The sequence below is a fragment of the Lissotriton helveticus genome, chromosome 7, assembly GCF_964261635.1.
Source record: "Lissotriton helveticus chromosome 7, aLisHel1.1, whole genome shotgun sequence".
In the NCBI taxonomy this organism is placed as follows: domain Eukaryota; kingdom Metazoa; phylum Chordata; class Amphibia; order Caudata; family Salamandridae; genus Lissotriton; species Lissotriton helveticus.
Window position 1 is genome coordinate 927,583,436 of NC_136068.1, and position 72,089 is coordinate 927,655,524.

General features: G+C 45.3%; 2 pseudogenes; both read left to right on the plus strand.

Annotated features, from left to right (window-relative positions):
- The first annotated feature begins 11,180 nt into the window (after window positions 1–11,180).
- LOC144769331 (protocadherin alpha-8 pseudogene) lies at window positions 11,181–37,224 on the plus strand (annotated as a pseudogene).
- A 94-nt stretch (window positions 37,225–37,318) lies between these two features.
- LOC144769332 (protocadherin alpha-8 pseudogene) lies at window positions 37,319–46,128 on the plus strand (annotated as a pseudogene).
- The last annotated feature ends 25,961 nt before the right edge of the window (window positions 46,129–72,089 follow it).

The following is a 72,089-nucleotide window of genomic DNA, read 5'->3' on the forward strand; positions in this document are numbered from 1 at the left end:
GATTTGGTGGAGGAGTTGCTTTGTCCTCCTCTGTGGGACTTATTCCCCCGTTGAGCGGGTTGGTCTGACCCACGGCCGGACGAACGTCCCCTTCGTCCGGCCCTGCCGAAAACCGGACGGAAGGCCCGTCTCAGGTTCGCTTGAGCTTTATCAAGCCCGTTGAAGGTTGAAACAAACTTGGTAAGTTCTTTGAGAAAAGGTGCTCCGAAGAGCAGACCTTGAGCCTGTGGGCCAGATTCTGAAGTCGCTAAATCAGTGAGACGTGGATCAAGCTTCATCAAAATGGAGCGACGTCGCTCCGCCGACAAGGCACAATTAGCATTACCCAGAAAACAGACTGCCCGCTGGGACCAACCAATTAATTCCTCTTGGTCAATCAGAGCGCCAGACTCCTTTGCCCTGTAACCCAAGTCCAAAATCTTTGTGAGTGGGCCCAACAAATCCAGAAGTTTATCCTGGCACGAACGCCAAGACCTATCCAAACCCTTAGTAGGATCTTTAGAGTACTTACGCATATATGTGACCATGGTAGGGTCTACATCAGGCGTGGAAGCTAGCTTGTCTGAAAGGTCAGGGCGAGGGCATTCCGAGCGTAAACGAGCTCGCACATCCTTTTCAAAAGGGGAACGGATGTGGGTTTGGACATATTCAGCCACCTCGGGAGATGGCAACCAAGCAGAGGAATTGGGATGAATGATGTCCGCAGGATGGAATGTCAAAACCTTAGGTGAAGATGGCGCATCTACATAATGCTCCTTCCGAGATTTCTTGGATGGTGGAGGCCAAGCAGATTCAGAGGACATGGATGAAGAAGAAGACGACCCATCATCTGTGTCGGACGGAGGGTCCGAACAGGCGGGCGCAGCACGCTTCTTCGAGGAAGGAGCCAAGAGGGTTTTGGCCAATTTGGCAAATTTAGATTTGTGAGGGTTCTTTGGCGATTTCTTGCCACCCTTAGAGGCAGGGGGCACCCAACCCTGTTGGGCTGCATAATCAGATAGATGCTTTTTCAATGGCGCAATCGCCTGAAATAAAGCCTGGCCCATAAAATCATCAAGGGACGCAGAAGGCACATCTTCCCCATAGTAATCTTCACCTTCCTCATCATAATATTCCGCCATGATGACAAGGATCACCAAGTAATGCCCACAGGAAGGAAGTAATACGTTTTAAAGAACTTATAAAAAGGCAAAGCCAACTTGGGGGAGTGGTACCCCTAGTGCAGTCGTTTAAACACAGGAAAAACCTGACCAGCAGAATACAATAAATTGTGGAGGGAGGACTCACACTGAATACCAGCAATTCAGCCACTCTAGGCAGAGCCTATGCAACAATTTATACAACCCCCAAGATTAAGTTGTTAGAGGGCGTCAGGGAGCTCAAGCGGCAGCACCAACAGGGCAGGCGTCAAAAACGAGCACCAGAAATTATCCTCCGTCTGAGGCAAAAGCCGACTGAGGTAAACACACGCCTTCGACGGGCGTGTAAACAAAGCCTTCACGCATGCGCAAAAGCCGCTGCCGAATAGGGAGAGACGCGCGCAAGGAAGCGCGTCTCAACCAGCTCCTTCTCCCGCGCCACACCATACACCGGAGATGAACCCACGCTCCAGAATGATTTGAAATGAAACACGGCAAACGAGGTCAACGACCTCAAAGCAACCCGGCAAACGAGGTCAGCGACCTCTAACCAACACGTCAAGCGGTGAGAGAGAGCGCACACAGCGTGAAAAATGCAATACAAGTAAGCGTTGCAAATATATAACAGCACAATGCAAAAACAGTAATGTAAAAGGATAAAGGCACTTAACTGGCTGCGAAGCAGCAAAGAAATAGGAAGTGTTCACCTCTATGACCCTATTTATACATTCACATACTCTATGGTTACCCTGGGTTTATGGGTAATGTAGTTTGTTATTTCTTTACTGCGTACTGATTGGCTGCTGTGTTTCCAGTAAAGAAATTGAGAAAGCATAATCGGAGCCTCCGTCCTGCCATAGAATCAGAATTTGAAGGAGAAACATGGTGGTTAGTATGTGACAAGAATGTCAGAATTATTAAATCACAGATTCCGGGTATTCATCAAGTTAGGACGCCAAAGAGATAGTAAGGGGCTAGGGTTGGGCTAGGATAGAAAACAGGCCATACACCAAAATAAAAGTGCCCCCGCCAAACCTTAGTGAACCAAACAGCTAGGAAAGTTACAAACATTTGCAAATCAGGCTTGTTTTCAACTTGTAAAGAGCTACTGTATAAATGTTTTGCAAGATATGGAGCCATGCTTTTGTGCTTGCTGCAGACAATGATTGTGGTAACATCGGGAAACTCATAGTAACTACTGGCTAACCAGACCATAAAATAGGCCTGCAAACAGCCAAATAAAGCCAACACATTGACCTGCCATTGTCAGACCTGGTCCTTCGGGACACCGCCAAATTTCTCTATAGGCCAGTCCAACCCAGTTAGCGGCCATACGATTCAATGTCTTCAGTATAAGTTTTGGCATCTTCTAGACTGCTCTTTCTGATGGCCAGTCAGTGTGCTTGATGATTGTATTAAGAGGTGGCAGTTTGCCTGAATAGATAGAGCAGATCTGGCAAGATCATGGCAAGGTGGGCATTTTGCAGTTTTCACTCCTAATTTGCCTGGTAGTAAGGGGCAGTGAAAACTGGCCATGTGTTTGTACTCTCTAAATCAGGTGGGCCAACATATGACCAATCCTCCGAAGGCCTGTAGTCTGTTGGGATTTCACAGATTTGTATTGTCAGTGGAGTAGTCTCCACTGTTGACATAATGAAGATCTGCCCAACTTTAAATTACAAGTATGGACCTTCAGTTTCGTTTACAGAGTACTCTGTCACCATTGCGATGGGGTATCCTCTCTGCCAAACTCCGAATCAGGCCCTTTAATACTTTTAAATAATGCACTACTTTAAAAACATTACTTTAAAGTGAATGTTTATTAAGAAATCAATATTTTTACCTGTTTTTGGTCAATATTCTTGGCAGTGATATTTTTGGCATGACATTTTTGTAATTTGTATTATGAGTATAGAACCAAGACATTTTTGATTACAGTATTTTTGACACTTTATTGTGTCACTCTATATTAATGTTCACAACATTGTGTCAGTGAACCTCATCTGCTGTATCATCATCATAGGGTAAACTACCTTTGAATCTGCCAGCTGTGGCAGAAGAATGCCAAGTGTGTCCATTGTTTGTCAAGGTACTTGTTTGAGATGATTGCTTTGGATGGAGCTGAGAAATGGCAGAAGTGCAAATAGATGATGTGATGATTGCTCCAAGTGATGGATTAGGTTGTGTCTAGGGAGTGCCGAGCTAAGTGTGTGAGGACAGAGACCAGATGCTGTATGTTCAGTGTACTGGCAGTGGTTAATGGTTTAAAGGGTGGATTATGGAGCTGAAAAGGGTGGATAATGAGAGAGACTCACAGCATAATCTAGAAGGCTAAGGAGGCATTTTACATGGATAAACTTAAGGCTGGTGAAGTGTGGTAGAGTGAGGGTAGTGAAGAGTAAGTAGCGTGAAGGAAGTAGTTGAGAAGAAGGGACGGCTAAGTTGCGTTGGGAGAGAAGAAAGAAGATATACCATCATGAAAGGCTTGAGAACAAGGGTGAGTGGAGTTAAAGTTGTTAAGTGGTGGAAGTAGAATGGTTGGAAAAGGTTTGTCTATCAAAGTTGCATAAGAGCTTTTGATGAATTCTCTATGTGCAGAGCAATATTTTTGGGGTGGTCATGCCCATAAAGAGTAGGAAATTGATTGATCTATGTAGGAAACAAGGTAAACTTGAAGGAGGATACAAGGACTTTGGTATCACAGAATAGTGGAAGGGACCAGCTCACTGGAGAAACTCATCAATGAAAACATAACTTCTCTTCAATCAAATGAACATTACAGTCAGGTATTTTGAGTCTAAATGATGTATGAGATTTGTGAGTCCAGGAGAGGTAGCAGAGTTGTGGTGCTTTGGAAGACACAGTTTCCCAAACCACCAAATGTTAGAAGAGATGCCTGCTCAGGAGCAACAGAGGTGCAGCCTAAGAGGCATACACCCCAGAGGGTCCATTCAGCGTAGTTGCAAGATTAGCAACAAGAAAGGTAAAGCTTTCTAAAGTGTTATATTAGGAGCCTCTGAGTCAAAATGATATATGGTGGTTCAACTCCTATGGAATGTGCAGCTTCTGGAACCTGCCAAATGTTAGGAGCCTAAGAATACACTCAAACACCAAAGTGGCAACCCTCTGGAAGAGGCAGCCTAAAGCCACTAGATATTACAGGTGATCTTCATGAAGTTGGAAGACTCCACTGTTCTGCTAATGGTGGGGGGGGGGGGTGATCCCTACAGGAGAAACCACCCAATTGTAAAGTTTAAGGGTCTTTTCTGGTGTGGTGCAAGTGGAATCCTAAAGAAATGGAGAGTCCTTAATTACCAATAGCAACATTCTATGGGCCCAAGCTGAGCAGTGGAGGTGCAGCTGAGCTGTATGAAAGACACAACTTTCTAAATGCACCAGATGTTAATGGTAGCCCTGAAATTCGAAGGCTATGCTGTTCTCACAGGAGCAGAGGAGGTCCAACCCATAGGATAAAGCAGCTTTCTAATTCTAGTAATTATTGAATTGAAGATAACCTTACAAAGGGAGGGGTCAATGAACTCAACCCAGAGCAGCAGTGCATCCCTCTGGATGACACCGCACTATAAATCATGAGATATTATTTTGAGAAGCAGGCACTGTGCAACTTGTATTCCCTTTTAAGTTGCACACTCATGCAGAGTGTGATTTCTCACCTTACCGGAGTTCATTAAGGGAACACATTACACATGCTTCTTTCTGTGTCATAAAATGTTAATCAAGAGAGACAATTCTTTAGAGCTGGTCGGGAAGCAGGGAAAATCAGATAGAAACTACAAAATACAGCAACATCATTCAGATAATAGAAAATAAATCAACCTTTTGGTTGTCATTGCTCGAATTTTAAGTGAAATTCTGGCCCACAAAATGTTAAGGTGATATAGTGAACTTCTGTAATCGCTTTGAAGTACTCAACACTTCACAGTACCACCACCAGCCCCTAGTCTCTTAGGTTTATTTCAGTCCCTTCATTGAACTACTGCCACAAGGGCAGGTTGTCCTGAAAATAAACATGACTGCGGTGGGGAACTAATTAGAGAATTGTTTATATATATGTATGTGGTATTTTTAGAGTGCAAACCTAGCCAAAAGCCTGTGGAGCCCCGTACAGGGTCAAAGCCTCGCATAAAGTCAGCGAGCGTTAGGAGAGGGAGCTGGTGTGTGGCCTGGTAATGGAGTGTGCTGTAGTCTTCTTTACAGAGCTGCATCTTCAGCTCTTCCTCAATTGGAGCAGCGTTAGGTGGTCCTGATGCATATGGGATGTTGTTGCGGATCCTGGCTGCATAGATGGTAAACGTCGGATGCTTTGTTTTTCTCGTTTTGACACTTCTCAGTCTGTATTGTGATTGTGTCCTAGCTAAGGGTGTAAAGAAAACAACCAGAGATGGTGAGCTGGTCTGCAAGCTAAGCAGGGGTGCTGGTCATGATGGCGCCTGCTTTCAACATAGATATGCAGCATCCGGCGCTCTCACCGTTTCATTCACCTCTTCAAGCAGCATTTATTTATTTATTTGCTTATATAGCGCAGGAATTCGACCCCCGAAGGGGTATCTCCGCGCTTGCGTTCTTACTAGAGGCCAAGACCAAATCATGAATAATGCAGGGTTTAAGCTGTCGAAAACAGGTATGTCTTTAAGGATTTCCTGAAGGCTCGATGGTTGGTGTTTTGCCTAAGGGTAAGGGGCATTGTGATTTATATAGCAGTGCAAACTTGCAAACACTAACTAATATACTGGTTTTATGGACAGCACTACATTTGTCTTTTGCAATTGAAATATTGTTAGGAATTGTTTTTTTCCCTGTTCAAATGTTTCCACAAAACCGGCTTTTGCTATGCGAAAACTAGATCTCACTTTACAGAGGAAGCATGAAACAGGATATATGATCTAAAATGTGGTGATACAGCATTAAAAGCAGCTAAATGTTTTCAGATCTGAGTACAAAGTTACAAATACTACAATTGTACCCCCTATTATTCCTCACAGCACAAGCTCCTACCATATTTGCATGAACATTTCAGATAATTTTACAGATAGAAGCAAACGACTGAGGGGTGAATATGAGTGAGTGTGAGAGAAAGAGCATACACGTGAGGGAAAGGGTAAACAAAAAGGTAGTGGGACTGATGCAGTGAGATGCTGAGCTTGTTGGGGAGTCAGTATAACAACTGGAGTGAGAGACAATAACATATGGAGATTGAAATAGTTATTAGGAGAAATACTAATTGTGGGGGATAGAGTAAGTCAGAGTGCAAGAAAGAGTAAGTGAGACTTTGATGGAGAACGTGAGTGACAATGTGAGCAAAATTGTGTTCTGAATGAAAGATTGAAAATAAATATGATAGGGTGAGTGATGAAGAAAGAGCACGTTTTTAGGATACGTTAAGGACGTCGAATCGAGAGGGAATGAAAAGGAGATGGATGGCAGTAAAAGGATTAAATAAGAGAGAGAACAGGTGGTATGGAGCACAGAAAGTGAGAGACTGATATTCTACTGCACAATGGGTCCGGCATATCAGTGTGACACTTATGAGGCTCAGCACACCTCACAGCTTCGAGACAAAATTGCATGACAGGCATTCTTTAGTACCCTATTGGGCACACCTTTCTTGTATAGTAATAGATGGACCAGGAAAACAACTAACAGTATACTCAGTTGGCACATTATCTGATTGACACATGAGACACAAATGAATTCCGTTTAACATAATTAGTGATATGGTAATTCTGATAGACTTATTCTCCAACTACATGCATTCAGATGGACGTATCTGACATAGTTAATATTATAGCTATTGTATGTCCTCTTGCAGAAAGTGCAATGGGTAATGTTTCTTCTTGCACATGAGGCCACACTGTCAATATTTGTACTGTTTGTTAAGATGGCTTCGACTTCTACTGTGGTGTCACAAATATGTTATGAGTGCCTCAAACAAATAAGTGGCTATTTAGAAGTAAACACTTTCCCAGGGCAGAGGCGTGTTTCCTTGAAGAAAATCTTGAAGAGTTTGCAATCAGTTGGTGAACAAATATGCTCTTTAAAATGTACAATTTGGCCCTATTGTATAAAATAGACGTTCTGGGTTCTGTTCCTTACGATGTTTCCCTTAGAAGTGATTGTTCACTCTCTCTCATAGTACTTTATCTCGACATACTGATGTACATACATTGCGAAAAGAGACCACAAACGTTCCACTCCTGCGCACAGAAAAAAAGAATTAAAAGGAATGTTGCTTGCAACCACACTGTGATGTTCCAATCAGGTCTCTGGAGACTGGTGCAGGGCATGACTGCACTACTCTTAGTTCAGATACAACCGCTTTAGCAAATCATGACCCTGATCTACTTTCACAAGAACAAAGTACCCTGAAAGACTGTCACTCTGACGGTCCTATACCGTTGTGTCTCACCTTGTAAGGTGGAGTGTGGCTGCTTGTGGCAAGGGCACAATCTTTCTGCTGGATGGATGGGAATTTGCAGTGGTAGCAAAGTGTTTTTGGGTAGTCGTGAAAGCTGACAATTATCTTTGGGATTGGGCCTTTATTTGGAGTGTTTAGAAAACCCTTTGTGTGCATCTGTGGATAAAATGGGTCTTCTTAGAAACGGAGATGTAAAGAGCGGCTTTCTCTTTGTCAGGCAGCGATTTAATGGAATCCCTTTTAAAGGATCTACTGCCATCATATTGGTGTCTGATGCAAAGTTGAATTCCATAAGACAAATGGGCCATGTGCTTCTGGTACTTTCAAAGTTTCAAGTTTCTGGCACAAAGATACAGCAGTGTATTATTCTAAATATTGTTCCCAAATAAACCTTTTCCCTAACTTAATTATGTTCTTAGGTCACTTCCTATAAGCTCTTTTTTAATAACCTTGAGCTACGTGCCATCCTGCAAAATCAGAGTGGACATTCCAGAAGGTTATCACTTGTGAGCAGATACCTGACCAGTTATGTTATGTTACCAGATTTGTAAAGCACATGGCTGGCCCAGTTACTGGGCGTCCCTGCGCTAATTCCAGATCAACCAGACAAGGGAGGAGTCCTGGGCAGGTGGATTATGCCGGGAACAGCCAGGTCTTTACCTGTTCAGACTTTGCACACTTTCAGATTCGGGGATTATTGTAGGTTTTACTTAGTTGAAGTTTCATGAACCTCATCAACTTTGATATAAAACATACATATCTATAGTGAACCGTTTGGGGGACTCTAAACCTATGTCTAGTCCCCACAATGTTCTAATGTAAAGCATCGCTTCCATTCATCTTTTCAAGAGAGAGGCTGCAGCTTGCACCCTTTGTGCTCGGCGTGTAGGGTGGCATTCTAGTATATGAAAAGGCGAGCACGCCTGCTTTTCTTGACCTGGTCACCGGTGCCATCTTAGAGTAAGAAAGAGGAAGTACACCATTGGAGTATATCAGAGACACTTACCATGATTTCCCCTTGGTAAGGGGCACATTATTGTGTGTGTGCAGCTTATTAAGTAACAGGAACTCAAATAGGATTGACATAAAGCTCCTTGGTGCTATTGGGATCAGCACTATATAGGGAACCTTTCTCCCCTGGACTCAGCATTCTAAGAAGCGCTCATGCAAAAACAAAGCTGAATAACACAGAACTAAAGGTTTATACCATCAGCTGCTCTCATACAGTGTATTTTGGTTATGGTTACTGTTTTGCTTATGCATGGGCTTTGCACTTTTTATTTACACTGCAATAATTTTTGTAATTTTCCTTTAGTGCGAGTTAACCCAAAATATTGTGCTTTGATGGCACACGGGGTGGATCTGTAAACAGTCTGCGTGGAGTTCCATCCTGGAGGGTCAAAGTGTACCTCTTCGGTAATCTCAAAGCAAAGCTGTAAAATCCTGACCGGATCTCTTTAAAAGGGGAATGGATGCTCATGACATCAGGGAAAGACAAGTTAGCATAACGCGTGTCATACGATCAGAGAGTCCTTGTCCAAAAACTACACCTGCTTGAAATGAACACTATTTATTTCACATCTTCGACTTGGAATGCTACATACTGGTTTGGAGGATGATGTGATGGGAATCATGACTGAGCTTTGGATTACCTCACACAACTATTGTTTGATGGAAGATCTCAGAGTGTTATAAAAGAAGGGACGGCGGGGGAAGGGGGTGAATACTAACAAAGAATACTGCGGTTCATACAAAGTGAGCAATCGCAATATTTCTGTAAATAACCGTTTTTACCAGAAACTCAACCTGTGGATGACCTAAGAATACCTAGAGAACACGGTTACACAGAGACATGAAAAAGAACTTGTGAAACATAAAGCCATTTTATCTAGTTTCATTTGATCATGGTTCCAGAAGATCTGCACTTTAATAAAATGCTTGTTACTTGGCCCACCATGTATTGATCATTTGGTCAAAAGTAACAAAACATCTGAATCCGAGGTACATGTGTAGACTATATCAACCAAAGGGGCCAGGCCAGAGAAAACAGTAGGTGGGGCAGAAAGAATGGGGGCGCTTTTATAGGATCATTAAAAATATTGCTGATAAACGGCACAGCCACATCTATGGCAGGGATGTTAAGTGTGGAATATCAGAGAACAGTCTAATGTGGCCTGTGTGCCTTTGCCATCGAATTCAGGGGCGAATTGTGTGTGGATGTTGGAATGATATATATATGATCCCTGTATATGCCAGCAATTTAAATAGAATTGGACTCATTTACAGAGCTATTTCCCTGTATAACTGTGACTTGTATGTGAAAGTACCTCTTCTTTTTACGAAGAGTTGGATTCCATAGAAGGGATGTTTGTGAACACCCAGAACCTTACTCAGTTCTAGATACAAATATTTTCCAAACCATTCTCACCCTGGAAATATGCAGACATTTACTTTGGCCAAAAATAGAGCACTTTCGAGACAGGAAAGGGGTAGAAATCACTAATTATTGGCCGGCTGTTGGGCAGAGGTTTCTTCGTGGGGAAAATATTTTCACAGTGGAGAAAACAATGACAACCCTCAGCAAGCTAGTTTGTACTTACTCTTTTTTTTACATGGGGAAATATACATACCTACATTAAGGCACAAATTGAAGAATTTATAAAACTTTATTCAGGATTATACATGGAAAGCTGCCACAGGCACAGTTTTCAAGCCAGAAGCTGAAAAAAAGGTTTATGAATTCCAAACACCTGGAAACTTACAATATTTAAAGGTCAAGCCATTTGTATTAATTGTACGTGTGGTTGGATCAGCTAAACAAGTAATGTACTATGAAACTATATGGTCATATATCACTGGACATGAATATGCCTAAAAATTAACATTGAAAGAGAGGGGGGGGGGGGTGATAAATATTTTCTAAATAAATGTAAATAAGAAACCAAGAACATTTGCATGTCAAATGATTTCCTAACAACTATCTTGCACGCTTGCATAATGCTGCAATATGGTTATTTTTCATGTGATTTTGGCGTTCCCTACAATGTGTTTATTAAAATGCGTGGGAGATTAACATGAGCTCGATCGCTGGTTAAATATATCTATACCGGAAATGGATCTTCACATGTTAAACTTTAAACGAATTGTATGTTTTTCTTGTTTTTATTTTTAACTTGTGGGTACCTATACTCGAGTAAGTACTTGCTTCTGAGAAGTGTCAATACTTTCCAATTAAAGAGTACTGCATCCCCGCTGAGAAGTGCAGGTACTCCACCTCTCAAAATAAAAAAGTGCAGGCACTCCGTACCTTATAATACCGGGCCATTTTAATCACTGCTTACACTGGAGTCCATCGTGCAAATAAACAATAAAAACATAGTACGTTTTAAGGACCAGTGCTGGAACATTTGTTAACATTATCTGTTTAGCAACAAAGAATTTACCGGAGTACAAGCTTTGGATAATCGGGGACTTGTAGTTCAGAACTGTTACCACGAGGTGGCGGTGTTCACTCGTGTACTGAAGCACTGCTGCCGTCTGCATTCTGCGCAGCCACACCTATCTCTCTTTTAGCAAAAAAGGAGTGTATCTCCTTGTGTGCATCCATGCGGAGGACGGATATTGTTATTAATTTAGTTGAATTGGCAGCCCCCTCTCGGTACAATCTTTTGGAAATACTTGACTATCACGGCCGGAAGTCTTGGAAGTGTGGAATGGTGGTCCCGTGTGGAATCTTCTTGTGGAAATGTCCCCGGCGGTGCCTCGCTCTCCTCCTCCTGCTGTCTCTCTGGGACCTCGCGCTTGCACAGCTCCGGTACGCCGTCTTCGAGGAGGTGGAGCTGGGGACGTCTGTGGGAGACATCGCTAAGGACCTGGGTCTCGATCTGGTGCTTCTGAACTCCCGGGGACTGAAGCTCGTGTCAGGCGCCTCGAAGCCGCCCTTCCAGGTGAATATGGACAGCGGTCTATTACTGACTGACGCCCGCATTGACAGGGAGGAGGTGTGCGCGCAGAGCCCCGGCTGCAAACTCCTTGCAGAAATAGTCATTGATAACCCCCTAGAAATGCACCGCCTGGAGGTAGAGATTCTTGACGTGAATGATAACGCCCCCTCCTTTGTGGACAACGAAATCACGCTGAGCATCTTTGAGTCGGCTTCAACGGGGTCTCGGTTCCCGGTACAGAGAGCCGTGGACCCGGACTCGGGAACCAATGCTCTGAAGGGTTACACGTTAAGTGCCAATGATAATTTCGATCTCAACATTTTCACTGATCCCGATAGCAGCAGAGCCGCAGAGCTGGTTTTGAAGACTGCCCTGGATAGAGAGCGCGCCTCTGCCCATGACCTCATCTTAACTGCCTTTGACGGAGGTGAGCCGAGGAGATCTGGGATGCTTCAGATACACATTACAGTGCAGGACGCTAATGACAACGTCCCCTCGTTTGAGCAGCTCCTGTATCACGTAAAATTGTCAGAGAATGTGCCAATTGGGACAACTGTGGTGCAGCTGCACGCTTCAGACCCCGACGAAGGCCCCAATGGTGACGTCAGGTATTATTTTAACAAACCTGTCCCTGGAGCTATAAAAAGAACTTTCTCTCTCGATGAACGCACTGGTGTGATCACCGTGCATGGGGGGATTGATTTTGAACAAACCATGGGGTACACAATATCAGTGGAAGCTACAGATAGAGGCTTTTTCTCTGTTCCTGGCCACTGTAAGGTTGTGGTGGACATTAATGACGTCAATGACAACGCACCACTTATAACTATTACGTCTCAGGCTCACGCAGTTTCGGAAAACGCCAAACCTGGGACAGTGATCGCCCTCTTGATCGTTTCAGATGAAGATTCGGGTGAGAACGGGAACACATCCTGCTCTCTGCCACCTGGGCTCCCATTTGTCCTTGAGAACACGTTCAACAATCACCACTCTTTGGTGCTGAGGGGGTCACTCGATCGTGAGTCTGTAGAGCACTACGATGTCACCCTCACAGCTGTGGATGGAGGGTCACCTCCACTGTCCGCCTCCACAGTCATTAGTGTGCGAGTGTCTGACGTGAATGATAACAGTCCGAAGTTCACACAACCATCATACGCGCTTCACCTGGTGGAGAACAATGTCCCCGGGGCTCAGGTGTTCGACATTTCGGCCACTGATCCTGATCTTAAGGAAAACAGACACCTTACATATTCCCTCGTGGGAGACATAACACATGGTGGCTTTGTCTCCATAAATTCAGAGAATGGTAAAATTTATGCCATGAAATCTTTCGATTATGAGGAAATTAAACATTTTAGGTTTGAAGTGCAGGCGAAAGACGCAGGCGTTCCACCCCTCAGCAGTAATGTGTCTGTGGACGTCTTTATACTTGACCAAAATGACAACGCCCCAGAGATCTTACCTTCTCATCATCAGACGCATGCTCTTGGTGGAGAAGTCATCCCTCGATCCGTTGAGGCTGGTTATCTGGTGTCCAAAATCAGAGCTGTCGATGCAGATAGCGGGTACAATGCCTGGTTACTTTATCAAACGGGGCCTTCCAGAGAGAGTTCCCTTTTCAAGGTTGGACTCTACACAGGAGAGGTTAGGACATCACGGCCTATTAGAGACAGTGACGCGGCCAATTACAGGTTCATTGTTGTTGTGAAGGATCATGGAGAACCTGCTCTTTCCTGCACAGTCACTGTCACAATCTCTCTATTGAATAGCAATGAAGAAATCCACACAGAGTTTAGAAAAGAGCCAGAAACTGACCATTCTATTTCAGATATAAATCTGTATTTGGTTATTTGCATCGCAGTCATCTCTTTTATTTTTTTGGTCTTTGTTATCATTTTTGTGGCTCTAAGAATTTACAGAGTAAATAGCAAACAGGCCAGCTACAACCAACAACATTGTGCAGCCACAATAGGAAGTTTGTGTTACTTTGAAAACAACTATAAATTTTGCCTCAGGAATTCTGGGAATGGCACTTTTGAGGTTAATGGGGTGTATCCGATGCCGCCTGGAAATAACACCAGTGAGAGAATGAGCGTATCATCAGCTCCAGGACACACGCAACAGAGCATTGATGACCTGTTAATGATTGGGGAAGATCAGGTAAGAACTGTTTTTCAATTGTCTTGAAGTATCTTCCCAGAACAGTAAAAGAACAGTGAAAGGATGAATACAATTCTGAACTAGAGCTTACTTGTTATATTTACCAATCACTCGTTTAAAAGAAATGTTGTTGTATTTTATCATTTTCAGGCCAGTATGTCCTTATTGAAGCAAGATGATGGATATACTTGGTGTGGTTGTAGAGCTAGTTAGTTCAGTCACCCAATTAGGGAAAATATATAATGAAACACCTAAGCAGTGATGTTCTTTGTTAAGAATCCTTGTTATTCTTGCAATTTATATGAATTCAGAAATATTTCACTTTTTTTTAACTTGGCAATATCACTAATATCTATGCAATTGTGATGATTTTAACATGTGTATATGGTTGTGCACTGCATACCGAATAAAGCATTTCTACAGATAGTTAGTTCAGTCTGTTTGTCGTTTGGTAGAATGTTTTCTCTTGAACACAGACTAGATACCCATAATTGATCGCTACTAGATGATTGTTGGTTGGATGTGTAACAGCATTTTGAAAGGGTCAGTTCAACCAATGTGCCCTCTAAATGAATCCATCTACAACCCAAGCACCCATTTACCAACCACAATTGTATATTACATGTCACATTCTGAGCCAGTAACCTGCCTCCTTCCCTTGTAAACCACCACGTAATGAGTTATGCTATCTTTGTTGTGACCCCTGGTCCAACTGACCTTCCCAGCGTGCGGGAGCCCACCCACGTATCCTCCTAACATGGCCACCGCCTTTGCCATCGGCTGCGGCCATTTTAACACGTCTCCCATGGTCCAGTCTCCGCTGATTGACAAGCGGGAAACGCAGAAGCTTTTATTCAGCCCCCTGCCGGAGACACGCTAAGATGCGGTCTGGCAGGGAGAGGAATAGGTGCCCGTGCGCGGCGTTCCCGAGATAGAAGTAAGTGTGCTTGCCTCCACAGGTCCCGCGAAGAAGGACTAAAGTCCGTTTTACCTTAAGTTTGATTTTTTTCATTTAAACGCACTAACATTTCCAATAATTTCTCCTCATACTTGGCAGAAATTTTCATAGGGATACACCACCCCCACCCCCGAGTCCATGAAGCGCAACCTCGCTAAAAACAAAGTATGTGCTCAGTTACGTCTGTAACACCATTATACCTATTTATGTTGTGTGAGTGCCGTATGCGTGTCACCACTCAAGTTGTTTTTTTAATGTGTATATGGGTGAAGAAGAGTCTTGCCGGTGGCAGTGGCAGGCTCTATCTACTTGGCGCTTTGTATGCTATTGGTCACACTGTTTGCGCTGCACTCCTAGCGTACTGTTTTTTAATGTAGCGACTGAGGCTCATTTTTAAAACGTTTTCTTGTGTGTTCTATATTTTTAAAATTGAAAACTGTACCTCTCCTCCAGGCTGAGTGAATAGCTTGGGGAACCACGTAGTCCGCCCACTCCCGCCCCGTTCCGCCGCGTCCAATCATGGGCGTTTGAAGAGGAGGGTGAGGAGGAGCCCAGCACTTCCGGGCTCAGGGCTCACAGGTCAGCGCTCTAGCGACACTGTGTGGGGTTATTACTTAAGGTCAGGGAAAGCGCACTCGCGCTGTGGAGAAGAGTCTTGCCGGTGGCAGTGGCAGGCTCTATCTACTTGGCGCTTTGTATGCTATTGGTCACACTGTTTGCGCTGCACTCCTAGCCTACTGTTTTTTAATGTAGTCACTGAGGCTCATTTTTAAAACGTTTTCTTGTGTGTTCTATATTATTAAAATTGAAAACTGTACCTCTCCTCCAGGCTGAGATAATAGCTTGGGGAACCACGTAGTCCGCCCACTCCCGCCCCGTTCCGCCGCGTCCAATCATGGGCGTTTGAAGCGGAGGGTGAGAAGGAGCCCAGCACTTCCGGGCTCAGGGCTCACAGGTCAGCGCTCTAGCGACACTGTGTGGGGTTATTACTTAAGGTCAGGGAAAGTGCACTCGCGCTGTGGAGAAGAGTCTTGCCGGTGGCAGTGGCAGGCTCTATCTACTTGGCGCATTGTATGCTATTGGTCACACTGTTTGCGCTGCACTCCTAGCGTACTGTTGTTTAATGTAGCGACTGAGGCTAATTTTTAAAACGTTTTCTTGTGTGTTCTATATTTTTAAAATTGAAAACTGTACCTCTCCTCCAGGCTGAGTGAATAGCTTGGGGAACCACGTAGTCCGCCCACTCCCGCCCCGTTCCGCCGCGTCCAATCATGGGCGTTTGAAGCGGAGGGTGAGGAGGAGCCCAGCACTTCCGGGCTCAGGGCTCACAGGTCAGCGCTCTAGCGACCCCTACTTCCCTTATAAATGTGTGTGGGTCAGCGACCGCGCAGCGGACGCGTGCAGCGGGCGCGCCGGAAGCGCGCCGAAGTCGAGCCAAAGTCCAGCCCGTCTGCGCCCGTCCGCGGTCGGACGGGGCGCGGGGCCATACACCCTGGCAGGTCTAAGCCCCACGATATACGGTATGGCCGACAAGAACTGTTTGATCTATGTTCCACTACATCCCTTCCTTGTAAACACTCTATGGAGGCTCTATCGCTACATAGTTGTCCTTCATGTCCTTTTAACCCGGAGTACACTCTTACTACGCCTAGTACCAAAGGGAGGTTAAAAGCGGCACTGCTTAATTGCAGATCCCTCAGGAAGCACGGCACTCAAATCTATCATCTGCTTGTAGACGAGGATATCAACATCTTATTCCTCACCGAGACCTGGTTAGATGAGTACTCTGACCCTGATATTATACAGGCCTTGCCACCCGGATACTCCCTCTCCAGGATCGATAGGAAGAATGGTAGAGGTGGGGGGATCGCTATTGCAACTAAAGCTCCCCTAGAATGCTCCTTTTCTCCTATGACTATTGATCATAGCGAAGCGGGCGCTTTTACCATCATAGTAGGACCGAAACATTCACTCTCGGGTGTTCTAGTATATCGCCCCCCAGGAAAGCTATATGATTTTACTGCCAGCCTTATAGAGGCTACTACTCATCTAGCACTAAGAAAAACTCGTCTGCTAGTGCTGGGAGACTTAAATGTCCATTTTGATAATCCCTGTGATAAAGAAGCAGCGGACATTAAGTCCGAACTACTCTCCCTACAACTAGAGCTTAAGAACCAGGGCCCGACACACCAACAAGGACATCTGTTGGACCCTATATTTGGAAACTGGAATGGAGTGTCTACCCTGTCTCCACAACCGGTACCTTGGTCGGATCATTTTATTGTCCCAATGCAAATCCAGATAGATGATAGTGAACTTAACACTGATAGGGCTTGTCGTTACCAATGCAGGAAGTGGAATTTTTTTTCCTTAGACACCTTCATAAAATCCCTGGATAGTGCGGAACCTCCAGGAGGATCTGACTGCGAGACAGCCTATCATAAATTACAGAAATGTATCACTACGGCTCTAGATAGTACTGCCCCTATCCGGATACTAACCAATACTCAAAGGGCTAAGAAGACGACCCCATGGTTCACTCAGGAACTACAGTCAGCCAAATCTGCCTGCAAAAAACTTGAGCGTGAATGGCGTATACATTTTTGCCCAGAAATCAAAATCCTATATAAAAAGCCCAAAAAGAATATAACAAAAAGATTCGAGTAACCAAAGCCTCTCATTTTAACACACGCATTGTGGAGGCGGAGAATTCCTCGAAGGAGCTTTTCAAAATCTTTAGGGAAATCTCTGTTATAACCACAAACAATACTTCCCAGACTGACTCTGTTGACACATGCAATAAAATTGCTGAGTACTTCGCTGGCAAAATCACTAACATCTATGCCAATTTTTCTGGCACCGTCCAATCAGGCCTTGACTTTGTGGAGATGGCAGTTGCGGGCAGCACAGAATCCCCCCTTTGTAAATTCACCATTCCGCTACCAGAAATATTTATGAAAACCTGCCAAAGTATTAAATCTGGCTCTCCCCGAGACCCTGCCCCCCCTAGAATACTAGGAGCTAGTATAACGGTTGTGGAACCCTACTTTAGACATGTGCTTGAAGTCTCCTTTGCCACAGCCTGTCTGCCTATGGACTGGAAATCCGCCATTGTCCTTCCCATCAAGAAAAAATCCAATGTGAGCTAGGACATCCTCGAGAATCTACGACCAATCTCCCTTCTACCTTACTTAGCTAAAGTTGCGGAAAAAATTGCCAACTCCCAACTTATAACACACCTCGAATCGCATAAAGCCTTTCACAGCTCTCAGTCTGGTTTCAGGTCGGGCTACTCCACGGAGACTGCTCTCCTGAGAGCGACCGAAACTTTACGAGAAGGAGCCGATGAGGGCAAGACCATGGCACTCATTATGCTAGACCTCAGTGCCGCTTTTGACACTGTAGCACATTCCATCTTGCTACAGTGTCTAAACAAAGCGGGAGTCATCAAGGAGGCACTGGGGTGGCTGAAAGCCTTCTTAACCAACAGATGCTTTCAGGTTCAGAGAGGCAATTTTCTCTCGGATAGCATTGCCTTAGAACAGGGGGTACCTCAGGGCTCTTCCCTGAGTCCCACCTTGTTCAACTTGTATATGGCCCCACTGGCTGATGTGGTCCAATCGTATGGCGTAGATCTGGTATCTTACGCCGACGATACTCAACTGCTGATCTCCCTGTCCCAGGCTCCCTCGGGAGCTGCAGACAACTTCAAAACCTGCATGAGTGATCTCGCAGATTGGATGTCCAAACATTGCCTCAAACTCAACGGCTCCAAAACGGAGGTTTTGGTAATAGGAGGTAAGGACTCGAGCTGGACCAAAGTCTGGTGGCCATCCTGTCTGGGCCCCCTTCCCACTCCCAGTAGGGAAGCAAAGAATTTGGGGGTGTGGGTAGACACGAAACTTTCGTTTGACAGCCATGTACATAAAATGGTAGGGAAATGTTTTGGGGTTATGAAAACCCTCAAACGTACCCTGGATCTCCTTCCCCTGGAATCCAGGCGCACCATGATTCAGGCTCTTGTAACCTCTCGTATGGATTATGGTAATGTGCTCCTTCTAGGTACCTCGGAAAACAACATCAGGAGGCTGCAGGTGTTACAAAACTCAGCAGCACGCCTAGTACTGAAACTGCCTAGAAGGGTGCCCTCCAAACCTACCTTAGCAACCCTGCACTGGCTGCCTATTAAGAAAAGAATTCTATTTAAAGCTCTTCTCTGGTGCTATAGAATTATCTCTGATAAAGCACCGTCCTACCTATGAGCCTAACAGATCCCTTCGCTCCATGGGCACGGGTTTGCTCAAGATTCCTCGGATAAAAAAAGCTCGAATGGGTGGCCGTTCGTTCCGCTCTTGGCAGCCAACAAATGGAACTCTCTCCCCGCCAACATCAGGCTTTCTAGTAATGAGCTCACCGTTAGAAAACTCCTAAAAACTCATCTTTTCACCCTGTAGGTCTCTTCCGCAGCCCCCTGATTCTTCTCCACAGCGCGGGGACACGCCTGTTGGCGTCACCATGCGCTCTATAAACCCTAATAATAATAATTATATATATATATATATATATATATATATATATATATATATATATATATATATATATATATATATATATATATATATATATATATATATATATATATATACTCAATTAGCATGTCTGGCAGGCATGTTTATACCTTTCTAGGTTACAATCACGCTCAGATCCTGGACGCCCGCACACACCATTATGGAGTACACCAGCATGGGAGCACATGATAATGTGTAACCCCTACTCGATTGAGAAGGGGCTTTGTTCTCTAACCATCTCTCTTTTTTACCATTACATATATACTACGTGACATAGGGATCATATGTATAAATCACCCATGCTCTATTAGTGGCAGCATTTCCTCTCTATTTTTTTCGCTATCTTTATTTCCTTATTTAGGTTTAATAGGAGTGGCAAACACAGGCTGGCCCCTGTGTGGTCCTGATGAAGACCTAGGGGTAGGCTCAAAACATGTTGATTATACACTGAACTCCTGCACATTACAGTTAGGTTTCTCAGTGTATCACCCCCTTTTAGATATACCAACCTAGGAGCGATAATAAAGTATTTATGCCCACTAACGAGGTATTTTTAAATCACTTTCACCCACTCCACCACACTTTGCACCACACATAGTCTTCCATTTAAAGTGCTCCTACCTATTTCCGCAAGTCGCAGCATGCCCCAGTTCGTAGAGAACTGGGATGGCCCCAATGATGAAGCATGTCACCGTAGGGAAACCCTGGTGAGTGAGGGGACTCAAGAAAGAAATGTTTCTTTCTTTAAGGTTTTTCCTGATCACACTGATTAGGAGCCACTCCCTTTTGACTAGGTCCCTAAATCCGTGACCTCAGGTTTTCTTTTTATGTATACTTAAGGAGGGCGGACCTAGCTATTTACCCTCTACATCCCTTACCCTTGTGTATTGTCTAATTTAATACATTCCTGCTTGTGTTACAAATGCTGTGGAAAGAGCTCCCTGTTGAAAACATATATTGGAGAAAAATATGGATTGTTTTTATAAGTTGACCACTAGTTCCAAAATGTTCTCCTAGAGTACCAAGGGTTGATTTCTGAAATCGCTATTAGGTACTTTATTTCTGAAACAGGCTCTGAAATGTGTAAACACATATTATTTGCATTCCTTTGCCCATTCATGAGTTGTTTTTTTGGAATGTGGAACATTTGTGAATTCTGTGCATATAATATACGGCATGATTGTGACAGTCCTTCAAAACCTAATTAGATGACAGATGATTGGATTATGCATCTTGATTGGCTGAGCTTAAATACTAACTTTGAAAAGAACGTATCTAATTGGTTAATTAAAGTAACTAGTAACTGCTAAGTGTCCTGTGACTGCTGGAGGAACAATTCTATTGGGCAAACACGCAGGTCTCAGATTAGGAAAAAGGCATTTTTTAGAAATGTTACAAAGTTATAAAAATTCCCTAAATTTGTGCTTCCAGAGAGAAATCGGATTTTCCAGGATCGCATGTAACTTTTTTTAATGAGAACTCAGCTCATGTAGAAATACCTCATGAAATACTGAGAGGAAGTTGGTGCAAGCAGAAAATATCTCTCAGCTAGAAATGTTCTGTGCAAACCTTCCATGGATGTGAAGTGTGCATTCTCTTACAAAAAATGATGTAGACTTGCATAACAAACACATGTCCAATTTAGAGTTTGGAGTATAGGGCACTCAATGGTGACACAGTACCCTGACCACCAAAATCTAGGTCTACCTGCCCAATTTTAAGTTTAATGGACTGCCAGGTCTATGCTGAAGGCTTACGGGAGCCAATGCCTTTGAAGGTAAGCCATCTGACCCGCCACCCTATTTAGAGTGACCAGTCAGGTGGCTTTTTTAAAACTATTCTTCAGTGAAAGGAATATCTTGGCTGTGAGGCTGGCAGTCATGGACAGTAAAAATAAACAAAATGACCCTCATACCATGAAAAACAAGCATTTGAAATGCAATAGGTCACGCAGTACTGAAAATTTGAGCTATTGGCTTTGCAAATAATAATGTAACGCCAATAGCTCAAACTTTCAGTAATGCGAGACCTATTGTATTGCAAATTCTTCTTTCCAAACTGTTCTCAGGAACGGGGCAGTAGTGGGGGAAGTGGAGGAACATCCTTTCTTGCTTCATGCAACTTGGGAGTGCCTTGAATTTTGTTTTTCAAGAACTTTTTTTGTTCACGATTCGGCTCTAGAACTCTCCTATTTTCATTTTCTACCTACGCAGTTTCTTCCATTCACAGAATGGAAAAAATGTATCTGTTCATACAAATAGCAGTCTGATTGGGTAAACCTGTTCTTGCCCCTAACCTCTCTCTCACCCAGCAGTGTTCATGCCTACCTATCACCAATGGTTATTTTAATGGTGAACGAGTGGCATACTGAGAAGCATGGAGGGGAACATTCAAGGGATCTCATGCAACAATCCACATCTGAGCACTCTTGCCTGGGATGGTGATAGGGCTGGACATATCAGGGTCACTGTTTCCTGTGGGTACATGTGCTGTGCAGCTCTGCCTGTGCTGACATTTTAATCAAATACTTGAAGCACGTCAATGAGAACGTGTATCACAGGAAGGAACAGGTCTAAAGACCAGAGGTTATGGCCACTGTTCTAAAACCATACTTTAACTAGGTCTTCCTCTTTACATGCATCTTAGTAGCAGGAACATAGCTATGATCATGGGTTAACTGTAGTTTACATATTTACTTCCGAGCATTAAAATATTATGAAACATGTGAACATCAGAAAATCAACGCACAAAGTGATTTCAAGTCAAGGAGATGGAAAATGAAGATGGGGGCTTAATGAAAAAAATCAAGACTTCTTTTAAATATATATTTTTCATTTGGTAAAGGGATTTATTGTTGGACTATGTCTGTTTGCTAAAATCCTAAGTATTAAGAATAAACTTTTTGGACAAAAGTTTAGCACTTCTTCTTTGTAATATCACATTACTAATTTTGCACAGTTTGCATTTTACTGTATTTTGGATTAGAGCATCATGAATAAGGAAACTCCTTGGAGATTGTTTAAGGAAAAAACATGTAATCCCGCAATTGTTTAGCACTTGCCAGCAAGCATCTGTATCTGTAAAACGTGATTGGGTATGAGGTGGAGTTGTAACTACCCTTGACTGAGAGGAAGTGTACACTTCAGGTTAACTGCAGTTCATTTCACACAGGCCAAAGCACAATCACAGTATGCAGTGGCGTAACAAAACTTGAGGGGGCCCCCCTGCGAAGTACATAAAGGCCCTCCCTGGTGGCCCGGCCCACCACATACCACTTAGCACCACAGCCCACAAATCTGATCTATTTTCATTTGAAACCTCCAGCATTCAATGACATGCTTCTATATTGTCTTGATCAAAGTTCTAATAAGAAAGTGGGAAACACTCAACATATAAAATACTCCATTTGTAACATTGCTGTCTCAGTTAAATAATATACTCTTGGCAATCAGAGCAATGCCAAGGAGTGATCCCATTGTCTCAGGAACTGCCTAATTCTAAAGAACAACCACGAAGGGTCTGAATTAGAATTTAAATTGATGGACAAATTTTGAAACTTTGAAAGTCTCACCTAAACCTGCAATTTCACAGACTCGACTGACAATATACATGAGTACACAAGCTATAAAACAGTATCCTGACAACTCCAAGAGAAGCACACAACTGTGAACATTATTGCATGAGTTCTACCTGCAGCCATTTAAAACCACTATATGTTATACCATGTTTAGTTGCAACGTGCATTTTGCAAAACAGTTTGGAAGGCTGTCTGCTACAGTAACAAAAATAAACACGATATACTTATATAATCGATTTTAAAAATGTAATAGGTGCCTTTCTTTAGCATCCTTCAATTAACAATAGCTGCATGATTTGCCTTGAGCTGTGTGATGAAACACGTATTATTATCTAACATGATCGGCTTTCACAACACAGTAAAAAGGTGACCATGCTACCACTGCGCCTACTACAGTCAGCTGAGACTTGACAGGATCTGGTCACTGATAACTGTAGTGTATCTACACGGAAACCATACATTTGACGAACCATGCCAGCAGCAGCAACAAAACAAAATAAGCAACAGCATGAACATTAAAAGGAAAAATCAATTCCACAAAAGAGACTGGTCTTAGTCAAGGGGTGGGCTTTTTTGGAATCAGTCAATATGGCACCAACTCGTTTTATGCAAAAACAAGCCCACAAAAAAAAGCATCTGCCTACCTCGCATTCGCTAGAGCTTGGTTCTTAAATTCTGGTGCTACTCCAGGCATTATATTTGTGATGTCTGGAAGATGGGAGGAAAATGATTTTTGCAGTCATGGGGTTTAGTGAGGGATGGGGTTGGGGATCATGTGCCCAGATAGATTGCAAACAGCCACTCACGTCTCCTGAAAGCAGTTTGGACGTTCAGAATAAATCACGTTAAAAACAGAGTCAGTTAATAAAAACATAGGGATTCATCTTCTGGCCTATCCTAACAAACTGGCTCCATCCAGACCCCCCAGGATATAGCGGCATGAATTAGCAAATTTAGCGGCACAAAAATGGAAATTTAGCGGCACAAATATGGAAATTTAGCGGCAATTTTGCGGCATTTTATGTGGCCATTTTTCATACAACAAACACAGATATCTTTGTTTTTTTAGTTATTTAACAACATGAAGCTATGCATATTTGGTTTCTTTACAATGTAGACACTTTGTTTCCTCAAGAATACGGTCTCTCAGATTGAAAAACTGTGATTACTTGCTGCACATGCACATTAACAGACCTTGCCAGAAAGGCCCATGCCACATATGACACCTTAAAGAACGGTCTAGGCGTTTTGCTAGCAACAGCATGCTGGGGTTGTAGTTTTTGCTTTTTTGAAAACATTTTTACTTTAGAGCTGTTAAGAAGAGACCTTGAGCACCTAAGGAGGAGTACAAGGGTGCACGCCACTGACGCAGATTGCATTAACCATTTCTAAAATGTTTAGATCAATAGATGCAAAAGCTATTAATTTAAAAACATCAAGTTTCTTTACACAACCAAAGACTATATGCGCACAAACACGCACAAATAATATGACCGGTATTTAGAAATGGTTTGGAAGCTGTTATACATTTTCTTAGTTCGAGACCATTTTTATAAACTAAAACTGAGCCGCTTTTAAAATTGGCAACACAGCAGATTGAAAGACATTTTACCTAGAGGTCCCTTCCACCTGCGGCATTAAAAAGTGAAAGATAGCAGTGGAGCCGATTTACCCAGCACAATGACGCCCGGGAAATCGCCCATTCGCTGAGCACTTTATCTCGCTGTGTAAAACATCGCAGTTTGGACTAAAAGAATCCTGTCGCCTTGACTTGTGTTTAGTGCAGAAACATATCATATCCCCTGGCTTGCCCCCTATCTTTCACTTTCCCTGTTTGTCCGGTGTCTCATTCTCCCTCCGTTCACAGTCTCTTCTTGCTCTCTCTTCTCTCCGATGTCTCACCCTTCCCCTTCCAGCTTCCCTTTCTGATGCCTCTCTTCTGTGCCTGCCTCTGCCGGCCAGTCTGCAGAAAGACGAGGTAAGGGAGAACTGCTGGGGTCACCTCATCTGCTCGCAGCCCCTCTGGATTTGTCTGAGTGTACTGCTAATAGCTATCATTCATGAAACACAGCAGGTGGGCAGCAGACCCCTCAGTCCGGAATAAACTTTCTTGCGCTGGGCCTCACCTCCCGCTGTTCTGCACTAGAAGGCTCTCCAGAGATGTCATCAGCCCCCATTAGTGCCCCATAAGCTGTGTTACTGGGTTGTCAGCTAAAATCTGTGCGGTCTATAACCGAGTTCAGTGCCGGACAATACGAGGTGGGCAGAGGATCCAAGCAAAGGACACTTCTTGGGCAAGCTGATGATGAAGCAGACCCGCCAGGATATAGCAGCTTTTTTAAAAATGCCGCGATTTCTACAAAAGTGCCAATTTTGCGGGCACTTTTGTAAAAATCACGGCATTTTTTAAAAAGTGCCGATTTCGCAGCAAATCGCGAAATCGCGATATCCTGGAGGGTCTGTCCATCTCTGCTCGACACTGGCCGGGGAACAACAGTTGGGCCTCACTTGCTTCCTCTAAACCCGAGCTCGCCTGTCACTTCTCCTGCCTTGCCTGTTGAGCTCGGGTTGCTTGCTCTTGTTTGCGTAGCTCGTGAAAGTTAAGGACACTGTTGAAGAACATAGGAACCTTCTCAGGGGTCTCACTGATAACTGGTCCTATTAAACCAACAAAGAAGAAATTGGCACAGAAGCTGAAATATAAAAAGAATGCATTTATTCACCTCAGATGAGGGAGACTACGTCACACAGAAGCCTTAGCAAATGAATGAGGCAGTCTAAGGAGTACAGAAAACAGGGGCCTTATATATGCTTAGGGTTACATAGTCTTTCCCCTCAAGCCTGCACCTGTGGTCTTTCCCAAGCCCCCTCTCTCGTTGTGATTATCCGAAAATAGAGGATGTTATAATTTTGTACTGGCAAGAAAGAATTACTTTTTTTGCAGTTGTGCGGGGCAGGCTTATTCTTTAACATTTAAGGATTAAACCTTTATTTTTGTTGAAAAACCTCAATTTGTTTTTACTTGACCCTCACTGACCTCTTTGGTCGCTTTCATACACGAGCACTTACTATCTCTCTTCTTTATGCACGTCATTTTGACAAAAATCCCCCTTGTATGTAAATAGTTGTTTTTCTGTCTTTTGAAAAAGTTTATGATGTTGTCTATTTAAGTATGCATTAAATCATACAGTCTCCCGATTTGGGTCAAACAATTCTCTGTTTCAGCTGTGTTTTGTGGGATAACAAACATTTTGGGCAAGTATATGTACTTTGATTAATGTCCACCATCAGGGATTTAATCTAATCTGATGAGGAGTAAAAATGAAAGCAATGATTGACTGATTTATAATTGTATTATACACCAGGAATTAACGTCTAGGACCAATTCTTTCTATAATAAATAGGGTTACATAGTCAGCATAAAACCAAGGGGAGGTCCTGGCTCATGTAAGCATTCAAAATGCTTAATATGGGCATACGAGATCTGCTTGCTCAACAAAGTGGGAGGAGAGTTACTTCTCCATATAGCAGCAAAAATAGCCTAGCAGTTATACTAGAGGAGCAGGTGCATTCTACTAGCTAGGCCCTTCTGAGCATGTGCAAGGCTCTGAAGAGGGAAACCGCACATGGCGAGCACATGGCTAACTAAAATGGCTGCCAAAATACAAAATGGCTTTCAGCTCATGCTAACAAATCCCTCCAATCTTTAAAACTGTGATTCTATTTCAGAGGCTGCATTAAAGGGTTTGGCAGCTCCGCTTGCTAGTCTAGTGCTGCATTTCTTATCTGCCTGGTCCCTGCTGCTTCTGTAGGGAATCAAGTGCCTTATTCGCACCACCAAGTTTTTTCCTTTAAACACTTCGTGGCCGGTCCACGCCAAGCCCTTCTGACATGGCGTGTTTTGTAGCTTGAAAGACAGTTTTACAAAGTACGCAGCAAGTGAAAGATCCATTGTGAGGGGTCTCAGCCAGCAGCACGCAGTCACGCACAACAGTGCAAAAGAGGAGCGCAAGCGTGATGTCATTACCTGTAAGAGCCTCTTGCCGTACTCCAGGTGGGTGTTCTTGGACTGGAGCGCGCTGCGGCGTAACATTTAAACTACGTCTACATCCCTGCTCTCAGTGACTACTGGTGGTACAATCTACTGCATGATTTCGAGTTTCAGTTTTAAAAAACGTTGTTTTATTAAACAAATGCTATTTGACTACAGTCAAACCAATGCAGCGACTACTGTGTCATGAGGGGGCCCCTCGAGCTCAGGGGCCCCTCCGCAATGAGAGGGCTGCGGGGGCCTTTTTTACGCCCCTGACAGTATGTACATCAATGCATGCAAGTTTCAGAGTCCACCTAATGTTTAAAATAAATCAGTAGGCAAAACTCTAGGAAGCACCAAATTGGACAAGGCAAAATGTGCCCAAATGTGCCAGTTCGTACCAAATCAGACAAGGAATAATGGCATGATAGATGATCTTGCAACACACCGATCAAGGCAAGCATTAGATAAATCACGGCTCACACCTAACTCTTACAAGGACAACAGAGCGATGCACCAGTATCAATAAATGACATTTGGGGACACCTGGGATGGACATTAAGGAAATGTATTACATGAAATGTATTTCTCCATTAACCTGCATTGGAGTGAAATGATGTTTAAGAGGAAGAAAGGTGGAATCACATAATTTTCTAAACGTAATTGGGAGTGCTGGCATGTATAACAATCCAAGCACAAACAGCCCATCTGATAGCCAGAGCTATGAAGCTTATGTGGCGATCACCCTAGTTCTCTTCATAGGGGGTACTTACTCACATAATCAAGTGCCCTGGAAAACCTTGCATTGACGGAGTCCATTGAGGCCATCACTTCCGGTTCTCGAGCTGTCAGATCACTGTGCTAGGAGACTATATACACCTCATCATTCACCTCCTCCTTCTGTCCACTTAAGGGTGACTGGCTGCAGCACACCCACAGCAGAACCCCAAGTACTGGCAGCAAGAATCTGGCAGTCATCTTCTGTGTATAGCAAGGTTCAAAACTTCCCACCATGGCAAAAGACACTCCTCTCAAGCCGGACATCCGGGACATAGGGTAAATCCGGCTGCACAGACTCTGTTTGGTTTCTGCCTTGATGGGACCTAAAATAAATGCATGGCGTTGGGGTCATTAGATTTTACTTGTCGAAAAACAAACCCTCTCTTTGGTAGTTTGTGTTTGGAAAAAAAAAAAGTTTAAAATGTTGGTGTACGTATCCATCACCAATGACTTTGTATGAACCACTATGACGGCACTTCATACAAGCCCATAGAGTTCACTACAGTCAAGTCAAGTCATAAAATTTGTATAGCGCACTACATACCCAGAGGGTTTCAAGGCGCTTAGGAAGGGGAGGAGGATTATTTGTCAAATATCCACGTTTTAAGCTGCTTTCTGAACGCTAGGTGGTTCTGGGTGAGGCGAAGGTAGGCGGGGAGTGAGTTCCATGTTTTAGCAGCCAGGTATGAAAAGGATCTACCACCCATGGTGGTCTTGTTGATGCGAGGAACAGTGGCGAGGGCTTGGTTGGAAGAACGTAGTTGGCGGGAGGGGTTGTAGAAGGACAGTCGAGAGTTGAGGCAATCTGGTCCGATGTCGTAGAGTGATTTGTGTGCGTGGGTGAGCAGTCGGAAAGTGATCCTCTTATTGACGGGTAGCCAGTGGAGGTCTTTAAGGTGACCAGAGATGTGTTCGTTGCGTGGGATGTCTAATATGAGCCTGGCTGAGGCGTTTTGGATTCGTTGGAGTTTCTTTTGGAGTTTAGCGGTGGTACCTGCGTAGAGGGTGTTTCCGTAGTCCAGTCGGCTCGTGACCAGGGCGTGGGTGACTGTTTTCCTTGTTTCGGAGGGGATCCAGCGAAATGTTTTTCTGAGCATGCGAAGAATGTTGAAGCAGGAAGAGGATACGGCGTTGACTTGTCTGTTCATTGAGAGTGAAGAATCCAGGATGACGCCAAGGTTCCGTGCGTGGTCTGTCGGGATGGGTGCTTTTCCGAGGGCTTCCGGCCACCAGGAGTCGTCCCAAGCAGAGGGGGATGTGCCTAGGATGAGGACTTCTGTTTTGTCTGAGTTCAGTTTCAGACGGCTTTGTTTCATCCATTCGGCAACTTCTTTCATTCCTTCGTGTAGGTTAGTTTTGGCGGTGCTGGGGTCATTGGTGAGAGAAAGGATCAGTTGAGTGTCATCCGCGTAAGAGATGATGTTGAGGTTGTGTTGGCGTGCGATGGTCGCGAGGGGGCTCATGTATACGTTGAAGAGGGTGGGACTGAGTGAGGATCCTTGAGGTACGCCGCAGATGACTTCAGAGGTCTCGGACTTGAATGGAGGAAGGCGGACTCTCTGGGTTCTTCCGGTGAGGAACGAGGTGATCCATTCAAGTGCTTTTCCTTGGATTCCGATGTTATTGAGGCGTTGTAGAAGGGTGCTGTGGCAGACTGTATCGAATGCTGCAGAGAGGTCGAGGAGGATGAGGGCGACTGTGTCTCCATTGTCCAATAGAGTTCGAATGTCGTCTGTTGCTGCGATGAGGGCGGTCTCAGTGCTGTGTTTTGCTCGGAAGCCAGATTGTGAGGGGTCGAGGGATTTGTTGGCTTCGAGGAAGGCGGCGAGCTGGTTGTTGACGGCTTTCTCGATGACTTTGGCCGGGAATGGAAGAAGCGAGATGGGGCGGTAATTTTTGAGTTCGGTGGGGTCCGCTGTTGGTTTTTTCAGGAGGGCGGTGAGTTCAGCGTGTTTCCAGTCTTCTGGGAAGGTAGCGGAGTTGAAGGAGCAGTTGATGACGTCTCGGAGGTGCGGTGCTATGAAGGAGTCTGCTTTGTTGAAGATGTGGTGAGGGCATGGGTCTGTGGGGGATCCTGAGTGGATGGAATTCATCAGGCGGATGGTGTCTTCAGTGGAGATTGGGTTCCAGGCGTTAAGGGTGTTTACAGGGGAAAGATGGTCAGCGGATGTTAGGGTGGGTTGGTTTACGGGTTGGTTGTCAAAGCTGTTGTGGATGTCTGCAATCTTGTTGTGGAAAAAAGAGGCTAGGGAGTCGCAGAGGGTTTGAGAGGGGGTGATGTCGTTGGAGTTGGCCGAGGGATTGGAAAATTCCTTGATGATGTTGAAAAGTTCCTTGCTGTTGTGGGCGTTGTTGTCAAGTCGATCCTTGAATGCTGTTTTTTTGGCTTTTCGGATCAGTTGGTGGTGAGTGCGGGTGGCGCTTTTGAAGGCGTCCTTGGTGCTGGTGGTTGGGTCTTTTTTCCAGGCCTTTTCAAGGGAGCGGCAGAGTTTCTTGGACTTCTTGAGATCATCGTTGAACCATGAGGCTTTCTTGCTGCCAGGTTTGCTTTGACGTTTTTTCAGTGGAGCTAAGGTGTCGGCGGTGTTGGATAACCATAGGGTGAGGTTGGCGGCGGCTTCGTTGGCGTTAGAAGAGAGGGCTGGGGAGTTTCGAAGGAGCGATGCGGAGATTTGGTCCGTGGTGATTTTGTTCCAGTTTCTTTGCAGGATAGGTTGGGAGTGGTTGATGGTTTTCGGCTTGTTGTAGGTGAAGTGAACGCAGCTGTGGTCGGTCCATAGGAGATCCGTAGTGTGGCTGAAGGAGACATGATTGCTGGAGGTGAAGATGGGGTCGAGTGTGTGACCTGCGATGTGGGTGGGGGAAGTGACTAGTTGTTTAAGTCCGAGGTTGGCGAGGTTGTCCAGGAGGGTGGCGGTGTTGCGGTCGTTGTTCTTTTCAAGGTGAAAGTTGAGGTCTCCCAGCAGGATGTAATCTTTGGAGGGGAGCGCGTGTGGAGAGATGAAGTCCGTGATGTCTTCACTGAATTTTGCGCGGGGTCCTGGTGGCCTGTAGAGGAAGGTGCCTCTGAGTGTTGTTTTGGGGTCGATGTGGATCTGGAAGTGAAGGTGTTCGGAGTTGGCGAGGTTGGCGTCAGAGCTGGTTGAGATGCGGATAGATTTCTTATGGACGATAGCGATTCCTCCTCCTGTGTGGCTGGTACGGTCTTTGCGGGTGATCTTATATTCTTCAGGGATGGCAATGGTGATGTCTGGTGCGGAGGAAGCATTCATCCATGTTTCCGTAAGGAAGGCGACGTCTGGAGAGATGGTGTCTAGTAGGTTCCATAGGTCGATGGCGTGCCTGTGCACCGATCGGGTGTTGAGAAGGATGCATTGTATGTGGTTGGGGTCGGGAATCTGTGGAGTGGTCGTAGCGGAGATGTTGTCGGTGCAGCTGAATTTGCAGGAGTAGCAGGAGAGAGGGCCATGGGTGTGTCCAGGAGCGGCTTGGACGCAGTTGGGGGCGCGATCCGGGTTAAGGGCTAGGAGGGTGGTGGCATCGTAGGTAATGCGGGAGGATTGGGCAGCGCGAGAGGCAAGGGGTCTGGCGCTGGGCGCGGTCGAGGCGCGGACGGGCGTAGACGGGCTTACCTTTGGCGCACCTTCGGCGTGGCCGGAGCGCGTGGACGCTGCGCGTGGGACCATTGGCCATAAGTGGATGGTGGAGGGGGCGGAGCGTGGGAGGGTCAGCTGGGAGGCGGGGTCTGGGAGGAGACACGGGGAAAATACAAACAATCTTAAATGGCCGGCCGGGGATAAAACGAAACTGGGGCACAGCCGGAATTACACTCACTCAATACAGATACTAAGTTCCCAAAAAGACGCTTCTGCCACAGTTACATCAGCCGCTATGAGCAGTGAAATATAATTAAACAATGCGAGGATAGACGATGGCAGGCGCTCAGCCTTAAAGCGTTAATTAATACAAGCAGTGCGCACGCAAAACGATACCAATTGCTGTTCAATCAGCTATGCGCTGTGACAGGGCGGCAGGCAGCAGGTATCAGGGCAGACAATGCAGGCAGCGAGGAGGAGGCTTTCGATTTTGCGAGAGGAACGCTGTGGGAGCGACCGTAATGGAGGGAATCCAGACGGTCACAGGGAAAGAGAGGACGGGCGAGTGTAGTGGAACAGTGTGTGGGAGGGTCAGCTGGGAGGCGGGGTCTGGGAGGAGACACGGGGAAAATACAAACAATCTTAAATGGCCGGCCGGGGATAAAACGAAACTGGGGCACAGCCGGAATTACACTCACTCAATACAGATACTAAGTTCCCAAAAAGACGCTTCTGCCACAGTTACATCAGCCGCTATGAGCAGTGAAATATAATTAAACAATGCGAGGATAGACGATGGCAGGCGCTCAGCCTTAAAGCGTTAATTAATACAAGCAGTGCGCACGCAAAACGATACCAATTGCTGTTCAATCAGCTATGCGCTGTGACAGGGCGGCAGGCAGCAGGTATCAGGGCAGACAATGCAGGCAGCGAGGAGGAGGCTTTCGATTTTGCGAGAGGAACGCTGTGGGAGCGACCGTAATGGAGGGAATCCAGACGGTCACTACGGGGCCGGAGGTGAACCCTAAATGTGGTGGGTGGGCTAAAGGCAAGGTGGTGGATGTAAAGTCTTACGCCACCCTGACTGCCTTTACTCTATCTGCCAAACCCTAAATTGGGACCACTTAATCTATCCTGGACCTTCATATCTTCTCAAAAGTAAGAATTTGAACACTTACTTTGGAAACTCCGAGATCCTGAAAGCAAGCATTCACAAGACTGGAAATTCATTTTAAATGCTGCACATTTTCCAATCCTCAAACTCAGTACGTTCACTTAGCTTGTCTGGGATTGATGCTGTGTGGTATGCAGACAGACACCGACCACACTCAGCCTTCTTGCAAGTATAATAACCTCTTTTCGTGGGATCTACTTAGAATAATGACTATTCAAATTCCCATTGGTGGCCTTTAAGTCCCTGCTATTACAGAGGCACAGATCCTGCTCATGCACTGTAAATAGGTCTGGGTATGAGAGCAATGACATCAGAAGCATCCAGAATTCATATCCAAAACTAAATGAAATGCAGATAACCATTTTCAACCTTCTTGCTCTTCTCCACCACCTCCTTTCCCCTCAGCCAATTGTTGCATAGGTGTACAAGGGGATTCTATAATATGTACTGGATTCTCTGCACCACCTTGCACTCGAGCTGATGTGGTGTTATTTCACCAGACTCTGCAGTATATGAGTTATCACAGCAGCTGGATTCAAAGCTGACAATAGTTCTCTTAACATAGAGATGTGCTGAACTTCTTTGTGGTTTGAACTAGGAACATCATTCATTCATTTGTATTATGGTTTTAATGCCTTTGTCTGACAGCCACGCACTGCCTTGTCATAAAGATAGTCGAAAGTTTCTTATTAAAATATTATGGTTACGTGCTTCTAAAATAATGATATTGCAGGAGTAAAGAAAAACCCTTATCTGGGATACCCATAACAACTCTTGCCCAATATGTCATCTATTTATAGTTAAACTGATGCTGTAGGATTTTTAACAGTCTTTTCCTAATCTAGGCTTATATGAGACCAAATAATCCATTTTCGAACAATTCTTCCTGTATTACTCTGCTCCCAAAGAGCTTCAACACTATTATTAATAGCTTTCTGTGAAAATGAGTGCACACCAGTGAGAATTATACATTGGTCACTCAGGACTGGAAGTTTAAAGTTTTCTGAAACTCTGATTGTCAAGCAGAACATATAATCTTCTTGAACAAGTGAAGACACATTCTGAATATCTTGCCTTTTTCTACGGCCAAATTCTGTCCTTAAAATATATATATATGCGTTAATTTGTAAAGTCTTCAGGATCGTCCGCCCTTGGCTACAGAAACATCTTCAAGAATTACAAATAAACAGTGGAATGATTTTCTTCAGAACATTTCAGGAATGCAAATAAAAAAGAATCATAGAAGCAAAGAAGTGCAAGATGGGGGTGGTTGAGTGTTCATACTCATCCACTCTTGGTCATTTCTCCATCAATATCATTTCCATATCCACAAATGGCATGTTGGTGCATTCTCCTGATCCATAGATGAGGGACCCCTAATGCATGTGGACAGACGTAAGTCCCAGATCATGACATGCTATTGCTGCTCACACTCCCAAGAATTGCAGCCTAAATCCCATCAGCATTATTCAGGAGAATCACATTCTCAGGTTATATTTATTCACAAACAAGTTCAAGTGATCATGACATATGAAAAAAATATATAATTATTTATGGTGGTGATAAGAAAAGTAGACATCAAATCATCTAACCAGCATAATTATCATAATTAGAAAAGTCATTGTTAAACACCAGCCAGTCCTTCCGACCTCGGTTAATTTGATCTGGAGCCCCTTTCACCACATGCCAGGGGTCTCCATGGGTTTTTTCGCTGGACAAACTTACCTACTCCCCAATATAGGAGATCCTGGGCCAACTAGTAACCTGAGCCCTAAAGAAGATCATGCCAGAGCCAAACAGAAAATGGGATCACTTTGGGCACACTTCGAGGAGATGGGCCCAGGCAACTGGGGCATAACTTGATTCCCTGGCGCAAGGACCATCTCCTGACCTCCCCAGGGCAGTGCTATGAAGTCCCCCTAAAATGGCTACGATCAATCGCGCCCACCCTCAACCTGCCTGACCATCGCAAATCCGCTGCCCTTGCCTGAAGTAAAAAATGAAGCTTAATACTTTATTTGCAGGCCTTTTTAAATGTGTGATGTCAAAGTGTCTATCTAACTCGTGGTTAACCATAAGTTTACCCCACCCATTGCCCAGGTGGTACCTGACCTTCTGTGCAACCCCTAAAGTCCAATTTTTAGGCTTGGGAAAGATGATAAACTGCAAAAGCTAACAGATAGGTCACAAATAACACTCTAACTTGGGTGGGCAAGTGTATCCCATCTCCCAAGAGGAGGAACTGTCCTCCACAGTCGTCAAGGTGTGGTATGTGACCAAGCGATGTTGGCACTTGGGAACTTCTTTGCTATATATGAATTCTTAATCATGAAAAAACCTAATACACCAAGACCCCCACCAAAACAAAAAAACAAAAGCAACCAAATCATTACCCAAACATGAAGGATGACAAGAGAAGATGGTTGTGGTCCCCTGCTTCCTAACTTCGCCATCAAATAGTGCAGACTGTGAAGCCGAAGTCCCCCAACACTGGCATAGTGCATGTGCAGCCCTGTCAATCAATCAATCATGGGCTTGTTAAGCGTGACTACTTACCTGTGAGGGTCTCAAGGTACTGGGGGGGAGGGGGCGCAGGATTCTAGTCCATCAATTAGGGGGTCTGTCAAAGAGCCAGGTTTTGAGGTTTCTCGTGAAGATGGGGAGTGATGTTGTCTGCCTGAGGTGGAGCGCTTGGACGTTCCATGCACTTGCCGCGAGGAAGGAGAAGGAGCGGCCTCCTGATCTGGTCTTTCTAGTGTGGGGAACCACGGCGTAGGAGAGCTGGGCTAAACGTAGGGTTCTTTGGGATGAGTGGAAGTTGATTCGGCTGTTGAGGTATACTGGTCCGGTGTTGTGGAGGGCTTTGTTTGCGTGGGTGAGGATCTTGAAGGTGATTCTTGCCTCAATGAGGAGCCAGCGGAGCGTGCGCAGGTGTTGGAAGATGTGGCAGTGTCGCGGTCAGTTGAGGACCAGTCTTGCCTTAGCATTCTGGATGTTTTTTAGCTTGCGGGGGAGGCTTTTGTTTATTCTGGCATAGAGTGTATTGCCGTAGTCAAGTCTGCTGGTTATGAGGGCATGGGTGACGTTTTTTCTGTGCTTGAGGAGGATCCATTTGATGGTCTTACATAGGTGGCAGATGGTGTGGAAGCAGGAGGATGTGACTGAGTTGATCTGGCTGTCTATTTTGAGCTTGGAGTCTAGGATGATTCCAAGGTCGCGTACGTGTCCGTGGGGGCGGGTGGGGTGCCGGTTCAGTGGGCCACCAGGTGTCGTTCCAGGCATCTGGGTGTGGGCCCATGATGAGTACTTCTGTTATGTCGGTGTTGAGTTGTAAGCAGTTGCTCTTCATCCATTTGGTGACTGCTTCTATGCCTTCTTGGAAGTTGTGTTTGGCTGAGTTTGCTGCATTGGACAGGGAGAGGATGAGTTGGGCGTTGTCTGCGTGTGAAACAATGTTGAGTCCGTAGGTTCTGACGATGGGGGCAAGAGGAGCTATGTAGATGTTGAAGAGCATTGTGCTGAGGGAGGACCCCTGGGGGGCTCTGCAGGGGGTTCTCTCTGTCCTAGCTTCGTCAATTCAGCTCCTTCCTTAAGTACTCATTCAGGCAGGTGGTGGCCAAGTATATGTTCATACATTACCTGGATGATTTCTTGCTCTTGTGCCCAGGAGAATCCAGTAGGTGTGCTGAGTTCTTGTTCTGCTTTACCAAACTTAAGGAAACATTTAGTGTACACTAAGTGAAAGAAGAGATGTCACTTGCAGCAACTTCTTTGGCCAGCTTGGTTAATTCATGCAAGGGGAGATGCAAGTTGCCTCAGAAGAAGGTGCAGTTTTTCAGAGACTCAGTTAAATCCTGCCTTTGGCCTCGCAAAGTAACACTGTACCCACAGTCCCCCCCCCCCCCATCCCACTCACCTAAGTTTGGCCAGGGCGTGATCAAGAGAGGTATATCGGACAGAGCACAGGATGGGGTAAAGGGCATCTTCACCCATGCCGACCTGTAGCGCAGGCAGGGTATGTATGAGCCTGAACTCTCCTGTTTTTTGGGTTGGGGGCATAAATGTTTCAAAAAGGCCAGTTGTCGAAACAGATAATCTGACACTACTACAATAACTGACTTTGCTGAAATTTACAGAAACGTCCTTTTAGTTTGCAGTGGTACGGCGCGCAGTGCCAACGAGTGGTGCAGATCGGAGTCCTCGTTTTGGTTAACAGTAGGATCAGCTTAGAAGGGCACTAGATGCTTCCGTTTCCGGTGCTTCCCAGCAGTTTTTACATCTTCTTAGAGTGTCTTGTTGCTCAAATGGGTGTATTTGCTGATATTTATATGTTTTACTAGTCTTCATTGCTTGCAAAAAAGTGTCGCTCCTATTCGTTGGAATGTCACTCACATATACACTGAAATTATGAAAATGTCATACTTGGCAATCTCAAGCCTTGGCAGCTTTGCTTCTTTTAGCCACGATGCAGTAAACGTTCTAAGAAAGACAACGTCCGTTTAAATATGCAAATAAGAATGGTACTTATGCGTGAGTTTCAAACTATAATAAAGTATATAAGTGAATGATACAAATATGTCCTTCATTACCTGGGGTAGCTAGATGTGTTGTGTCTTTTGCATTTAAAATAATGTAATTTATTGGTCGTGTACTATTACTTCAAAACACACTAAGTTTTGACAATGGTTACAAATACATAATTGTCACGTAAAGTGTGTTAATAGTTCACGAGTAAACCACTAGATGGCAATGTGAGCTTGTTCCTTGGTACTGCAGACATGTTACTGGAAACAACGGTGTATATGAATAACCCCCCTCCCTCTGTCAAAGAAACGACTAGCTGCACTCTGAAGGACTGAAGAAATGCACGATTGAGCCTCGCTGAAACTCTGCATTAGGTGTAGAAGAGTAGCCTATATTTACCTTGCCGAGTTTGCCTGCTCTTCCCGAGGAATGGTGGTCCCGTGTGGAATCTTCTTGTGGAAATGTCCCCGGCGGTGCCTCGCTCTCCTCCTCCTGCTGTCCCTCTGGGACCTCGCGCTTGGACAGCTCCGGTACGCCGTCTCCGAGGAGGTGGAGCTGGGGACGTTTGTGGGAGACATCGCTAAGGACATGGGTCACGATCTGGTGCTTCTGAACTCCCGGGGACTGAAGCTCGTGTCAGGCGCCTCGAAGCCGCCCTTCCAGGTGAATATGGACAGCGGTCTATTACTGACAGACGCCCGCATTGACAGGGAGGAGGTGTGCGCGCAGAGCCCCGGCTGCAAACTCCTTGCAGAAATAGTCATTGATAACCCCCTGGAAATGCACCGCCTGGAGGTAGAGATTCTTGACGTGAATGATAACGCCCCCTCCTTTGTGGACAATGAAATCACGCTGAGCATCTTTGAGTCGGCTTCACCGGGGTCTCGGTTCCCGGTACAGAGAGCCGTGGACCCCGACTCTGGAACCAATGCTCTTAAGGGATACACGTTAAGCGCCAATCCTAATTTTGAGCTGCACGTGATGTCCGATTCTGATAAAAGGAAGTCTCCACAGCTTGTTTTGAAAAATGTTTTAGACCGAGAGGACGTGTTCCTGCATAATCTAATGTTAACTGCCTTTGACGGAGGAGAACCGAGGAGATCTGGAACTCTCCAAATTAACATACTGGTCCAGGACGCCAATGATAACGCCCCCTTGTTTGATCAACTCATTTATCGCGTACAATTGTCAGAGATTGTGCCAATTGGGACAACTGTGGCGCAGCTGCGCGCCACAGATCACGATGAAGGTCCCAATGCTGACGTCATGTACTATTTTAGCAAACCTGTCTCTGAAGTTGTGAAGAGAACATTCAATTTAGATGCAGACAGTGGTGTGATAACTGTGCAAGGTGAGATCGACTTTGAAGAAGCCAGAGAGTTTGAGCTCTCCGTAGAAGCTGTAGACAAAGGTCCATTTGCTGTTCCTGGCCAATGCAAGGTTGAGGTGGAGATTCTTGATGTTAACGATAACACTCCGAGTATAACCATAACTTCTCAGACGCTCTCTGTTCCAGAAGATACCAAACCTGGGGCAGTGATCGCCCTCTTGATTGTTTCAGACGAAGATTCGGGTGAGAACGGGAACACATCCTGCTCTCTGCCACCTGGGCTCCCATTTGTCCTTGAGAACACGTTCAACAATCACCACTCTTTGGTGCTGAGGGGTTCACTCGATCGTGAGTCTACGGAGCACTACGATGTCACCCTCACAGCTGTGGATGGAGGGTCACCTCCACTGTCCGCCTCCACAGTCATCAGTGTGCGAGTGTCTGACGTGAACGATAACAGTCCGAAGTTCACACAACCCTCATACTCGCTTCACCTCGTGGAGAACAATGTCCCCGGGGCTCAGGTGTTCGACATTTCTGCCACTGATCCTGATCTTAAGGAAAACGGACACCTTACATATTCCCTCGTGGGAGACATGGCACGTGGTGGTTTAGTCTCTGTAAATTCAGGGAATGGTAAAATCTATGCCATGAAATCCTTTGATTATGAAGAAACAAAACATTTTAGGTTTCTCGTGGAGGCAACAGACGCAGGCGTTCCACCCCTCAGCAGTAATGTGTCTGTGGACGTCTTTATACTCGACCAAAATGACAACGCCCCAGAGATCTTACCTTCTCATCATCAGACGCACTCTCTTGGTGGAGAAGTCATCCCTCGATCCGTTGAGGCTGGTTATCTGGTGTCCAAAATCAGAGCTGTCGATGCAGATAGCGGGTACAATGCCTGGTTACTTTATCAAACAGGGCCTTCCAGAGAGAGTTCACTTTTCAAGGTTGGACTCTACACAGGAGAGGTTAGGACATCACGGCCTATTAGAGACAGCGATGATGCCAATTACAGGTTCATTGTTGTTGTGAAGGATCATGGAGAACCTGCCCTTTCCTGCACAGTCACTGTCACAATCTCTTTATTGAATAGCAATGAAGAAATCCACACAGAGTTTAGAAAAGAGCCAGAAACCGAGCATTCTATTTCAGATATAAATCTGTATTTGGTTATTTGCATCGCAGTCATCTCTTTTATGTTTTTGGTTTTTGTTATCATTTTTGTGGCTCTAAGAATATACAGAGCAAACAGCCTTGAAGGCTACAATCAAAAACAATATACAGCTGCACTGGGAAGCCTGTGTTACTTTGAAAACAGCTATAACGTGTGTCTGAGGAATTCTGGGAATGGTACGTTGGATATTAATGGGGTGTATCCAGTGCTACCAAAAGAGAGCACCAACGAGATGAACAGATTTCCAGTGCCACAGGACAAACCACAAAATGTAGATGAACTGCTAATGATTGGCGAAGATCAGGTAGGTCAATCTTAGTATTCGCTGTACATGTCTCCCAGATAATTATAACAGAACAGATAATGAATGGTTAACGTGTGGCGCAAATACATGTTGCATGCTTTACCAGTCTGTGGTTTAAGACTCACTTTTAAGACTGCAAAAATTATTTTATAAGGCCTTGGAAGAAGTGTACAAGAAAATACAATATGTTGTTACTTATAATGCAGTTCAGGGTGATCTAAGCTTGGTCATTCGGGGGCTCATTACTTTGTCTTTTTAATCTGGCATCCTTGATGGTTGAAGGTAGGACAACAGAAGGCATTATTGTACTATCCTAATTAGTTCAACGATATGAGTGTTCATGTATGGGGGGATATAACCATTCGGAACATAAAGCACAAATCACATTTGTTACTTAAGCTGCACTTTTTAACTACCTATCAGTTGAGAAAGGTACTCTGGTATTAAAAGTAAGAGCCGTTTATTGGGATAGATGGCACAATAACTGGTTACTTTGTAAATCGGAGTCAATTTAAGAATACTTCCTTTACCAATCAATCAATCAATCAGACATGTGTAAAGCGCTACTCACCTGTGAGGGTCTCAAGGTGCTGGAGGGAGAGGGGAAGACGCAGCTACTGATCGAACAGCCAGGTTTTGAGGAGTCTCCTGAAGGTCAGCAGGTCCTGGGTCTGCCGCAAGTGGATGGAGATGGTATTCCATGTCTTGGCAGCGAGGTGGGATAATGATCTGCTGCCGGTGGTCGTGCGGTGGATGCTTGGGACGGTGGCGAGGGCGAGGTCAGTGGAGCGAAGCTGACGGTTCAGGGCGTAGAAGGAGAGTTGTTCATTGAGGTAGGTTGGTCCGGCATTGTGGAGAGCCTTGTGAGCGTGGGTGAGGACTTTGAAAGTGATCCTCTTGTTGACTGGGAGCCAGTGCAGGTCTCTCAGGTGGGCGGTGATGTGGCAGTGGCAAGGGAGTCCGAGGATGAGGCGTGCGGAGGCGTTCTGTATTCGTTGGAGTTATTTCTGGAGTTTGGTTCCCGCATAGAGGGTGTTGGTGTAGTCCAGTCTGCTGCTGACGAGGGCTTGGCTGACCGTCTTTCTGGTTTCAGTGGGGATCCATCTGTAGATTTTGCGGAACATGCAGAGGGCATTGAAGCAGGAGGAAGAGACAGCGTTGACTTGCTGGTTTTAAAATACACAGCAGTTATTAGAGCACCACATCTATTAGAAGAAGTCATGGGACTACTAACTGGTCTATTGTTATTGTGAAAGATCATGGAGAGGTAGTTTTTAGAAGGCAGTTATGTGGATTAAAACACTCCCTGCCATACACTATCATGATATTGAAAGTCACCAAGGAGTTCTTTGACTATATATAGGGAGGAAGCTGTAGTCTGAGTTCCTTTATAAGGTCATGGAACTACAAGATGACTTGAGATATTCTTTAAATGTATAGCATGAGAACGCTATTCCTTATAATACGTGCTAATACCATCAACCCCCCCCACCCCACCAACTCCTTAAGTTCTTGACATCTTGCACTTTGATGTTCATTGCAGAGAGGAGGAATAAAAACAGAATCTCTACCGTATAATTAAACAAACTAAAGCAGTTAGTGGTTCTTGGAAAAATATATTAGAATCTGTATAATGAAACTCATGTCAAAAATGCTGTTGGTCAGATTGTGTAGAAATATCTTATCTGTATCACATGTAGTGTAAAAAAAATACATGTCGCTCGTTTCTACAGAATTTTTTTATTTTTTGAATAAAAGTCAGAAGAAAAAGTCAGTTCTTCCTTTTTTTGTTTAAAATGCAGTTATAATTATGCTCCAGTTATGCTCTGTGACATATCTTTCACATTAGCTACTTGCTCTGTCAAAAGGCATTGTGGTTTCTTAACTCAGCTGTAACAACTTATTACTGTTGAGCAGCTACTTCACTTTTTTATTACAGTCAACTAGAGACGTCACAAGTCACCTGTAATAGGAAACCGACAGACAGACGTTTTAAAAGGGATTGCAGTCTCCCATGTCTTATATAATCGCCATGCCCACATCAAAGAGCCATACGGAAATCAACTTAGAGTTTATAAAAGAGTGAGAAACAAAGCATTCTATATTGCCTTAATAACAACCAAAATCATTGTACTGTTGCATTTAGAATTGCGTTTTACCTCAAAAGCATGTACAAAACATGTTAGAGCAACTCTTGCAATGGCACTTTGAATGTTAATAGTAATCAGAAAACAATACAAGTGAGATGCATGGGTAGACAGTTGGAGGGTACAAGCAAAAGAACATCTATGACCTGCTAATGATTGTTGAACATCAAGACAGCCAGAGTATGAAAGGCAACAGGTACAGAGTGTGCAAAAATCTGTACAAGGTCATACAGGGAGTATTTCATTATCATATGATGGCATTTTGTTGCAAATGTGAAGAGCTTTGGCAGCGTAAAGCCAGTTGCCCTGCTCTTGTGGAATATTCATTGTTAACAAAAATGAGTGTCATATTCTCTTTTCATCAATGCATGTGCAGAACAATGGGATCTCTGAAGCCATAGGAATTCAGGTTAATACCGCAAAGGTGTTCCCTTCATGGTGTTAAAGATGTTGTTTATTTCTCAAAGACTGGTCTAAGCTGTGAGGAAAGCAGTGGGGTGAGATGTGTGCATGATCTGCACATTTGTTTCATTGTCTGAAATGCTGCCTTAGGTCAAAGAACAGGGGAAGAAAAAATAATGTTTCAATGAAAAGCTTAGGGAAAGTTCGAAGTGTCTGACTAGATTTTAACCATTAGCTTTCTGAAATCACTATTTTGATGATTTATTTCTGTATTTAATTCGGAAATTTGTTAAAAAGACAACTTTTGGAATGCTTTCCCCATTCAAAGTCATTTTCTTGGAATACCAAATATTTTCTAATTTCTACTAATTACTACAGAACATAATGTTGATATTCCACTCCGATCTTTTTGATAAGCAATAGCTACATTCATGCAACTTACCTAGCTGACATACATACTGATTTTGAAGCTTACATATAATCTTTTAACCAGGGGACTTGGACACCACATGGGACTGTATTGACATGAAACACATGTAGACATTCAAATACTGATGCATACCAATTAGAAACCTGCTACTCTTGTATCTGTGCACATCAAAAATCTGTATATTTCTCCATATGTATGAATTTAAACACATGCTTTTCAAACAGCTTTCATCCTGGAAGCAAGCTTTCATGTGGTAAGAATTTTCATAGCTTCTTTCTTAGGGCCCGATTAATATGGTGAGGAGATACCACCAACAGGCTGCGGTGGCGGTCTCTCCACCATCGTAACCAACTTCACTGCCTGCCATAGTATAATGGCAGGTGGATATATGGTGGTCTTAAAGACCGACCACCACACATCCGACTTGTTCCTTGATCCCACCGGTGTAGCGGAAGGGCTCATAGTCCCTACAATGGTGGCGGTGTCTACCAGGCACTGCCGTAGGGATTATGATGTCCCTTTCCACCTGCCTGTTCATGGCGGTTAACCCACCACGAACAGGCAGGTGGAAAGGTATTTTGGGAACCCGTTGTAGGCCCCTCTTATCCCCTGGCCCTCAGACGGGGGGGGCAACCATGGCGCCCCCCTACATATTCCTGCACAATATGGCAGGCACCGCATGGTGCCTGCCAGGTAGTACAGGGATATGTAAATTGTCCTTTTTTTTGCCTTGCGGCAGGTGCTGTAGCCAGCAGCACCCGCCACAATGCAAAACATAGGAAAAATGACCGCCTCATTGGCGGTCGCATCTTAAATTGTACTATGGGACAAGTCACCTTGTAGACGGGCGGTCCCAAATACGAAATAATGGCGGATGGACTGAAGTTCGTCTACCATAGTAATCCGCCCTTAATTCTTAATACTTAATCAAAATGTATTTCTTTATACTGAATTGGGTTGGCTTCTCACGGGGTCCATACAGACACAATGACCAGGCCAATCCCTGTGGCAGGTACTACAACCTCCTTTTAAGTATTCACACAAATATTCACTCAATTGGTATTTCCACTGAATGCAGTGAAAGTCCTGCTATTGCAGGATCACAGTTTCACCTCAAAGGTAGGACAATGGTCTGGGCATGAAGCTCGTGCCAGTCGAAACATAAACAATTCAGCCTCATTACTTACTTGCGATATAGATAAGGATTTTCAACCATTTTGCCTCTCTCCCTTCCCCTAGTCCAATTTAGATGACACATATGCTACCTTTGTTGCGTACATTTATAATGTGATGGAGCAATATATTATAAGTCTCTTAATGCATCTTTGGTCTCTTAATGCATTTGCCACACAGACCATTGGCTGTCTGTGGAAAAGCATGTGAGATTTTGTATTATAGCAGTGATTCACAAACATAAACAACCATAAAGCACTACCCTATTGGTGCCACAGGCTGAAGTTAAGTGTCCCATGGTGTCTTATATCACAGGACAAGAACTCACTTTGGCATTTAGGGTAAAAGCAAAATGCGGGGAGGCAGAACACAACAATTCTATATGACATAAGTGGTATAATGATTTTCAGCCAGAGTTAATATAATATATAATAATAGGTTCAGAAAGAACCTCAAAAGCTAGCTTTTTTAGATTTTTTCAGATATTCAGTGCTGCAAGGTTCATGCTGAAAGCTCGGTATTTCATTTTTTGGTGCCATATAGATGATCTCACTTGGATTCTAAAACCAACTGCACGATTTTTGTTTAGGGTGGCTGAGGTGGTGTTTCATCTAGTTGAAGTTCAGAAAAGCTAGGTTTAAATTCAAGAGTGCTACTCCTTTGAATCCCAAAATCATGCTTTTTAAGATTGAAATGTCCCTTGAATGGCTCTGGAGAGCATGTACCTTTTCCTATCCCTTTACCTATATCAAGTGGCTGTTAAATTCGTGATATTTCTCCGAAGGTTTTTGATTTTTACCTTTGTGAACTTCACAATTATAGATGTTCAACGAAAGCCATCTGTGTAAAAAGATTGACACTTCAGAATGTGGCTTTCAAGTCGAAGGGCACCCAAAGTGAACCCCTCCTTTGGAGAGTGACTTTTGTCTTATCAGCTGAGATAGACTGGCAACTGTGGCAGTATTAATTTTCAGTGCAAGGAAGAAGCCCTTTTTGCCTTTCTCCTTTGCAAAAGATATTGCTACTTGCCTCACATTTTAAAAGGTATGCAAGTCTCACTCAATTGGATACTTCTTATCATCCCTGTGGGAAATGGATGGAAAGTAATCTGACTATGCATATGTGGGGTAGGGAGAAGGTACTGTGTGGGCTTAACTGTCTGGATTTGGAAGCCTTCACACAATAGAGGGCTTACAGCGAAGCAGCTTAACATGAGCTGCAGGCCTTTGTTGATTCCTGAACCTTCCCCCGTAGATGTTACCATAGCTGATCTCTGGTGGCAGGATGAATACCTGTTCCTTCGTCTATGTTGCGAGTGAGTTTTGGGATCTTCCTGTAACACTAGTCATTTTTAAGTAGCTATGCAGAAGTGGGGATTCCACAGCCTTCCGTTTGAAGTGTAGCCTTCTATTTCCTGTTAACTCCACAGTAGCGGCTGGTATGCTGTTGGAATGGTGGAGCAGTGGGGTGGGGAAGGGGGCAAAGAAAATAGTTTAAAATATTTTAAGAAAAGAACTTACCTGCTGCATCGTGTTCGCTGAAACGCTGCTCTTCTGCTTCTTTCACGCGGCAGGCAGAGTCTCCCAGCTTTCCAGTGGCAAATCTTGATGCTGCTTTCATGCAGGAGAGCAGAGGCAGGATAGGCCTGAGCGCCGAGGATTTTAAACCGCTGGCCAAGCCACATGCGCACTGAAGGCAGTGCTCACCACTCCCCCTCCTGACTTACCCCATGATGGCCTCACCCCCATGTCTCAATAAATGGGGGGGGAAAAAAGGATAATAAACTAGTTTTTTCATTTTATTTTTCAAAACTTGAGCTTGGCGGGATGGGTAACACTCCTACGCCACAGTGGGGGAGCCACCACTGCAACTCCACCCCCTCTTCTTGTTGCACTTCCATGAGAGAGAATGTGACTGGACTAGTCTGAATCCAATAAGAAAAATACATGGAACTGTTTGAAACCCATCCCGGAGATGGGCTATGAAAATCATATCAGCATCAACAAGCTCTGATTAAGTCCCATAAAATTGGAACATCACAAGAATGGCTTGGCCAAATTAAGAATAAATAATAATCAGTTGTTCTGTCGCTGGTTCTAAGGATTCCAATGACATGGGGTAGGAGTTGCATAGCGTTGTAACTGAGAATCCAACTGTGGGCCACAGACAAGATCCTTGATTGTTCTCTTCCTTTCCAGGTTGGCAACAAACCTGAACAAGACCCATGTGAGGAGAGCTGTAGGCTACCAGGAGAAGAGAAAGTTGACTTCTAGGGAAACAGGATATCTGGTCTGCATCCCCTGTGGAGAGCTACCTTGTACAGATATACCTTCTGCTGGTAGCTACTGGCTATGCAAGGGACTTAGGTTATGGTACTATCTGGAACTTCCAGTAATATGGGCAAAAAAGGGAATTAAGCCCTCAGGGTGGATTTGCTGCTTAGTTCTGAAAGAAAACTCCACAAGAATTTTTTTGGGAATGTATCTAATCCTCCCTTACCATCATTATTACTCTCCAATAAAATGTCGGTTATAAAGCAGTACTGTGTTAATCTGTACCATTAGCAAGGACACCCAAAACTCCCAATCAAGGTAATACTTTAGATGCTCCATACCTCTGCAGTGCTTTTCCAGTGTGCCTGCATTATCACTGCATCAAAATTACACATCTTGTAAGTTCAAAGTCTGTGCAGCTATAATATATTAGACCATGTTATGGCTCTCACACTTTCTCTTCTAAATCACATCTTTCCTCTGTGTTCAGTAATGAATGTATTTTTGCATTTGCATTTCATGTTCTTTGCAGAAACACTAGTCTCTGAGGTTACTTCCACATTTTTCTCTCATACCAGACAGTGCAACCCGGGTGTCTGTGAAAAGACCCATTGTCTGCTCACGTTATGCTTGGAACCTGCCCATTGGTTAGTTTATTGTCACTCATTTCCTTGCATCCTTTTTATTTGTCAGCTTGTATGGGCATTACTTCTTCTTGTGTAATTACTTGTATCCTCTCACTGCTTACTTTTCAGGCACATCTTTTTTTTATTTGGTTAAGCAGAGAGTGCATTTGCTTGTCAGCATCTCCCTCGTGTACTTCTTTTCTCCTTTCTGTTTTCGATGTTGCTCTTTTGCCCTTATGCTTCTCCTTCTCCCTCACCTGCTCTGTGCTGACACTATGCACTTCTCCCCGTACTGGTTTCTCATCCATGTGCTTCCCCCCCCCAAATCCATGTTCCTCTCTCAAGCACTTGTGCTTCTCCCCCCCGAGGTCTACGTGCCCCTCTTTCACTTGTGTTGCAAACCCACAACCTCTGTGTTGTTTCCACTTGCTACACCATTTATGTTGCTTTATCTTCCCAAGCATTCTGTGTTGCTTCCTTCCCCACTGATGATTCCCCCTCCTGTGGTCTCTGTGTTTCTCTCCGCCACCCTTACCCTCCATTTTGTTATCTCCGCTTGTGCCCTCTGTGTTTCTTCCCCTAACAGGCACCCTTCATCTTTCTTTCCCCCACCCGCATTGTTTGTGTTGCTTCCTCCAACTACTTTTGGCAACAAAAAAATGCTTTTGTTTTAGCATTTTTTTTTATGTATCGATCCAAATTGGATCCGAAAATGAAAGCACCTGCCTTATTTTGTAGAGAACGTATGCATTGTGCGCTCACCTACAAAATTATGTGGCTGTGTTCTAGCACCTTTTTATTGATTTTTCTTTTGACATGCTACACAGCATCAGGAATGCTATACAGCATTGCCCAAACACGAAGCCCATTGGCTTTGCTAATGATATGTACGTTTATAAATAAGCGCGTGTGGCCTGTGAAAGGTGGTGTTTACTAACTATAATTTACAATGGTGGCTGCTAGGGAAAAGTAGTGGTGAACCAAGAGGGTTAAAAAAAAAGCTCACCTACCTGAGTACAGCCACCTCCTCTCCTTCATCCTCCCTCTATTCCTGTCTCCCTGCAGCACACAGGCTCTCAGACTCTCCTAAGCCAATCACGACGCTCCATTCACCAGCATGACAGCAGCATCGAGATTGGTCTGAGCGGCCTGGTTCGGCACTCAGACAGGGAATGGGAGCCTGTGCATGTTCTCCGCCCAGCTGTACAATGCAGTCAGGTGTAGAAATACTAAGTGTGCATGTCTGTGAAACGTTTCTATGAAGGAGATTAGGAGAGCGATTCTAGTGATTTAACAGAAATATCATATTGCAATAAGCAGTTCTGTACTACTTTATGTTATGAGGTTGCCTCTGAAGTTGAAATTGCATGTTCTTATCTATGCAGCTTTGTAATGGAAACCTGCTTGGGTAGTGACACAAATTGCCGGGGAAGATTTCTTTTTAATAATGAATGACTACTGAGATTGAAGCATGTATGTTGCAGTGACATTTCATAGAATCAACATTTCTGCTAAATCTCACCACAGAAGGATATTGCTGTGTACACAAAGTCACTGAATGGTGTCTTTTAAAATAAAAGTCAAGAAGGATCTGAAATTAACAGGCATCATTCTTAACATTAAACAAAAAATATGCATGTTGGGACTTAATATCAAAGGCATTCTTATAACTTCGTAAGGGAGCCATGCAGTGCTTAATGCCTCTTTCCAATCAATCCTAATCCTCGTGCCCTCCCCAACATGAAGGGTGGATGAGTATTTGGCCAAAAATTTGGAGGGCTTTATTACGATGTTAGGCGGACTTGCGTCCGCCTGACACCATCGGGGATATGGGTCCAACTGACCTCTGGTCGGCGGCCCTGACCGCTGAATTATGATCGCATTCAGGGATAAACAGGGGGGCACCATAGTTGCCACCATGGCCCCTTAGCCAAGGCCGCAGGAAGAAGGGGGCCCTGCTTGAGGCCCCCAAACTTGCTTTCCAACAGGCTTTCTATGTCGGGAAGCCCGGCATGGAAAGCCTGCCAGAAACCGAGCATCGTATTCTGGACGGCGTATAGGGATTACATGCCTGTTTCAACTGGCAGTCTGAGGCCATTGGTAGCCAGCCAGAATGCCCAGCCAATTTCAAAACCGACAGCCTCCATTGTAATGAGGATGTTGCTTTTGAAACCGCAATGAGTCTCCGAAATCCTCCAAACTGTCTTGGAAGGCTTTCCGAGCTTCTTCGTAATCAGCCCCTGAGTTGTAAATATTGGGAGGCAGAAATATGAGAAAATCAAAATTGTGACACAAAGAAATCATGATGCAAAAATATTGTCAAGAATATTGTTTATTCAGGTAAGTAATATCGTTGCTAAGAATATCACTGTTCTAAATATCATTCTCAATAATATAATTATAAAGAATATAATTTGTTTAAAGTAATTTAATGTGTTTCAGTTTATATATTGATGTTATGTGTTAGTATTGTTTTTTTAATTGTTATCAAGGGCCTCATTATGATGGCAGTCAGACGAGCGTTTGACCATCATCGCGATGGACAGGTGGAAAAACGTTGGCAGTCCCGCCGCCCCATTTTGCCATCTGCATGGCAGTCATAGAATACCCTTTTCTACTGCAGCTTCTGTTGCTGCCCGGAAGCCTATTCCTGTCCGGCCTGCCGCTGGTCTAACACTACCTTTGGATCCATTCCCCAGCAGATACTTTGATTTAATCAGGATCTGCGATCTCGCTCATGCGAGCAACCCAGATTCACTTCCCTGGAGACGTCCAACTACGGCGCCCTTTCACCATATCACAATAGTCATCCAGGAAGACGCTTCCCCGCTTCCTCACCACGGATCTACCTTTCATATCCACGTAGCCTCCAGCACATTGAAAACCAGACAAACTTGTCCTGAAAACGATCCCAATTGTTGAGGATCGAAACGCCGTTGACTCCGCAGCACAATCCTAGGCGCATCTTCTACCTTGGCTCAATACAAATCACAAATTAACCTATACAGTCACTTCAATTTTTTATCATTCTTGAGCCACCCACTGTATAATATTTTCACTATTGTTCACTTTGCGCCGCTCACGCTGTTCACTTTGTCACTTGCGTCGCCACGTTCTTTACTTGTACATACTTGAGCACCAAGTGCAATCTGGTTGTCATAAGATTTCTCTCATACAGTGCTGCTATAACTGTATAAATATGACCTTACATAATTTTTGTTGAAATATAAGATGAATAACAATCTTAACTCAATTGAATAGAAGTCTCCTTTATTTCTGCACTTGTAATGCTTGCTGCATACATGCTTAATTGTCTACAAAAATATTACCTGTTGGGATATTGTATATATTTCTACCTTTCTACCCCAATCCCGACTTGGTTTATGGGTCACACTCCTGTAACTTTTTACCGGAAAAGAGCCACCGCACAAGCCCCAGGAGAAAAGGACACTTTTCAAACACCAGTGCACCGTGTGCCAGGCACACAGTGCATGGATGTATGACGGGGCAATATTTGTGTCCCCTGGCCACTTAGCAGTGGCCCACGGGTGACGGGCACTGGTTGCAGCCACCAAAGTCCCTTTCTGACAGCTTTTTCATGGTGGTGGAACTGCCATGAAAAGGTAATAGACATCCTAATCCCTATAGCAATGTCTGCACAGTCACTGCCTTCATTGTAGGAATTAGTGTCCAACCTCTGCCCTAATGGGCTCCTTGAGCCTGTCGAAGGAGGTGGTCTGCTCCCCAGGCCGCTGCGATCCGACCGTCCGCATCAAAATGCGGTGTTTGGACCAATGGCTTGGATGTTGTTGGAACAGGAACCGATGGCCTGTTGGTGGTGGTCCCACCAATATCAAAATGCGGCCCTACTTTTTTAAAATCTAGTTTGTAATTTTAAGTGATTTCTAATTTTTTATTTAATTGTTAATACTATTTTATAGTTCTGTAGTGGGTTGTTGGGTTTATAGGGGGATAGGGTGAAAAGTTAAGTAATAATTATTAAGTAATTACCAAATTTTTAAGTAAGTATGTGATTAATAATAATTATACATATTATAGTATATTGATTTATTTAAACATATATTTTAGGTATGGGTTGCTACATTTGTAGGGGTATAGGGTGAAAAGTGAATTCGGAAATAACAGTGAATATATTATTAAATATTGAATTGATTATGAATTATGTAAATTGGGTCATAATATATTTTAGGAGCGGGCTGCACTTTATGAGATTTCATGGACCAAACCTTGTGGAAAAGCAGCTACTTTGGATAACCTTTTCTACCACTGCTTTGGCGTTAGTCGCCTCTAAACCACTCTAAGATTATCAAATAAAGAGGCAGGCACTGGAAATTGGAAAGCAGGAAACAGAGTTTAATTCTCTCCGGAGCAGAACACGTCAGATCGGACAAAATGGGGTATCTTCTCGAGGTGCTCTAACCGCATCTCTGAGGCCTGGCCTCTTATACACAGGTTTATTGCTTTATTACATACAACACATTCTTGGCAATGCTTTGATGTTCGGAAAGACATCCTCGGAATCCCCGCTCCAGGCCCATTCCCACACATATCTACAGTAGAAGTCCCCACCCCAATCTCAGCATGTGATGGGTATCGCGCAGCTGGACATTCCGCTGGGAACAGAAATGTGTGTGATCGGTCGGATCTTATGGTGTGAAGACATTGATTAATCTCAGCCCCTTTGAAGAGAGGCGAGTTTCTACTGTAGGGGGCAATAAACTGCATCCGCAAGGCTAGGTGATGGCCTGGGACCAGCTCGGACAATCGGGCAAAGGGGAAGGGGGTTATCAAAGGGCCCGTTTGCGTGAAAGAGATGAAAGGGTATGTGGGTTCCGCACGGGATGTGGCTCCGGGGCTGGGTCGCGCTGCAGCTACTTTATGGCTCCAACATGTGTTTGGGGTTGCCAGCAAGCGGGGGATGATCGCAAGGTCGGGGAGACGTGCAGGCGATCGGTAATGTTACAAGAGTGGCCATAGTCTTAAAATGGCTGCCATTTACGTGCTCGCAAAAGGCCTAAATGGGATAAGATGGCGCTGGTAATGTTCACTTCGTAATTCAATATTCAACAACCTCACACTCCCAGAAGCTCTCTTTTCACTCTAAAATCATCTGATCATTTCTTCAACCCTATTCTCACGACCTAGCCAAAGTGTTCATATAAATCTGTTACGTTAATGGACCAATTTAACTGGCTTATCTCTTCCTCTTGGATTTCCCTGGTCTCTCAGAACATAGACTAAGTTTCTCTGCTTCTAAAAAATTAATTCCTTGCAAATCGTGATGATGTCAACAAATTCTGTCCAGATTTAGTTCACTTCTTCCTCACCAAAGTCCTATAGAGATACTTGGGCAATCAGTTATACAGTCCCCAGCAAAATATCCCCTTGAACAACTTTCAATCAGGACTTAGAGCTGATTTTAGTAATAAAGCAGTTATTCTGCAGATAACACTTTAAGATGGGAGATTGTACTAAATCTGTTGCAATCTGAATGCAAATATGCGACATATGCCACATGTAGTGCTCTGCAACAGGTGTCTTAGACCTCTATTCTGCTTTATGATGGTTCAACACTATGGGCAGATTTAACACAAAACACTGCAACTAGTATGTTAGCTACATTATCATCCTGAAACCTGACACTAAGCCCCTATGGTATCTTAAAATGCTGTCTGTAACTTATTAAATAAACAACTTTATTAATTTTTTCCATATCCATGGTTCGGGTGGGCGATAAGTTCTGCTCCACAGACGGAGTTCGCGTAGGTTTTCCCACTCTACATTATGCTTGTAATGCCGAGTTCCTACAAAACTCGGCCAACCACTGTGTGTCAGAGTTTTTTCGCATACGCGGTTCCCCAATGGCAGTTGGTAAACACTTGCGAGAATTGGCGTCCCCGGGCGTGATTTTCCGGCACTGAAATGGCACCCAGCAGGGTTTTTCAATCTAGGTGGTCATAACCTCTGCGATAAAACTTTAGCTCGAATAGAAAATCTACTCTAGGGGCAGTAAAGAAAGAGCACCCTGTGGCACACCGTGTCGTGCCTTTCTGCTGATTTTGCAGCATAAAACAAGCTCCCTGTGCTAAAAATCATTGTGACATGCCTATCCCACCCGCTCGTGGGACTCAGCGAAATCTCACCGAGTTCTCATGTATCTTTGTGTAATTCTGCGGATTGAAACTCAACAAGTTCCCCCCACCCCTATGGGACAGAGTTTGTAAACATAATAAATATGTACAGAGAGGTAATAGGAAGACTTTCTATGACTCTGCTCCTACTTGTGGCCCTGATCTTCATCATGACACTGGCCTTATGACTCCACCCCTTTTCTGCCCCACTCCCAATTTGGGTAGTAGAAATCTTTTTTTCTTTTTCCTTTTTTTAGAACTTCTTGCAGAAATGCCCTTGTCCTCCTGGCTTCAGAGAGAAAATTTGTATATTCATATCAGCCTACTCATCAGAGGAGTAACAGTGTAGTGGCAGATATTCAAAGGCAAAGAGATGCGATTTTGTTGTGCATGACCTTAAGACTGCCTTTGGTGGCCTCGGCTATGTCATGGGGGCTCCAATCCATGCCAGAGGAGCATCAGAGCCTGAATCTGGAGTAACCAGAAGATGAGACCGGGCAGCAGAAGCGGATGTGCCTGGATCTAAGAGCAAGGGGCGCCGTCTGGGTGGGAGCAGCAGACCTTTTCGCTGAACCTCATTATGAATTGCTCAGAATTCAGGGAGCGAGACATCAGGGCCAAAAGTAATGATTCTTACTGGTATCTCCACCCTGAAATCCAGGTATATGATTTCGGCCCAAATGGGCACAGCATGCGTACACAAGAACACTGCGTTTTACAACATGTGGTTGCCAGAATGCTAGATTCCAGTCTCATTTCTCTTAACGCCTTCGCTGTGGGGGTTATTCCCCCGCTGTGCTAGGGGGGAGGGGGGCACGCACAGCGCCCCCATGCTCATGACGAGCTCAGCTCGTCATGAGCTACGGCGCTCCGGTGCTCATGACGAGCTGAGCTCGTCACAGGTGTATTGACTCCCGTGGAACGCTCAGCACAGCGGGGGAATTCTCCCCGCACATGAGCGTTCCACGGGCCATGACGAGCTGAGCTCGTCATGCGCACCGGAGCGCCGTGGCTCATGACGAGCTCAGCTCGTCATGAGCATGGAAGAGGTTAAGCGTTTCCAGCTGGTAGGGCAGGTGTTTGTTTACTAGGTGAGGAAATCCATCTGGGAGCACTGGCCCTGTTATTACCATAGGAGTAAAATCTAAGTGCAGGGACATGGGCCACTCAGATGGTCTCCCCCTTGGGTCCCACTCTTGCAGGCTGGTAATAAAGACCCATCCACTCTGCTGCGAGGACGATCGTAACCAAGTCCTGAGCACAGCGTCAATCATGGACTCGGGGGAGCCTGACCTGCAGGTAAAGAACTTCCAGAACAAACTGATCTTCCTCTAAAAATGAAAAATCTCTTTGTAGATTCATACTCTCCCAAGTTTTATCAGATGTATGCATCGTTATATTATGCAAAATAAGAACTGTTTAATATTTATTAGGTGAAGAGGGAGTGGGGTAACATAAAGGTGCAGACCACTCTCCTGAGAGAGTTAGTTATTCGCAGAAAGCCCAGATTACATGGATCACACTGGTGACTCAGCAGATGTGCATTGACACCCGGGCAAAACTGCACTAGCATCAACATGAGTAAGAAGACATGTGTGCTAAATAATGCAAGAAGGACGTGGAAAAAAATGCAACTAAACATTTTACAAGTCAATGAATACAAATACCTTTCCAAAATGGTATGTAATCCAGATTCAAAAACCTGCAAACCTCATTCCAATGGCGGGCCTTCAGTTGTAATAATAAATGAAGAAATCAAACGAGAACCCGACCACACTATCGAGTGTCATATGCAAGCCCTTAATGCATCTAAGGGAAGAGGCCTGTTGACCCAAAGGTGTTCTCTCCCTTACCAGTATAGAGGCATGTCCTCCTAAAAGGTAGGACCGCGACATTCAAAATTATTAGAAAACTACGTTTTTTTTTAAAGCTGTACCGCTTGCAGGTCGTGCTTTTGAATGCCATGTGAACATCAAAACATCAAACCTAATGACATTGTCAATGCTTGTTTGCAGAGCAGCACCATGGAGCTGGCGCAGAGAACGGCATCTAAAAATTAAAGCTGCAGAACAAAACTGTTTGCTTGATTTCTGTAGCATACAATGTTTAAGTCCGTTTTTCAGTTCTTGGGTCCTAGTGCCACCTGGCTGCTCGCGAGTAACTGCAGATGTCAACATCCCCTATGTATTCCAATGCAGTCAGAAAGACACACCGAAAAACAGATGGAACATGGTGAGGCGGAAAAGAATCTGTGGGAAGATCTAAGATGCGATTGCCAATATTTCATTATCTAGCCAAATGCTGAAGGTTGTGGAGCAAAAGAAGCCAATGGCTGAAAGAGGCTGGTATAAAGTCATTTAAAGTATAGAACCCATGCGTTCGCCATGAATGGCGTAAATAAAACGAATTGCGTTGTGTGCACTGCATCACCAAATGCGAAGCAGTGCCGCAACGAAATTCGTTTTATTTATTTATATGTTTACTTACCTGTTAAACTCTGTAATCCATACACTACTACCCCCCACCCTGCCCCTCCCCCTCCCCACGTCACCGCCCAGCCGGTACTCCCACTACCAGCCACGGCTGAAAGAATAATTTTCTCTCTGGATTTCCCTTCTCTTTTTGAAACTCAGGAGCAGCAACATTATTGTGGTGTCACCAGGGCTTTAAGTGGAAGCGTTTTCAATATTATATACAGCCCATAGTTGCTGCTTATTTATCTCATGCAACTAACAACCAGTGACAAAGCCAATAGTCCTGACTTGTTGTAGGTATGATGTTACTTTTTGTATCATATATCTGGATGCAATGACAGAAAAAGCAAAATACTAGTCGGGCGGCACCCTATGCTAAACCCATTTGTAGCTTACGTGTTTTACGCCACGTCCTTATTTACATCAGCCACGCCCCTTTAAGAGACCCCCCAGATTTTTCATCCCAATTAAAGTCCTGCGTAAGCACCAAACATGAAAAATACAATCTGGCACCCGAAAAAGTAAGCTATGGTCAGGGCTCGAGTCAGGGTACCACGCAGGTGGACGGCGACCCCCCACTTATTTTACCAGGAGCTCTATAACTGGAGCAAATGGAGTAATACCTTCGCTCTTCGGCCTCTCTGGGGCGAGATCAGAACCCATTCAAAATGCTGCTCACGTGCTGGCTTCTCTGATGCAATCACATCTAATGGGTGAGCGAGGGGAGGCAATGAGTCTGATGGTGCAAGCCACCTTTCGTGACGTCACTTCCTGTCGTGACGTCAGCTTCCCCCCACTTCTCTTTTTAGGACTTGTGCCCTGGCTATGGTTAACAATAACCTCCTGCATCCATAAATCAAAAGAACACATTAATTCAGAGAAGGGGAATCAGATTCATAGATGAAGTGCCAAGTTAAAGTCCAACTTCTTTACAACAAGGGGTGGTGATGGACAGAGTCTCTGAATTAAGCAGAGTACTCTCACCCAGTCAAGAGATCAGGGCTAGATCCAACACCGTTTTTTAGCACATTGCACCATCCCAGTTTCAGAACCTGGCTGTATGCAAATTAGTCTGTCCCTGGCCCAGTGCATCATGGGAACAGGGCAGACCAGACTACAAAAGCCAATTCTTACACTGGGAAGGAAACAAGCTTCCGGGGACCGGTTTCTGGCATTACAGCCGTCTTCGGCCCGGCTTGCTTGAATCCTGATGGTGCAATGAGCAAGGGACTCACATCTGAGTATACCCTTCCACGCTTAGGGTGGACAAAATTATTTACAACAAGGGGTGGTGATGGACAGAGTCTCTGAATTAAGCAGAGTACTCTCACCCAGTCAAGAGATCAGGGCTAGATCCAACACCGTTTTTTAGCTCATTGCACCATCCCAGTTTCAGAACCTGGCTGTATGCAAATTAGTCTGTCCCTGGCCCAGTGCATCATGGGAACAGGGCAGACCAGACTACAAAAGCCAATTCTTACACTGGGAAGGAAACAAGCTTCCGGGGACCGGTTTCTGGCATTACAGCCGTCTTCGGCCCGGCTTGCTTGAATCCTGATGGTGCAATGAGCAAAGGACTCACATCTGAGTATACCCTTCCACGCTTAGGGTGGACAAAATTATTTACAACAAGGGGTGGTGATGGACAGAGTCTCTGAATTAAGCAGAGTACTCTCACCCAGTCAAGAGATCAGGGCTAGATCCAACACCGTTTTTTAGCTCATTGCACCATCCCAGTTTCAGAACCTGGCTGTATGCAAATTAGTCTGTCCCTGGCCCAGTGCATCATGGGAACAGGGCAGACCAGACTACAAAAGCCAATTCTTACACTGGGAAGGAAACAAGCTTCCGGGGACCGGTTTCTGGCATTACAGCCGTCTTTGGCCCGGCTTGCTTGAATCCTGATGGTGCAATGAGCAAGGGACTCACATCTGAGTATACCCTTCCACGCTTAGGGTGGACAAAATTATTTACAACAAGGGGTGGTGATGGACAGAGTCTCTGAATTAAGCAGAGTACTCTCACCCAGTCAAGAGATCAGGGCTAGATCCAACACCGTTTTTTAGCTCATTGCACCATCCCAGTTTCAGAACCTGGCTGTATGCAAATTAGTCTGTCCCTGGCCCAGTGCATCATGGGAACAGGGCAGACCAGACTACAAAAGCCAATTCTTACACTGGGAAGGAAACAAGCTTCCGGGGACCGGTTTCTGGCATTACAGCCGTCTTCGGCCCGGCTTGCTTGAATCCTGATGGTACAATGAGCAAGGGACTCACATCTGAGTATACCCTTCCACGCTTAGGGTGGACAAAATTATTTACAACAAGGGGTGGTGATGGACAGAGTCTCTGAATTAAGCAGAGTACTCTCACCCAGTCAAGAGATCAGGGCTAGATCCAACACCGTTTTTTAGCTCATTGCACCATCCCAGTTTCAGAACCTGGCTGTATGCAAATTAGTCTGTCCCTGGCCCAGTGCATCATGGGAACAGGGCAGACCAGACTACAAAAGCCAATTCTTACACTGGGAAGGAAACAAGCTTCCGGGGACCGGTTTCTGGCATTACAGCCGTCTTCGGCCCGGCTTGCTTGAATCCTGATGGTGCAATGAGCAAGGGACTCACATCTGAGTATACCCTTCCACGCTTAGGGTGAACAAAATTATTTACAACAAGGGGTGGTGATGGACAGAGTCTCTGAATTAAGCAGAGTACTCTCACCCAGTCAAGAGATCAGGGCTAGATCCAACACCGTTTTTTAGCTCATTGCACCATCCCAGTTTCAGAACCTGGCTGTATGCAAATTAGTCTGTCCCTGGCCCAGTGCATCATGGGAACAGGGCAGACCAGACTACAAAAGCCAATTCTTACACTGGGAAGGAAACAAGCTTCCGGGGACCGGTTTCTGGCATTACAGCCGTCTTCGGCCCGGCTTGCTTGAATCCTGATGGTGCAATGAGCAAGGGACTCACATCTGAGTATACCCTTCCACGCTTAGGGTGGACAAAATTATTTACAACAAGGGGTGGTGATGGACAGAGTCTCTGAATTAAGCAGAATACTCTCACCCAGTCAAAAGATCAGGGCTAGATCCATCACCACCCCTTGTTGTAAATAATTTTGTCCACCCTAAGCGTGGAAGGTGTGCGGGCACAGCAGCGCGTCAGGCGTCACTAGGGTTGGTGTCACCCGGTGCAGGTAACTCATGGTGTCACCCCCTCACAACTTACTGGATGGACTATCTCATCCTCTGCCTGCACCATCTCTCCCTTAGCCTGCACCATCTCACCCTCTGCCTGCACCATCTCCCCTCTGCCTGCACCATCTCCCCTCTGCCTGCACCATCTCTCCCTCTGCCTGAACCATCTCTCCCTCTGCCTGAACCATCTCCCCTCTACCTGCACCATCTCTCCCTCTGCCTGCACCATCTCTCCCTCTGCCTCCACAATCTCCCCCCTGCCTGCATCATCTCCCCTCTGCCCGCACCATCTCCCTCTCTGCCTGCACCATCTCCCCCTCTGCCTGCACCATCTCCCCTCTGCCTGCACCATCTCACCATCTCCTGCACCATCTCCCCTCTGCCTGCACCATCTCCCCCTCTGCCTGCACCATCTCCCCCTCTGCCTGCACCATCTCTCCCTCTGCCTGCACCATCTCTCCCTCTGCCTGCACCATCTCTCCCTCTGCCTGCACCATCACCCCTCCGCCTGCACCATCCCACCCTCTGCCTGCACCATCTCACCCTCTGCCTGCACCATCTCCCCTCCGCCTGCACCATCTCACCCTCTGCCTGCACAATCTCAACTCTGCCTGCACCATCTCACCCTCTGCCTGCACCATTTCACCTTCACCATCTACCTGCACCATCTCCCCTCTGCCTGCACCATCTCACCCTCTGAATGCACCATCTTCCCTCTGCCTGCACCAACTCACCCTCTGCCTGCACCATCTCGCAGCGCACATATATGCAAATGTTTGCGCAGACGCACGTTGTACGTGACACGCCCCAGGTGTCTACGTAAACCTGCGGGTCCTGTATCAGGTCACGTGCTTGACTCTGTGTCCCTTATACAGAGAGTCAGAATAATTCAGAAATGTGCCCCATCTTCCCGGTGTCTCTTTCTATCTCTCCCGTACCGGGATCTTTTATACCAGTAATTTGATTTTGATTGTTTTTTTCCTTGGCCATCCAGGCCAGGAAATTACCCATTTTCTCACCCTCTTCATATACCTGGCAATTGCTGGCCCGACTATTAAGAATTTCCTTACCCTGAAAGAAATCTTTCAAAGGTTCTTACTTTTACTGCCATAAATGCAAAGCGCTAGAAGACTGCTTGGTCAAAGGTTTACACTATGCCTCGCCAGCCGAACTTGGCTAACTATACTGCTGTTTGCTTTTGTTCTCTTGTACCCTGCAGAATTGGGCTCGGTTCACCCACTTGGCCTCCGTGTCCCAGGCTGCCATCTTTTGATTCACCCTTTCTCCCGAAGTGAATCCAAAAGTGACATAAAATGTTCCTTTCCAGGTCTCAAATGATTGTTCACACCCACCCATCTCTTATTGTCTTTAGAAAAGCCATAATGCAACTATTCCCTTAATAATACGTTACTAAAACTCCTCCTGCATCCAACTGTTAAACCTTCTTCCTGTTCTAGTGCCTGGATGCGATATATTACTTTAGTGCTGCTATATAGATATAAAAATATAAATGGAAATGTAAGTGGAATTAAAATCAGTTTAGTTATATCTGAGATTTCCACAGATGCTAAGAAGACCATAAGCCTCGTAGTTTCTTTAAAATCCCAAATGTTGGCATTATTTATTCATTCTTATGCACATACTGAATTAATGGATACAACTAATCTGTACCTGCGAGCGGAATCGGTAAAGTATTTATTTATTCAAAGGTGAATGCCTTTTGGAAAGGCTTTCGAAACTGAGCGCCTGCTTGGTTTATTTTGGCATTTTACGTCTCATAGCGGTCGCTTTTTGAAAGAACAAAACATTACTCATAACTCATTACAGATGGTGTCACCCCCGTGTGAGGGTGTCACCCGGTGCGGTCCGCACCCCCGCACCCCCCTAGTGACGCCCGCTATATTACGAGCTGGTGGTTGAGAACCCCCTAGAAATGCATCGGCTGGAAGTAGAGATTCTCGATGTAAATGACAATGCCCCGCGTTTTATTGAAAACGAAGACATTATCAGCATCCCAGAGTCGGCAGCGCCCAGGACTAGGTTCCCACTACCGATGGCTCTGGATTTAGATATTGGTGTTAACGCTCTCCAGGGTTACACCCTGAGCCCCAACTCCCACTTCGAGCTTAAAACGAACACAAACTCAGAGGGGCGCACATCTGCGGAGCTGAGTTTAACGCGCGCCTTAGACCGGGAGGCGCAGCCCCTCCATGAGCTTGTGGTGACAGCCTTTGACGGCGGGGATCCCAAAAGAACGGGATCGGCCTGCATAGTAATTACTGTTATTGATGCAAACGATAATGCACCGACGTTTGCTCGCTCGGTTTATCATGCTCAATTATTGGAGGATGCGCCTATAGGGACCACTGTCATGAAGCTCAATGCCACAGACGCGGATGAAGGGAAGAATGCGGAAGTGAGGTTCTCGTTTGGCAAACACGTCCATAGAAATATTCTAACTGTTTCCATATAGATGAGACAAGCGGCGTGATAACACTGCAATCACACGTTGATTTTGAATCCAATAGAGTGTATATGTTCTCAGTACAAGCTTTAGATAAAGGGCCTCTGCCCATGGCAGGACTCTGCGAGGTTGTTGTGAAAATAATCGACATTAACGACAACCCTCCGGTCATTTCGATCACTTCCCTGTCCTCGTCTGTCCCAGAGGATGCGAAGCCTTGGACAGTGATCGCCCTCCTGACGGTGTCAGACCGAGACTCGGGGGACAACGGGCAGGTGGTGTACAGTGTGCCCTCGTCGCTCCCGTTCCAGTTACTAAACCCTTTCAACAACCATTATTCTTTGATTTTAAAAGACCCTCTGGACCGTGAAACCGCCGAGGAGTACAACGTCACCATCAGGGCCACGGACAGGGGCTCTCCGGCTCTGTCCACCAGCACTGCCCTGACCGTGCGAGCTGCGGACGTCAACGACAACACCTCGGCCTTCTCACGAGCCTCTTACTCCGTGTTTGTTAAGGAGAACAATGTCCCAGGGATCCACATATTTACAGTATCCGCCACCGACGCGGACCTGAAGGAAAGCAGATACCTGACCCATTCCCTGGCAGCAAACACAACAATCCACAGCTTTGTCTCCATAAACTCCGAAAACGGCAAAATCTACGCCCTGAAGTCGTTTGATTATGAAGAAATCATGCGGCTTCAGTTCCACGTGCAGGCCAAGGATTCGGGGGTCCCCTTCCTCAGCAGCAAGGTGTGCGTGGAGGTGTTCATTTTAGAACAAAATGACAACGCCCGCTCCATCCTATCCCCCCACCCGCAGAAAGATGATTTCGGCGCACACTCGATCCCTCCTTCTGCGGACGGCGGATACCTCGTGACAAAGATCCGAGCAGTGGACGGGGACAGCGGGTACAATGCCTGGCTGAGTTATCACATTGTTCAACCGAACGGTCCATCCTTCTTTAACGTGGGGCTCCACACAGGTGAGGTGAGAACCTCCCGTGGGATCAAAGAACTCGAGGGGAGTCAGCAGAGTGTGTCTGTCATCGTGAGGGATCATGGGAAACCCGCCCTTTCCAGCACAGTCTCCCTTAGTATCACTGTCCTGAACGCCACCAATGATGTCCGTAAGCAATTCAGAGAGAACCCGGAAAGCGGACACAGCAGCCCAGAGCTTAACCTCTACCTGGTCATCTCGATCGCAGTCATTTCCTTTGTTTTCCTGCTGACTGTTATCATCTTTGTGGCTTTGAGGATCCATAAAGCCAGTGCGGACAAAGCTGAATACGGACAGCCTCCGTGTCCGAACCAGAGCTGGTTTTACACCCAGAGCAACAGCTACAAGGTGTGCAGGGTTGGATTGGGAATGAAAATCGGCCCGGGCACACACAAAAAAAAATCGGCCCACATTTGCATAAACACTCCTCATATCACTGCGTTGGTGTAATCTTATAAAAAAACTTTAGGAGGGGGGCGGTAAAAAAATGCATGCGTTAGTTTAGACTGGTGAAACAAGTAAGGCCACTTCTGCTCAGGCCCCCGCCCCCCACTCAGTATGTGCACACATTAATGGGCCGGCCCGAGAGACAAAGGGAGTGACACCTCTGCCTGGTGCTAAACAGAGGTAATGAGCGCCCATCTGCAACTAGAAAGGCCACTCAGACACCCCCTGGGCCGCTGACTGTATCAGAAGAACAGAGACAGCGCCCAAATAGCCCCCCAGACTGCTAAAAAAAACAGCCCACAGCAGCCCTTGGACACCGGCCCCTCAGGCAATGCCCGAAGGCCCGCGTTATCAATCCGACGCTGAAGGTGTGTGTGGGGGACCCGTGTAACAGCATCCTACTGTTCCACAGCGCATGTCCGCAGCAGCCGGACGGGAGCGGGGGCAACGTGACGTCACTAGAGGGAAAGATGCAGCAGAGCATCGATGATTTGTTAATGATCGGAGACAACCAGGTAAGAAAAATATGTGTTTTTATTTTTTTTGCAGAGTTTTATATAGCGCAAACTAGACCCGAACCGAATCAGGTATCAGAGCGCTTTACATAGCACCAGTTACGTTACATGAGGACACACATTCATTTTAGGCACGGGGAGATTAAGTGATTTGCCCAGAATCACAGGAGGTTTTTGGCGTCGTTGCCGACTCAAACCCAGATCCCCAGGTCCGAGGTCGATCGCCCTAGCCGTTATATACTCTGCACAAGCGCCCTGGCCTTTCTGTGACCGTAGACAAAAGGCACCCAGCTGAAGGTGGCAGGACTTTGTTAGTAGCTTCTGCTTTGCCTATGGACATCCACAATTGATCACACTTTCGATGTTTGTTTTGGTTTGCCCGATTGAGTGTTTTTGAGCCATTATATAATGTTGATGCTCAGAGGCGTGCCAGTTCCTCGTGAGATGATACAGTGTTCTGGGACAGATGGCAGGGTTAGCAGTCTCAGTCACAAGAAGCCTGTTGTTAACTTCACTAGGCTGTTTGCTGTGTGTGTTAACTTCACTGCACACTCTTCTCTAGCACTGAATTCTTCTGAAAGTGAGGTTGCCTGCCAGAAACTATAATTATTTATTAATATCGTTTGGGCATTGGGGCGGTATTTAGGGTCTGTTATAACATGAGTGACATACCAGGTTAAATACAGGTTTGCCAGTTCATATTTTTTTTCTGCTGATTTGGTAAAATTGCGAATGTAGCTATTCATGTATTTTCACTCCTTCGTGTAGTAATATGTTCAGTAGAGTATAACACAGTAGCTCACAGTTGGGAAATAGATATTGTTTTGCTAAAATGGCGAAGTATTAGTGATGGCGATGTATTAATTAGGTATCTACCTCTCTTGGTGCTTACATTGATCTCTAGGAACACTGAATTCTATATTCAACATTATCGATCACTGTTCAGTTTGCTTATGTTTTTTCTCTGTACGTTTAAGCCGTTTTGACAGTTTCTTAATGATCTTAGTTGTTAGCTCTGAATATTGTTTTGCAGACAATGGGGCTCTTAGAGAGAATGTTGGCTTGTTCAATATGGGAGAAAGCAGATTTGAAATGATTAGAAACAGGGGAAAGGAATTTGAAGACTGATCTCTTTTCATAGGATAGTCATTTAAAATAATGATGACAGGATGCGGTGGGACTATAGATCTGAGATTGAATTAATAGAGCACTGAAGACTGCAACCCAGTCAAGAGAGATGGAGTGTTTCTGGTGATCAGCCTGTAAGCCATTGTTCTAAGTCAATTTGCTTGATGTTTATGCTCCCAACGAGACATTTGCCACTGAATGGAATGAGTGATGGGGTTTTATCCTATGATTGCTGTCAGAGTAAAAATGTATGCAGGTAAGCGTTAACAAAATGAAGTAGGACAACTGCATGTGGCTGTCAAACTCCCCTCAATGCCATATGGCAAGTGCAACGGCAATATGAGTTTGTGATCTTGGCTCGCCTTTTGTACACATCCATCACATTGCTACCAGTTTTATGCTGAAGCTATATATGTTTCCCTTTTGTACCCGCTGCCCAGTAGCGTTCCTGCTCCAATTGTTTGACCCCTTTCCATTTATCACCCAGCATATTGCACAGAACAATTAATTTTAGCGCTCAATACCCCGGATTTCGTGCTGTCTGACATTTTTGGTTCACTTGGTCTTCCTAATCTTTGAATTGTAATCTGACACTGAACCACTTGTAATGGTTATTTTCGATTATTGTGTGAGGGCAGGGTGTATTAATAGAGCCATTTGTGCTTAATTATAATATCTATATCTCTTCTCAGAATATGCATGGATTTCCTTTAACATCTTCTTTACTAATTCATATTTCCTTTAGTTTTAAAGATCTGGCAGGTGCTCAAATGCATTTCCAGAAAATGGACGAAGATACTTACATTTGCAGATACATTCTCTGAATGACTGTGACATGCATCTAAATATTATTTGTCTCACAGATGTTTGAATATTTTGCATGCGGCTAATTCGATTTGCAGAACATGTTGTACAGAGATGACAATCTTTTTTGACCTGCTTGCTACTGCATGTTATGTTTGATTAAATGCTATTGGCTATTTGTTGCAAGGGAGGAATACTTTACAATGTCCTCTAGGATCATTATTTTTTATGTAATAAGATTCGAAGTCCTAGAATAGATATATCCCATATGTTTAGAAGACACATATCACCACAAAACGTCTTACCAATTAATATTGACCAGAGTGTCTTTCTTGAATGAATACAATCTTCTTGCCATAATGTCTATAGAAACAGCTAATAAAAGCCAGAGAAGGCATTCCACAATCCTAAAAATAATGTTCACCTGAGATAATAGCTTAAATGGTGCAGCTGTGAGCGTGCAGCGAGGGCACTTTTCCTGTATCTTCGGTCTCAGAAAGTAAAATCTTAAACATTAGGCTCCCCCTAAGTTATATGTATTCACTGGGATTGTCAAGTTTCTGCACAGAGTAGCTAAATATCTATGTATTGAAAATCAAGACAACTTGAAATATCTTCATCAGTAGATATATAACAGTTTACAATAGGCCTGAAAGTAAACGAATGATGATTTACCTTGGAACTAGTTTTACATCTTTTTATTCTACTTACGCAACATGTTCAGATAGAAAATGTACTTGCAGAAAATCAGCTAGTGTGTATCATATTTTGTTACTCCATTTACTAAGATTGGTATTTCTGTGGTACATTCCAAATTTTCTAGGGCTGCATCACAAGCCTCAATGGAAAAGAGCAGTTTTCCAACCCCCTGAAAGACAGTCGCATTGTAATCGGGCAGCTGGGACTGCCGTACTATAGTCGGTGGGACACCTGCCAGCAGTGATAGCAGTCAGACGCTCATCCGACCGCCATCGTAATGAGACCTGAATTGTTTCATTTAATTAGAAATAGTTAATTTAGTTGTGGGCTATTGAGTTCCTATGAAATAAGGGTGGGGCATTTCTTAAAATGTAATTTATTGTTTTTATTATATAATTATGTTTTATGTAACATAATTTTGTATTGCTTACTAATTATGTAATAATTGTTTAATTTCTTCTTATTTTGTATTTGTTAATTTGTAATTGTTATTGGTTATCAGTTTACCAAATTATTGATTTCCTCAAGGTCAACCTGCTGTTCACAGATGCCTGCAAGGTGTCTGGTAAGGTCTGGGTCGCTGAGGGTTCTATACTGCAGCTCCAGGCTGAGGTGGCCACCTTGTGGAAGCAGGTGACCATGGTCCCGTCCAAAACGGGGGCCCTGCAGGTGCGAGTGGAGGACGCAGTACAATGGTCATGCTATTACAATGTGCTCCTCCTGGGGTTCTGAACCAGGCGGAGGGGAGAACCATGGAACATTTTCTTGAAAGATGGATCCATAATGCCCTTATGTCCTGCGGATTGTCACCTATGTTTTCAATTGAGAGTGCGCATGAGGACTTTGTGGCTCCCCCTTGCCCTGGGCCACTGCGGCCAGCCACAATAGCCCACATATTGAACTACAAGGATAGAGACTGCATCTTCCATGAGGCCAGAGATACTGACACTGCCAGGTATGAGAACCATAAGAGCTCCATTTACCCCGACTACACCAATAAAGTGTAAGGGGCCCGAAAAACATTACTAGAGGTCGAGGCCAAGCTTAGATCAATGGGCCTCTGCTATATGTTGTTCTATCCCTCTAGACTGAAGGTGTTGTTGTGGAAAATTAGTACGATTTGGTAAACATTATCTGCGCCATCTTGCCTTTTCCCCTGATGCCACACTTTTTGTCGTGCGCACCCGCCATTTTAGGTGCCTCGATCAGAACCACCCTCTGCACACCACTGGCCCCCAGCATAGCCCTTCGCCCTCCCAAAGCCCGCACGCTGATAACCCCCCCTCGCACATGCCTTGGGTCATAAACCCCTCTTCAGCACCGCTCTGCCTCAGAACCCCATCCTGTTCCCAGCGCGACACCTCCCTTCATTCCTTTCATGGTCCCAGGCCCTTTGATACAAACCCCCTTTCCTGTGTGCCCGTTTGTCTTCCTCGTTCCCAGGCCGCCACCTAGCTCTGCGGATACTGTTTATTGCCCCCCCCCCCGTACAGTAGGAAGCTTCCCTCATTAAAGGACCCTCGAGTTGATCAAAGCCCCCACCCTATGAGATCCGATCAAACCTCCCACATTCCGTGAATCGGCGGAATGTCCAGCTGCGCGATAATCATCACCTGTTGTGACCGGGGTGGGGACTTCTACTGTATATGTGTGTGGGAACGGGCCTGGAGCGGGGATTCCGAGAATGTCTTTCCGTACATCAAAGCATTGCCAAGAATGTGTTGTATGTAATAAAGCAATAAACCTGTGTATAAGAGGCAAGGCCTCAGAGATGCGGTTAGAGCACCTCGTGACGATACCTGCTGTCCGAACTGATGTGTTCTCCTCCGGAGAGAATAAACCTTGTTTTCTGCCTTCCAGTCTCCAGCGCCTGCCTCTTCATTGATTAATATTTTGTGGGTTAAAGAGGCGATACCGCCGGGCAAATATTGATTGTCCATGACCTAGTTTTTACAATTGGCGTCCCAAGCGTGGGGCCCATCAGTGACTCGTGGATCCAGTGGGAGAGGTCCTGACGACAGAGTGATCGACTGCAACGATCGGGAGAGCTCTTGCCCAATAGACCCTCGTCTGGCAGCCGATCATCCGAACTTCACTGGTTCCGAACAGACCTCTCTCGAGTGATCTACGGTCCTGACTGGGAACCATCAGGAGTGCCGCGAGGAATACGAAGAAAAGAGGACGATCGGGCGCTGGATTCGGAAGATAAGAAACTGTCCATACGGTCCGGGTAAGGTCGTGTAGACACGACGAATTGCGAAATGGTTGTTTAATTGTTCAGAAAATACTAGTATTACTCTTTGTTGACCTATTTGGAGATTCACTGCCTGCAAACGGAGAAACAGTAGGCTCTTTCTCTTTGCAAACAGTGAAGGATAGGTAACGCAGCCGTCGTGCCTATCTTTCTCCCCCACTGATTGATTATTTATTAACGGATTATTTTCGGGAGATTTCCCTCTCCCACACTGATTAATTGTTTTTTTAACCCCGAACTACTGTTCGCGGATTGTTTTCTGGAGATTCTCTGTCTGCAAACAGGAAAGAACAGGTTCCTCTTTGCAGATAGTGAAAGGGTAGAGGACGCAGACCTTTTGCGGGCCTACTTATTCTCCCCACTGGTTGTTTATTTGATTATTTGATATTGGTTCATGAGGTATTCACTGCCTGCAAACAACGTAGAATAGAAATATTCTGTCTAGTCTTTGCACGCAGTGATAAGATAGGCAGTGCTGACTTTTTGTAACTCGTTGTGAGCCGTCATGTCTGTCTTCTCCCCACTGGTTGGTAATTGGTTCAGCCCGGACCGTTTATTAGAGATGGACCATCTAGCTCCGCTGGAAGGCACCCCTAATAAAGACATGTTCATAAACTATGGATTAGTTACCATAGCCTATAGTAAGCTGTGGCATAGGTATACCAAAGAAAATCAAGAGAAACAGTGGCCACTGATAGGATCCTTCGATCTTGATAAAATAGAAACGTTAGAAATAGCCCTTCGTAATAATAAGACAACGCCTATTATGCTTGACAGTCTCGGTATGTGGCGCAAAGAAGCAATGCAACGAAAGAAAAGAGACGAGGACAGAGTAGGTAAAGGAATATATCGACAGGACAACCCCAGGACACAACGACCCGAAAGTAATCCCCCGACACTACGCACAGGACGACCAGACTTAGGGCAAAACCAATGTGCTTTTTGTAAATATGCCGGGCACTGGAAAGCCCAATGCCCGACTCTACTGAACGAGAGTAGGAGCAGAGGGCCGACAGGAATAACAGGCCGGCAGAAAGGGAAAAGGCGCGAGACAAAGATGAATCAGACTGACATGGACAGGCCAGATAGAACCACCACGTTTGATTATGCCCGATGGCACAGATTTCGCCAGGCCGATTTCAGCGACATGTTCGAGTCCTCATAGATCAAACAACGCTAAGACGGGAAACCCAGTCTAGCTCTAAATTACCCGGCGACGAACCCCGTACTACCACTACTGTTCCCTAACACAAAAAAAAAAAAGCCACCCTTTTCGGAGAACCTATAGAAACAATACACAGAGTAGTCTCGGACAGATTAGTATACATTCCATTAATGAACTCAAACTTCGAGTGCAATGGGACTGATTACTCTCTGCTGCCCCCCCCACTCTGTAAAAAGAAAGGAGCAATTACAGGCATGCATAGACAGCCCCCCATCACCCAGACATGCCTGTCCAAACAAAATACCTACCCCCACTCCGGAAGTTCCCGAAATGCCGCAGGTCACCGGTCACGCCCATCCGGAAGGTGAACCACACAGCACGTGTGGGGCGGGGCCTGCTGACAACCGTCGATCGAATCGCCAGTGGGATGTCCAGGAGGAACCACGGGCCCGGCATGAAATGGCTGTCCCATCCTCTTCTTCGCGGAGTGGGCTGGGAGGGAGAGGCGACGCGGACGAGCCTCTCCCACCTCCACGGATAGGAGGCTTCCCAGCCCCAGTCCGGCGATCACAAATACCTCCGCTGAAATTAGTCCAGGTTGGGCTGGGAGGGAGAGGCGACGCGGATGAGCCTCTCCCACCTCCTCGGATAGGAGGCTTCCCAGCCCCCGGCCCGGCACCGAAATCCTCCAGCCGGGCGGCGCCCATACTTGCGCAGCACCGAACATGCAACGGTGCCCATACTTGCGCAGCACCGAACATGCAACGGTGCCCATACTTGCGCAGCACCGGACATGCAGCGGCGCCCATACCTGCGCAGCACCGAACATGCAACGGTGCCCATACTTGCGCAGCACCGGACATACAACGGCGGCCATACTTGCGCAGCACAAGACATACAATGGCCCTCAAGAGTACTTGTGGAGCACGGGATGTGGAGTGGCCATCATGTATGCCTGTGAGTAGGGGCGGCGTGGGGTGCACTGGGAGAGGGAGACGGCGCGAACGAGTCTCCCTCGCCCCCCCAGGTGGGGGCGCCACAGCTGCACCCTAGCCGAATGTCCTGCTCCTACGGCACGGAGTTCCATTTCTTTCATCCCAAAAGGTCTCCTCCACTCTTGCAGACTCGACGAAGGGCGGCTGCTGCAGGGCCTCGAAATGGCGTCTGGGCCCCCTGGAAGGCGGGTCTAGGCCGCTAGAGTAACTTTGACCAGCAATATAACTCGGACGCTTGCCCACCGGGGCACGAGCCCCCACCTCCGACAGCATCTCCACAGCCTTGAAGATTCTAAAAAGGTCCCAGGAGCCCTCGGCCCCTACAGGCTTCCGGCGAGGAACAACCGCCTTGATCGCTAACGAAATAAGCATGACATAGCCACTCCTTCTGTTAGCACAAGTCTTTTTGGAACTGCCGAAAGGGACTCTGGTCCAACTGCCGGTTGTGAAAAACATTTTTTTCCTGATGCTACTTCCGGACTAACCCGGCCTCGCCCAAAATGGCGCCGGTATCAATAGGAACCTACGAACACCTCGTGGTGTTTTTAGCTAATAAAACTTGATGTTCTGAGATATGTATATGCTCTTTTGTGTACTTCGCTTGGCGAACATGTAAAAGGATCACGTTAAAATGTTGATTTCAATGTACGATCTATTATGATATTACCGTAACTGATACGTAACCTTGCTTATGACACACGCCCACGGTATACATATAGGAAATTTGATTGCAACTAGTCCGACTGTGCTTCCAATTATGAAATGAATGCCCCTTGATCCCTCAACTATTGGTAGACGTTTTTAGTCCCCTGCAAATGAATGAATAAACCTTTTTACATGTTTTTAATGCTACAAAATACCCCCCCTACTGTACACACTTTAGCCATTGCCGTGTCCAACCAAATACGATTGCACTGTCATATCTACATGCTGAACGATTGTGCAAATAAAGGTTTTCCAAACTATGAAACAGGTATTGCATGCTTTTTTAAAATGTGGGATCAGCGGGAGAGTTTTTCTGTGCACTCTGCTTTATTCTCTTTTTAAGGTTATTAGAAGATGGTTGCTCAGCCCCAGATGGAGGATCGAATCTAAGACACGATACTCTGCCTCCAAGTATGCGACTGGCTCAAGAACTAACGCATGGAGAAGGACCTCGGCTTCTGAGGACGGGTAAAGTGCAGCGGTGTACATGATAGAATGTGATAAAAGTACGGCACTCAAAGGTACTAGGGAACAAAGTTGGCCAAAGAACTGATATGCCTTAGAACATCACAGCGTTGAAAGAGATTTAAGGACCCCGATAGCTAGATACACCTACCAACTAGATACCTCGCACTAAGTGCTTCTAATTCTTAAACGTTTCCCTACACACGGCCTATAAGGACACACTGCCCCCCCCTGACTTCAGAAACCAAGACCCCAGGGATTCTATCCCGAGGAGATAAGACGAGTATGAGGTAAGTAAAGGACTTTCATACCCATGCATTTGATATGCTCGAATGTTGTCCCCCTCCCTTCCCCCCCCTTTTTCTCCCTCTACAGGTTACACCGGAAATCACGACCAAGGTATGGTGAAGATCTGAAGCCTCGCCATGTCTGATACATGAAGCGGACTAACGCTGCAAGGTGGCACCTAAGCCCAACCACAAACTGCTCTTGTAACGAAAGAGCCAATAAGTTGTATGATATGATGAAACACGGTCACCCCTAATCCGTGTTGCGTGAATGGACACGTGTCACGTATGTCTGAAACACGGTCATTCCTAATCCGTGTTGCGTGAATGGGCACGTGTCACGTATGTCTGAAGCTATGAGAAAATGTTTTTGTGCGACTGAGGCGCTGACTTGACCGGTCGAAGGACCGTGAGTGCGAGAAGTGCGATACAATGGTGTCTTTTACTCAGTGCATGTCCCCTGTACCCGGCCTAATGCTCGTCCGTCCCAAACTGCATGCTTTCGAAATTCTAACACAGACCCGTAATGTCTTATGTTGTGTAAAGCGCTGAATAGCCTATCTTAATACACTGCCACCCCCAA